Raw genomic sequence first — 72,089 nt, forward strand, 5'->3', positions numbered from 1 at the left:
GTACAGTTAAAATCGCCACCAATAATTAGACAAGTCTGCAGATCCAGTGTTTGGAGGAACTTTCTCAGTTCAGCAAAGAAGGAGATCCGCTCACCATTTTTGCTTGGAGCATACACATTAAGGATTGTAAACTTGACCTGATTGAGATAGAAGGTCACAGAGGCAAGATGGCCATCAATGATATTCGCAAATTGAAGCGAGGATGGTTGGAAATGTTTCCCTAAGACAAACATGATTCCTGCCTTAGACGAGGAGCTGTTACTAAAGAAACACTCCTTATCCATAATGAGCCGCCACTGGGCCTGAACAGATCTGACAGCGTGGGTCTCCTGCAACAACGCTATGTCGAGACCGTTTGCGTTTATCAGCTGCTTGATCTGGATCTGGCGGAGTGAACTTCCACCACCATTGACATTTACTGTTCCAATCTTGAAACTCACCATGAATTAACTTAGAGTCTTTTTCGTCTTGGCGATCAATTTTCTTAAACGGTGACAATGTGTCTGAGGAAAGTTGAATAAGTCAGGCCTGCGTATAATAGCCTGAGCACACTCAAGGAAGGACGGTAAATCGGGAAAGTATTCTGTTAGGTTTATACTGCGTTTCCTGTACGTATTTTGCAAGAAAAGTCGTATTTGTTCAGGGGAAGTAGGACCTAGACTGGTAGGTTTCTCCATTGCTTCCACCTGGCTGTTTGCTTCCTCCAGGTCAGATTCGTCGGAGTCAGTTTTAATTTCCGAATCACACAAGCTTGTATAATCCTGCATGTCGCTGCTGTCATCAATATTGGCACACGGACCTGCACTAGTTGTAACATCTGTGTGCTCTCCCACCGTGGGAACATTGCTTTGAGGAATAACAGCAATAATCTGTGGATTTTGTGAAACAGAAACAGCATCAGCAGATGCAGCGATGTTGCTTCCCCCGACTGCAACAACCTCCGATGGTGTGGCGGTATCTAGCAGAATAGGAGTCTCTTGCAAGATATTGATTCCTGCGATTCCAGCTTCACCCGGTGATGAAGTGAGAGCAGTAACTGGGACAGTTTCGCTATTTTCTGCTGGCGGGAATTCAGCATCATCATGCTCAGGATTAACATTTTCCAAAGTGACAGCAAGTTCATCACCAGTGGCCTCGGCAGGTTCATCACCAATGGTCTCAGCAGGTTCATCACCAGTGGTCTCGGCAGGTTCATCACCAGTGGTCTCGGCAGGTTCATCACCAATGGTCTCAGCAGGTTCATCATCCATGGTCTCGACAGGTTCATCACCAGTGGTCTCAGCAGGTTCATCACCAGTGGTCTCAGCAAAATCATCAGAGGACTTTCCAATAGCCGAGTCCGTAACAGGTGAGACGATTCCATTTGATTTGTTAACAGGTAAACCAGTCCCTGCATGTGGAACGTCTATGTCCTCACATGAAAGGGGGCCGAACTTGTTGGCTGTAGGTACAGGGTTTGTCCCAGGTAAGCCTTGTAGAGTGGCATCGGTCACGACTGGGGGGGTGTTACCGACAGGTTGCTTATTGTTAAATGCTGCCTTTTTCTGAGTTAAATGACCGTCGGGAAGGGTCTTTCTCTTTCTTGACGGAACAATGGTGAAACCATCCCCGACGTTCGTTGTGCTGTTTGGATCATCGGGATGGGAAGGCTGAGCGTCATTGCCGGACATGGAAGATGTTCCCTTCACAGCCGAAGCAAAAGATGAAGAAGAAGAACCCTTGTTGTTTACGTGGTTTGTCCCATCGTTCGACGAAGCCGTTTTTGGGCAAGAGCGTTTCAGGTGTCCGAATTTACCACATTCAAAACATTTCAAGGTGTCAGTGGTTACGTATAATTGGTAATCATGATTATCAGTTTTGAATTTCAAAACAATGTTCAGCGTTCTTTCGACGTTAGAAGGAGGAAGTACAAGATAAGCTTGTCTCCTGAAAGACATCACATGTTTAGCCCGGTCGTCCTGGCAACGTAAAGGTAACATCGTGACATGCGAAACCACAGTACCATAACGAGATAGTTCGGAGACCAGTCTCTCGTTCTTCAGGAATGGAGGACAGTTCGAGATGATGACCTTAACGGCTGGAGTGTCGAGAGGGGACACGAGTACGAAATGTCCGTCATCTGTCGATAATCCTGTACGTACAATCTCGTGAACCAGTTCAGCCTCGGATACGAAAATAACGACACGTTTGTTCATTCGTGAGGCCGCGCGAACTTTATCAATACCGATTATGTTGCCCACAGCGATAACGAGGTCTTCGACACTGACCTCGTTCGGTGGGACACAAACAACGCCATGTCTACGAGTTAACGCTTCATATGCTGCGTAACGCGAAAACGAGGTCATAATTTACAGGGGACGAGGGGGGGGGGGGGGGGGGGTGGGACAGGGGACGAGGGGGGGGGGGGACGAGGGGGGGGGGGACGAGGGACGGGAGAGTGAATATCGCTCTCGAACAGTGATTAATTAATTACGAGCCGAGACAGATTTTTCAAAGGCGAAAAACAAACACAGCTGGTGGAGAAAAAGCGATCAGCCGGAGGACGGGATGGGCCGCCGATTAATGCAAAAGTTATCCACAAACAGCTGCGGGCTCTCTTTCTCTCTCTCAGAAACGGAAAAGGAAACAAAGGACACGGAGTGAATATAAATACAAACGAGGTAAGAAAAGGGAATCGAGGAGGGAAAAGGGAGGCAGAGGGGGATGGGGGAGGCCGAAGCCCCGAAGTGTTGGGTCTGATCAAAGGGGAGGGGTTGGGGCACAAATGCAGAGTAAGGATGTAAAGATAAACGAACAGGGGGAAGGAAAAGGTGAGATACGACGTGGAAAGGGACAAAAGAGTAGAACAGCAGAGCAGCTCGTACCTCACCACACATGCACAGCCACCATCTTGCCGCGCCCAAACACACCGACAGCCAGCAGAGGGCGCGCGAGAGAGAGAGAGAGAGAGAGAGAGAGAGAGAGAGAGAGAGAGAGAGAGAAAGAGAAAGAGAAAGAGAAAGAGAAAGAGAAAGAGAAAGAGAAAGAGAAAGAGAAAGAGAAAGAGAAGAGAGAGAAAGAGAAAGAGAAAGAGAGAGAGGGAGAGAGAGAGAGAGAGAGAGAGAGAGAGAGAGAGAGAGAGAGAGAGAGAGAGAGAGAGAGAGAGAGAGAGAGAGAGACGTTGACTACAAAATATAAAATAAAGATTCCTTACATTCAAAACCAAAGAAACAAACGAGTCACATACAATTTTACCATCGGGGAAATCAAAACCAACAAAACGTTAAGCTACCACATTTTACCAGGGGAGAACCCATAGACAACAAAACGTTAAGCTAGCCAAAAAAATCACAAAGGATATTTGAGAGAGAAAGCACCAAGCGGCCATCAGATATTTTACAAAAATCATCATTTATAAACCACATTCTTTCAAAGAGTTAAAGTTGGCTGGAAAGCGAGTAACAGTGAAAATCAAGTTTTATCCACAGCTTTCACAAAGTGCTCTGAACATTGCTACAGCATCTGTACTGTACAAATCAATCTTTATCTTTGATTTCCTAGTTTTGTAAATTGCCAATTTTGCTTGGGAAATGAAAAAGTTTGCAAGAATTGTTGCTTGGATGTTAAAGGGGCCACTTGGACCAAAAATGAAATTTGGAAAACTAAAACCAAGAGAAAGACATGCAAATAGCACTTCAAAGGAAAATAAAAAGTAGGATTTAAACGATTGCATCAAATATATGCATGGGGTAAGGTTTCACTCTGTCCACAAAAGGGACACTGATCATTTATCGCTTGTGAAAAGCGGTGAAAAAGAGAATTTGTAGGTATTGTCCTGTCCGTGCCGATAAAGACCGGTCTCGGACGAATTGCCGATCGAGCGTAGCACTCCGAGGCATTCAGCTAAAATATAGCGGGGTTAATACGCGTGTGGAGGGGGGGGGCGAAGCTCTTACCTTCACGGGTCCCACCGGACGTCTTCGAACACCTGTGATCATTAATGCCAACCGACATGGATTTAAAATGTAAAAAATACCGGCTTTATTGAACAAATGCCGGCGAACAAGGCATGCACGATAAAATAAGATTCCTAAATGGAGCGCTCCCACGGACCCGTATACACACAAAGGGCAAAACAAAGGTAAAAATAAAGCCTGTTCGTTTTTAAGTACTTATCTCTGAGCATCTCCTGAACCCCCTCAGGAATCGTCAAAGCCCCGCATCCTTGGCGGGAACAGCACAGGCGTCAGTGCACAGTTCGCTCGTGGGAAATGCAGGCCACGGTCCGCAATCCATGCATGGGAAACCGCAGGCCTCGGTCCACAGTTCGCTCCTCCTCATGATCGTCGAAACCTCCAACGTCCCTAGCACAAGAGCGCTATGAACTGTGACTGCACGGCGCCAATGTTCCAACGCAAGAGGGTGTCCCAACGCAAGAGCTCGTCCCAAAGCAAGAGGAGGGAAAATGTCGGAACACAACCGTTCGCCATCAAACCCCACAGCCAAGAGCTCGTAAACTTCGACCGTTCGCCGAGACTGTCCCACCACAAGAGAGAAAATGTCGGGGAGAGCGTTCTTTTTAACTCAAGGCTCTGACATCATCCGACGCCACCCATGCCTGCTCCAATCAGCCAGTCCCTCTCTTTGAATGTGCAGGGGGTGGGGAGGGGAACGTGCAGAGGGTTGGGGGGGGGGGAAACGTGCAGAGGGGTGGGGAGGGGAAAGTGCGGAGGGGTGGGGGAGGGCAACGTGCGGAGGGGTGGGGGAGGGCAACGTGCGGAGGGGTGGGAGGGGAACGTGTGGAGGGGTGGGGAGGGGAATGTGCGGAGGGGTGGGCCGGGGAATGTGCGGAGGGGTGGGGAGTGGAATGTGCGGAGGAGTGGGGAGGGGAACGTGCCGAGTATGGTGAGGGGAACGTGCGGTGGGTGGGCAGGGGAACGTGTGGAGGGGTACGTGCGGAGGGGTGGGAAACGTGCAGAGGGGGTGGTGAGGGAAAAGTGCGGAGGGGTGGGGAGGGCAACGTGCGGAGGGGTGGGAGGGGAACGTGCGGAGGGGTGGGGAGGGGAATGTGCAGAGGGGTGGGGAGGGGAACGTGCGGAGTATGGTGAGGGGAACGTGCGGTTGGTGGGCAGGGGAAGGTGGGGAGGGGAACGTGCGGAGGATGGGGAGGGGAACGTGCGGAGGTGTGGAGGGGAATGGGCGGGGGGTGGGGAGGGGAACAGGTGGGGGGTGGGTGGGGAACAGGCAGGGGTGGGGGCAGAACGGGTGGGGGTGGGGAGGGGAACGTGTGGGGGATTGAGGGGGAGGGGAATATGTGGGGTGGCGGGGGGGGGGAAACGTGCAGAGGAAGGGGAGAACGGGCGTGGAGCTGGGGGAGGAAAATGGGAGGGGAGGGTGAGGGTTGTGGTATCGGGTTTGATGAAAGGGAGTGGTGGGGGCAGATGGAGAGTAGACAATGTGAAGATAAACAAAAAAATTGGAAAGAAAAGGTGAAAACGACGAGAAAAAGGGAGAGAAAGATCGAAGGTCAGAGCAGCTCGTTCCTCACCACACATGCACAGCTGCCATCTTTCCACATTGACAGCCAGCAGGGGGTGCACAAGAGAGACAGACAGACAGAGAGAGGTAGGTAGGCCTTGAAACGGTGGTAGTGACCTTAATAAGGAGTTTGAAAAACACTGGCATTAAACTAGAAAGGGGGAGAGGATTCACAACAGTGATGGAAAGGAAAGACAGGAGCAGAGGTTTGGGAAAAGCAAATCTGGTGTAGACAATAGGGACGACTCTTGCCTCATCATCATGTGCCTAAATTGGTTAAATGGAGGGTTGGTTGTCCCGAGTTGGTGAACACCTCCCCGACCTCCCATTAAGGCACCTCCCACAGGCCCATATGAAAGCATCCTTAAATGCAATGGCATCCCTTAATCTTCTTACATGTAGCACGGTAACACTGGTACTGGGGTTGCATTGACAGCCAGATCACCCGTAAGCAGATACAGACTCTTAATTTAGGATGCGGGATACAGTACCAACAGCGCAGTGAGCATCGAGAGTAAGCTGTCACAACATAGCGTTTTTCGGCCTGCTCTATGAACCCTGGTTGGGGCGCAAAGGACAAAGCTGCCGGAAGGTATTCTATTTAAGTTGTTTTGAGGGGACAATAAGGGTATATTGCATCAAAACATCTACCACAACAAATGTAACTGACTGGCGAGGTACCTGTGTTACGCACGGGTGGGAGGCCACATTCAAGCAGATAATGTGGAAAAGTTGAATGCCAAACCATGAACCAATAATTTCCACATTCCTGTGACACCTTCAGTCAAACGTCAGGCATGGACAGCCGGTCCATTGTTTCTATATGCAATCAATGGCGAAACTGCAATTGGGGAATCTGCGAATGTCCTGGGTGAAAACCCTCATCATTTCCTCAATCTCCTTTAAACTCAATATCTCTATATTTTCATTCCAAACAGCATCATTTCAATCTCAAATTAATACTGTACCATTAATATAAGAAAATACAATGTTACAATCACTCGTGAGGTAAACAAAGTTAAAAGCCGTTCTAATGTGATAACCTATACAGACTAATCTGCCAGTGAGAGAGAGTGGAACTCAAACTCATAATTGTATTGAGAAATTTATGAATTTTTTTCATTTCATGCTATTTTTTACTATTTTCTTTTGTTCCAAAACTGGCGACTTAAAACATTTTTTCCTCTGGAGAAAAATAGCAAAACAAATTTTGTATGTATTTATTTTCCTAATTTTCTTCAATTTTTTGTTCCAAAACTCACTATTTAAAATATGTATTTTCATGTGCAGAAAAATAGGGGAAAAAACATTTATCTATGTATTATTTTCCCTATTTTCTTCTATTTTTCCCACATTATGTTTTGACATGGGGATCCCTAAAACTTCGTCAAGGGGAAATAATTTAACGGGTTAAATAGGGTGGTGTAAAAGACAACAAGCATGAATAAATAATTTAACGTGTTAAATAGGGTGGTGTAAAAGACAACAAGCATGAATAAATAATTTAACGTGTTAAATAGGGTGGTGTAAAAGACAACAAGCATGAATAAATAATTTAACGGGTTAAATAGGGTGGTGTAAAAGACAACAAGCATGAATAAATAATTTAACGGGTTAAATAGGGTGGTGTAAAAGACAACATCCATGAACAACTAATTTAACGGGTTAAATAGGGTGGTGTAAAAGACAACATCCATGAACAACTAATTTAACGGGTTAAATAGGGTGGTGTAAAAGACAACATCCATGAACAACTAATTTAACGGGTTAAATAGGGTGGTGTAAAAGACAACATCCATGAACAACTAATTTAACGGGTTAAATAGGGTGGTGTAAAAGACAAATCCATGTACAACGAATTGAACGTGTTAAATAGGGTGGTGTAAAAGACAACATCCATGAACAACTAATTGAACGTGTTAAATAGGGTGGTGTAAAAGACAACATCCATGAACAGCTAATTTAATGTGTTAAATAGGGTGGTACAACCTTTAAAACTCTACAACCTTAAAAAAAAAATTCTACACCCTTTAAAACTCGTATGGTATTACGCCTCCGCCCCGGAAGTTTGCCGGAGGCATTATGTTTTTGGGTTGTCCGTCCGTCCGTCCGTCCATACTAGCTAAACCTCATTTTTCTCAGCAACCACAAGTCCGATTGAGGCAAAACTTTCAGGGTAAGAGAAAACCCATTTAGAATGTTTCCTGATAATTGTGACGTTATAAGTCACGTGCATGGCAGCCATATTGGATCAAACGCAAATAATTATAAAAACAATTCTGGGAAACCGCTGAAAGGAAAAATTTGAAACTTGGCACATTGTCAAGTATTCCCAATGGGGAACAAAACCATGATAATGACATCATCGGTGAAGTGGTATACCAGCCATAAATGCTTTAATCGAATGCCTTGTCCTAAAAATCTGAAATTGCATGCACTTGATTGAAGACCCATTTGTATTGAAATATAAAATTTATGACATCATTGGTCACATGTTTTAGCAGCCATATTGGATTTAACATAAAACCTTTAAAAAAACATCTTCTCCAAAACCACCAAAGTGATCGGCTCGAACTTTACGTGTGACATTGACTAGGCATGGCGATTAAAAGTTGATCACGAAATGTTATCGGACACATGGTGTGGCAGCCATATTCGATTGAAGTAAAATATTAAATAACTAGCCGAAACCCGTGGAACATCCACGGAAGGGAGGATGTGGTGTATGGATAGAGTGTACCATTATGGATGGCATAGGGGATTTGCTTGTCCGAGTAAGAGTTAGGAAGAAAGATGAGAATGAAGAGTGCGGAAATGAACAACATATTTATTGCAATCTACTTAAATTACAACGCTACGATATACTTTTGAAAAATGAATGGATTCGTAATAGGAATCGGCATAGCACCACTCTGGGATTGTCCACTCAGCGGACGGCTTGCTGTCGCCTTCGACTCTCCAATCAGCGGACGGCTTGCTTCGCCTTCACCCAGCAGACGCCAATAAGATGGCGTCGTAATATGGCGTCGTATCGGCAGTTAATCGGATGCTTTTGGCCCCAACGTCGGCTAATTCACATTTTTCGAGTATGGCTGTACGTGATAAACAAAGAGCGCGGTTCGTAGATCGTAAATCCATTAGTGCCGTGGGCATCGGGTGACTAGTTGCGGCGTAAAAGGGATAACAAAGTCGAGTCCTTACGCTATTATTATCTTGATTATATCTCAGAAACCGCTTACCCTATTGATGCGAAACTTTACAAATGTCATCTAACACCGTTGCTGCATATACTTTGAAAATGATGATGTCGTAGGTCACGTGGTTTGGCAGCAATCTTGGGTAGAAAGACAAACCTTATCTGATCAACACGAAACTTCACAAACCTGCTTCCCTACCCATACTTATGCAGAGTGTACATTTTTTATGTTATACGTCACATGGTTTGGCAGCCATATTAGCTTGAAAGCCGATATTAAAAAAAACCCGATCGATGTGAAACCTGTCATGTCTGCTAAAAATGTAATACTTGAGAACAGCTGAAGGGATTTAAATCAAACTTGTTTATTCTTAGGACAGAGAATGAGGGCATCTACCCATTGTTTCGGGCAGGGACTATGCAGAGGCATATTTGTGACATCGTCGCATTACTTTACTTTTACTTGAACTATATATTTCAACATTGGAAAACACAAATCGCCTTGTTTAACTTCCAAAAACCATCAGTTTAGCAGTACTTGGGCAAAATTGTACATCGTCTCGACATACCAATCAAATTTTCCAATTGCGCTCTCAGAGAGGGGAAACTTCGAGATTCTTCTTCTTCTTTTTTGGCTCTGCTTGCAAATAAACTGTTTCTAATAAAGTCCCATGTACTTTTTCTCAAAAGTTGTTCCACAAACTCCAGTTTTTTATTTTGTTGGAATCATTCTCACCCTGTTTTTGCTTATTAAGAATGTGTCTGTGCATAGGTTAAGTAAGGTACAGTCGGCTAGGCTAAATCCAACACATTTGTTTTGGTAATTACATGCCAGGTCTGTTCTATTATCTCAAGGGCCCTCCCCTTTGGGGTATGGAGGTCGGACGACTACAGTCGAGGGGAGGAGGCACTGCAATAAAAATTGGGAAAGCATTATAGTACATGAATATTGCATTTGCATGACGCAAGATATCTGCGAGGTTACATACCTGCTGGATCGGGGCCGGCACTTGGCAGATGGCCTAGAGGTACACACACCTGACCCCAATCTGTCTGGCCTGGGTTGGAAACCCGACGCAGCTATAAGCTGCCATCCCGGTGCTTCACGGTGCAATAGAATTGAGAAACAAAATTATTTAACAATCTTCGTACTGCTTGTGCTCCGATCGAGTAGCACATCTCGTGATGGCTGTAACAAAGGAACACTGTACAGAATGATCCCAGCAATGATTCTAGAGGTCTAGCTATAGCTACGATGCACCAATAGATTACCCAGCTTCCCTTCCCACCAATGACTCATGCACTGCGCTAGGATAGGTAGGATAGGTGCGACCCTATCACCGATATATAAAAATTAAAATGTTTCATCATGGATTCAACTGGGATGCATTACAGATTCCCACTTCGTTTCCCACTACATGACCATCTGACAAATTCCTTTTTATCATTTCTTTTTTGTTCTAAAATTATCCCTTGATGGAGCTGCAGCCTTTTTCCTCCCTTCGGCCTCACCATGAGCCATGACCTATGTCTGGCTGACCAGAGACGAGCTTACCTTGTTGATGAGACTCAAGTGAAGATATTACATGACAGGGTCGGGGGTTGGAATAATAATGATGAATAGGATTAGATTATATAATTCATCCTGGTGTGCTGATTCCCCTTAGCATGCTGGTTCAACAGCAAAACCAACAGTGGAATTATCACTTGGTTAAGCGACAAATGCATCAGGAATCGATGCAGGGATGTGTCGCTTTAATAATGGGATTAGAAGTGCAGCAACGAGGTATTAGAAGAAGAAGGGACGATGATGGATTCTGTGTTGGCACTTGGGAGTTTGTTGATAGCAGATAATGCTGGTAAGAAAAGGAAATGAACTTTACCACGAAATATTGTGTGTATAGTAGACTTTAAATTGGATGAATTAATAATCTATTTTCCTGAACTTAAATGTTTTATTTTCAAAAAAAAATTCTGAAAATAAATTAAATTTTCAAATTGCCCACCAAAGTAAACTAACAGATGTACTATATGTGAGGGTCCACCTCCATTCGCACTCTTCGACTTAATTTTGCATGCTTGACCCTCTGACTTCCTCGGGTTGAATAACAGCACAATATGCAACACACAAGGTACACCTGTCTCTGGTGTATGCTCCCCTTTCATCACTTCCCTCTGTTCAAATGGCATCACAGCCGACTCCGCTCGTGAGAAGGCTGAATGCCTCACTCCTGTGATTGCTTCCAAACCTTGTGTCCCCAACCCCTCACTCTCAGCACCTATCACTCCTTGTCGTACCCAACTGCTCCTGGACTCTGTGTCTTTTGCACCTGAGAAGGTGGAGGAGGTTATTTTAACCCTCCACTTTGACTGCTGCTCTTGCACTTACACTCTCTGCTCTTTTCACTCCATAATTTGCATTAGATCATCTTCCATATGCTTGGAAATCAACTAACATCACTGCATTACATAAAAAGGTGCACAAATTGATGCCCTTGACGGTCATGGAATCCATCATCACAGTTGAGATGAAATCCTTCCTTTTCTCCACCAACCTCCTCTCAGATGACCAATTTGGTTTCAGACCAGGTCACTCCACCTTGGACATGCTGCTTCTACTCGCCCAACATGGGATCTGTCAGACACTCACTGTCAATGGAGGCTGTCACCAATGGAGGCCCTCACTGTCAGACATGAGATCAGGGCCATTTTCTGGACATATCTCGTACTTTCGATACAGTCTGGCACCCCACCTTACTCTCCAAACTCCATGCCTATGGCATCCAAGGCCATCTCCATGCATGGCTTATTGACTTCCTCTACTCTCATAACCAATGTGTGGTTCTCAACGGTACTCTTTCTTCTCCTCTCCCTGTCAAGGCTGCAGTGCCCTAAGGCAGTGTTCTGGGCCCAGTCCTTCCTGATCTTCATAAATGATCTGACTGTGGAAAATCATATTTATCTATTTCCTGATTACTCCACATTGTGCCTTGACACCCCTCATCCTTCAGGCAGGCAGGCTGCAGCAACTTCTCTCTCTTGAGACCTTGAAAAAAAAATCACAAGATGGTCAAAAACTTCAAATATGTCTTTAAATCCTGATAAATCTCACACTCTCACCATCTCTCTCCGGAAGAACTGCCTGGCAACCCCCCCCCCCCCCCCCACCCCACATCATATACTCTCTTAACAAACCTCTCGAGGAAGCTCAGTCATTCAAACCTTGGGGTCTCACTCTCAGCTGTAATCTCTTTTGGGCAAGCCACAGATGCCAACTGGTTATCCTCAGTCATGCAAAATCCTTCCTTACCTTGACAAACCTGAGCTCCCATCCAACAACAAGGCTTTCATTTGCAGCTTGATGAAATACTGCTCTTCCCTGTGGGCTGGAACCCCTGTCACGCACCTTGATCGGCTTGCCCCCGTGGAAACCAAGGCCTTCAATATCATTGGAATCTCTCGCGATTAAGCTGTCTATGGGCCTATCACTTTGCTATTGCCGACAAGTCGGTGGTCTCTACGGCTTCTTCCGCCTCCTTTCTGGTCTTGCACCCTCTACCCTCTCCATACTTTGCCCCCCCCCCCCCCCCACCCCCTTTTGTTATGTTGTGTCCTGATCCATTCTATGCTCCAGCTGTTCCATGAATCTTGACTATGTATACAAAAAAGGACAGTGGAGTCACTGACTATGGTTTCGCTATTGTTGTAAGCTCATTAGGATGACATACCATATACCCGTTTACCTGTGACCATTCAAACCTAGTCAGTTTTATATGATAAACTTCCTAGCTTGATAGAGCAGTAAGGCACCGTTCACATGTCATATGTAGCAGCTGAAGCTGCACGGTCTGTGATCAGTAATGTCCGTCTGCCACATGAGTGAATTACCTCTACTTTACATCCTCACCAACCAGGAGGGGGTTGCGGTCGGGCATAACAATAAACTAAGGTCGCCCCACCCCACTCCGGATTCCGAGTCGCTACACGACGAGTCGCTAAGCGACCACGATAATCAGTTGCCCCTGGAATGTCTTGCCGGATCCCATGTCGAGAGCCATGTTACCGTGCAGCTGAAGTTCCCAGTACAAGCGAGTATCGTGGCAGGAGGCAGTCACATGACAGGTCTTATTACTTGGCCAAGCGGAACCAAGTCATGTGACCGTGATCTTACGACACACCAATCTCTAAATCAATTAGATCACCTTAGCCACCAGCACGATGTGAGCGATGATAACATTGCAACAAAACATACGTTAATTAACACGAATAATATTAACAACAATAATAATATTAGTATCATTTGGCAATAATAATAACGAAAGAATAATCCCGCAACCCCTCCCCCTCCCGTCCTGGCCGAAGCACATCTTGGTTTGCTAAAAGGTAAGATAATGCACTGCAGCAGGCAGGTATGCTACAAGGCTGTGAAGTCCAATGAAAATTTGGTCCAATGGATCTACAGGCCCACTAGTTCCTCAATGGACTGTATTAGAACACTTCCCAAATTCTCACCACTGCCCGGTTCTCATCAAGTAAGCTCCCCGAGTTTCTCCCACTCCCACCAAACCTGATAAGCGCTGGAACTTCAGAAAAGCTGATTGGGAGAAGTTCTACGATTTAATAACAAAAGTATTAAACTCGCTCCCAGTTCCTGATTCTGAGAATGTTGATGCCAGCTATGCTGCCCTTTGCCAATCTATCATGGGAATTTCCAATAGGTGCATCCCTCGAGACCATCAGAAAGTATACATTCCTGGATGGGATCCCAAATGTGAGCGCTTGCACAACACAATCAATACTGCTACTAACAATGAAGAGGAAAGTTCTACTGCTGCCAAACTTAAGTCTAGACTAGATGAAGCCTGCAGATCCAGGTAGAAGGAAGCAGCATCAACTATTTACTTCACTCACTCAAGCCAGAGAGCATGGGAAATGGTAAACTACCTTCCTGGCAGATCAGCAAATACAGTGCATTCAGAAAGTATTCAGACCCCTTCACTTTTTTCATATTTTGTTATGTTGCAGCCTTATGCTGAAATCGTTTAAATTCATTCTTTCCCTCATCAATCTACACGCAGTACCCCATAATGACAAAGAGAAAACGGGATTTTAGAAAGTTTTGCAAATTTATTAAAAAGAAAAAACTGAAATATCACATTGATGTAGGTATTCAGACCCATTGCTGTGACACTTGAAATTTAGCTCCGGTGCCTCTCATTTCTCTTGATCATCTTTGAGATGTTTCCACACCTTGATTGGAGTCCACATGTGGTAAATTCAATTGATTGGACATGATTTGGAAAGGCACACACCTGTCTATATAAGGTCTCACAGCTGACAATTCATATCAGAGCAAAAACCAAGCCATGAGGTCGAAGGAACTGCCTGCAGCGCTCAGAGACAGGATTGTGTCGAGGCACAGATCTGGGGAAGACTACAAAAAAAATCTCTGCTGCATTGAAGGTTCCCAAGAGCACAGTGGCCTCCATAATTCTTAAATGGAAGAAGTTTGGAACAACCAGGACTCTTCCTAGAGCTGGCCGCCCAGCCAAACTGAGCAATCGGGGGAGAAGGGCCTTGGTAAGAGAGGTGACCAACAATTGTGTAAGAAAGGTGACTGTTGTTGATCATATATATGTCAGTGTTGCGGATCCCTGGTCTGTCGACGTACTAAGGGTGGGGTTAAGACACCGTTTCCCCACAGACCCCGGGTCCACGGGCCATTGACCGTGACAAAACTCACGGTCGGCGGGTTGCGTAGCAACTCCAATCGCCATTCCACCAATCACGGGTCGATATAATATATATATAATATTGGGGTTTTTTAACTGCTGTGAGCATCTCGTTTTGTAATACTTTGTTGCATCCCTCTTGGAATGCCAAATGGCTGGCAATATTGGGTTAAGGAAAATATGTTTGATTCTGACTGGAAGTGCTTGCCCTTCATCCATTGAGAATTTAAAGAGAATGCCAGGTGGGGTTATGGCGGTGGCCTGGGGGTTAGGGCCAGCATTATGGAGCGAAAAAAAAGTAAGTGGTAAGCGGCAGCTTAGTTATTGCTGCACGATGGTTGATTTAATTGTACTCTAATTTGGTTTAAATTTAAAACTTCAAACTGATGTGGAATTCTGCACTTTGTCCTGTCCTCTTTTCAACAACCTTCTTGCTCATATATAATTTGTGTATAGAAGGGGTTTGAGTTGTGTGTGCATGAAAAAGTCATTTGAATTTGTTGTGAATGTGGATGTACATCAGATATATGGTTTGAAAAAGCATTTGAGTTTGAATGTGTTTTCGACCAAAACAGGGATTTCCTGTTTCAGTTTAACAGCAGGCTCATGAATGCATTGATTGGTCGGGTGAGTCACCGAGACTAAACCACTGGACAAGAATATACAAAAAAAAAATCCACGAAGATAAACAGGCCCATGCGAAAAGCTCATGAAAGCATGTTCCAAAACATGATGTATGGATCCTTTCTGGAGCACTTATCTGTGTTATTTTACAATAAGGTAAATGTAACAGCTGTTGCCATAATTACGGATGCATTATCGCACTGTCATAAAAAGGAAATCAAATTCATGCACTGAAAATTCAAAATGGCCATATAAAGGTTTATCCTTCGTGTAAGCCAGCGCGTGTTATGTACTTCCACCCATTCGATGTCCTATCTGGATTTGCCAGAAGGCATGCCCCACTCCTGATGTCTGTTTGGCCGCCATTTAATTATCCATCTATCACTTCGTGATTCGTCATACTCGTACTTCAAATGTCCTGTGTTTGTTCCCCCCTCTCCCCGACCCCCCCAGCCCAAAGTTAAAATGCCCCCATACAGCCCACCTTCTCCGCAGTATTCCGCAAGCCTAGATTTTGTTGGAAAAAAACGTCTTTCACATAAACATGAAGGCTTACTTTGAAAGGGATGAGTGGAGGCAATGAGTTGATACATGTTTCGACATGCTTTAAGGGACATTACCTTCATGCTGATCGCCATTTATATCCATGTTGTGGGGTCAGCCCATGTGGGATTTCCCTCCCTACGCCCCACTATCTCAAGTATCCCCTCTCTGCACCACAACCTCTGTAATTCCCCTCTCAACCACCCCTGTCCATCTCAATTTTCATCTGCTCCTATTCCTCCTGCCAATTGCATCCATATCAAACGGCTGCCTGACTACATTCCCCTCCTCCCTCCTGAGCACAAGTCACAGCCAATGCAGAAGTGCTTCTCATGCCCTTTTGGTAATGTGCCTCACTCCTGCCCAACTCCAGCTGATATCCTTATTATTTTCTCTAAGAGCATCCACATCTCCATCTCCTGCAGCCAGGTCTATTTTCAAGGCACCCTGATACGAAAGCAATATGAATTTGATTCTCATGAAAAATATCCAGTGAACCAAATGATCTACCATGACACTTTGAAATACTAATTCAATCTGCACTGCCTGGGCAAATGTTTATTGAAGCAATGGTTCCTGAAACATGACAATGTCCTCGAACCGACCATGATGCTTCTGCACCAGTTCCCGACTAATCACACCAATTCCTGACATCGAAGACCCATTTTCTCCATCATATATCTTGCCTCATTTTAGTTATTATTAAATTCTTAGCAGGAAATTATTTTTAAAATAAACGTATTTTAATGACATATTGAAGGTTAATCAAAACACAAAAGTAAAGGGTCAGCAAGAAATCTAGGAAGCATATTTCCAGACGCCACATGAGCAATCGACATCCATTGTATTTCCATCATACCTTGCATCAAACTCAAGTCCAACTAAAACTGCAAGCAATGATGAAAGGCTTCCAGGCAATATAGATGCCAAACCACGTGACTGATGACATCATAGCTATCCACATTTACTCCACATGGGTATGTGATCAGATATTTCAAGTTTTGCATTGATTGGGTAAGCAATTTCAGAGAAATATATTTTTATATTTTCCTTCAATCCAAAATGGCTGCCACACCACGTGATTGATGACGTCATAATTTCCAATAAATTTTCCTCATGGGTAGTCGATCATATCTTTAGCATTTGGTTTGGTTAAGCGGTTTCAAAGCAGAGGATTTTTAAAGTTATTTTTAAAATCCAGGAATGCCGCCATAAAAGGTGTCTGATGACATCATAGTTCGCAAATATTGTTCCTCATGGGTCGTCGATCATATATGTGAAGTTTCCGATTGATTCATTAAATAGTTTTGGAGATACACATTTTCAAATGTTTTTCTTAAGTTCAAGATGGCCACTATACCACGTGACTGATGTCATAGTTCAGAAAAAAACCTCATGGGGAGTTGATCATCTTACTATAATTAACCAAATGTGTGTGTGTCTGTCTGTCTGTCCATCCGTTCCCAGGTACTGCAAAAACGGCTGAACCGATCACAACGAAATTTTGGGTGGGTAATCCTGGGACCCTCTGGAGTAAAATAGGCCATATTGTTTTCCCAATTTTTCCAAGTTTCCAGTTTTTCCAAACACGATGGAATAATATTTACCGATGTGAACAGTGATGTGGCTTTTATTGAAATTCTACAAATACTGTTTATATTTTGATGATTTGCGTGTGATATGATTTAACGGATGTTTATATGAATCGTTTAAAATAAAAAAGCCTTCAATTTCTGATATTTTGCCTTTTCATTGGGCCTCCCAATTGAAGCCCCGCCCGTAGGGCGGGTACCGTTGCTAGTATATATGAAATTTTGCATTGATCCATTCAGAAGTTCAGGAAAACGAGATGTTTAAAGGTTTTTCTTAAATCTGGATGGCCAATATGCTGTGTGACTGATGTCATAGTTCACCAAAAAAAATTCCCCATGGGTAGTCGATCATACCTGTTGAGAAACAGATTGATCAGTTGAGTGGTTCTGGAGAAAAGACAATTTTATTTTTTGGTTAAATTCAAGATGGTGGCCAAACCGTGTGACCGATGATGTCATAGTTTGCAAATATCTCCCCCCTTCCCTCCCAACTGATAGATATGATCTATCAGTAGTTGATCATATGTATGAGATTTCGCATTGACTGTTAAGCGGTTCTCTGGAAAAGATTTTTTTTTTTTGGCTTAAAATCAAGATGGTGGCCAAATCACATGACTGATGACATAATTTCCCATAATCTTTCCACATGGATATGCGATCATATATTTCAGGTTTGCATAGATTGGTTACGTGGTTTTGGAGAAGAATATTTTCAAATTTTTAATTTTGAAATCCAATATAGTCGCCAAATCACATGACCAATGATGCGTTTTTTTTTTTACAACCTTATATCCCCATGAGTAATTGAACATATGCTTAAAATTTTGCCTTCGGCGCCTGACAATAACGCCGTGCAGCACATAGAGACGGTATTGGGAGGGAGAGGTGTACAATAATTGATTGATTAATGACATAATTAAAATCAATAAAAAAAAATCGTAAAATAATTTCTTAATTGGCAAATAGCATACATCAACCACCAGTGTTTCATCTGAAGCTGTAACTTTTTGAAAATTTATTAAATAAGTCATTAATCGAAAAAAGTTAATAATTAATCAACTCATTGATCGATCGAATAATTAAATAATTAATAAATTAATTGATTAATCAGAAAATCAAAAATACCATTTACAGCCAAATCACTTGGTCATTGTCGTGTCCAAATATCAGCTTCCTAACTCAAAAGGTGCCTGAGATATCGCCCAATTGAGAAAGGAAATAAATAAGTACTTAATTCATCGATAATACTTCATTAATTATTTAATTAATCAATCAAAAAACCAAAAAAATTAATGTTTTTGCCAAAGTACTTGCTCACTATTGTGCCCAAATTTCAGCTTCCTAGCCCAAAGTATGGCTGAGATATCGCTCGGACAAACAAAGAAGAAAACAAGTACAGATACATTCAAAGTACACCGCCCCCATGCCAAATAATTAAATATCCTACAGTGCGGCATTGCCGGGGCGCCTCTGGCGCCCGGCAATACCGCAGTGCACCTCATAGAGGCTGCATTGGAAGGGAGAGGTGTACACTAATTGATTGATCAATTGTATAATTAAAATCAATAAAAGATTATCACAAAATATTTTCTTAATCAATATTGGCTAATAGCATAACTAAACCACAAGTGCTTCATCCGAAGATGTATCTTTCAGAAATTTAATTAAATAAGTCATTAATAAAAAATAAATAATTAATTAATCAATAATTAATCAATTAATCAATAAATAATTAATTGATTAAATGATTAATCAATAAATCAAAAATATCCTTGATAGCCACATCACTTGGTCACTGTCATGCCCAAATATTAGCTTCTGAGCTCAAAAGGTGCCTGAGATATTGGCCAAATGAGAAAGAAAATAAATAAATGATTAATAATGAAAATAAATAAATAATAATCATTAAAAAATTAAATTATTAATCAATTCGGTCAGAGAACACATAAACCACCACCATTTCATCAGAATCTGTAACTTTAAAAAAAAAAAAAAGTCATTAATCAAATAATTAAATAATTAATCGATTAATTGATTAATTGATTAATTAATAAATCAAAAATAGCCTTTGCAGCCAAATCCCCTGGTCATTGGCATGTCCAAATATCAGCTTCCGAACTCAAAAGGTGCCTGAGTTCATGGTCAGAAGAGAAAGGAAATTTGATTAATTAAATAAGTACTTAATTAATCGCTAATAATTAAATAACTCCTCAATTTATTGATTATTCAAAAATCAAAAAATAGCCGTTTTGACAAAGGACTTGCTCACTACTGTGCCGAAATTTCAGCTTCCTAGCTCAAAGGATGGCTGAGATATCGCCCGGACAAACAAACAAACAACCAAGAAAACAAACAAACAAACTACCAGAGTGAAAACTGAGTACTCTCTTTCAGCGTGCGTCACTGCCGAGCCCCCTTCGGTGCCCAGCAATGACGATTTGCAATGCCTGGAGATGGCATAGGAAAGGAGTGGTGTACAACAAACAAGCAAGAAAGAAAACAAGAAACGAGTGAAAACCGAGTACTCCCTTTCAGCACGCGTCATCGCCAGGCCCCCCTCAGTGCCCGGCGATGACGTCATGCAGCGCCTGGAGATGGAATATGAAAGGAGCGGTGTACAATAATTTTAGTCAACCAATTTTTTTCCCCATTATGTGTATTTGCTAATCATCATCTTTGTCGCTGTCGCTTCATTTCTCCCATCAATAAAGCACCTGGATGCTTTTTTAAAATCTAGTCCTGCCCTTCCTTTCAATATTTCAAGGTAGTTTAGATAAGAGTAAGCCTGTTAACCCAAGTACTGATGTGATTTCTTGTAATATATCCCGACTGTTTATCATTTTACACATTTATTTTCTATCAATCAAGTCTTTAGATTGCACCCTTAGGATGTCTCAATATCCTATGTCTCTAAATATTTTAAAGTCAGAGGCCATAATGTTGTTTTCCTCATGATTGTGACGTGAGATTGTGACAAATTGACAACGATGTGTATTACTGTAGAAATCAAGATTGCTTACCGTCATCCAATTTTCCTTCTACAACAACAAAGATGGCTATAGCTGTCCGTTAGTCTGGCCGAGAACTGTCGCATCGTTCGCAGTGTGATCGGGACAAAAATTACAATAAAGAGTGAATTGCCAATAAAATCTAGGTGCCCCTCACTTCCTCACACCTTGGCATACAGGATGGCATGCATCTTTTCGGAGGAAGGAATTCCTATTTTCCAATGAATGGGAATACAGTGAACGCCGTTTCGGCTACAGAATTGCTCCCCTGTGTGTGAGTCATTACACGTCAAATCAATCACTTCGGGACTTTTTGACCCTCTCTGATTCCACAGAAATTTGGTACACTTAGAGAGGTCCAACAACTCCATATTGTGCCACAATTTCAGTGTTTTGTCAAACTGTTCGACCTGACCTCACCTGAAAAATATCATCCAACATTATTTTTTCAAAACACTTCAATGTACAAACCTATGATGTTGTTGAAGTGCAGAGCGGACCCTGTAATCTTACAAATGGTACCGAAATAGTGACTGAGACACTTTCACTTGTGTATGACCCGTTGCTTCACTGCTGCTCTTTTGGTCAATCTGACAAACACCTGGAAGCCAGTCTTCATGATTTCTGGTTGAAAATAAAGACTTTCTTAACATATTTTGGTATTTGAAATCAAACATGTATCATTACATCAGTCTTTGTGCATTATTATCTCACCATTTGTATTTATTTTTATACGTGGGCTAAGGCGCGCACGCACACACACACACACACACACACACACACACACACACACACACACACACACACACACACACACACGACAGACACCTAACACAGCCACTGAGCTTGGGGGAAGTTCCGTCACATCCCGGGTTACTCTGGGTACCAGCGACGTCATAACAATGGCGCCACTTTTCTCACCCTACTCAGCGGGGCATTGCCTCAAGAGGAATTTCCTCCTCCCCATGGATGCCCACCAATGGGGATTTTCGTTCTCCATCCTTTTCAAGCAAGGAAGCAGCATGTACCATTTTTAAAGTCTTTGGTATGACCTGAACTGGTCCAAAACGGATGGGTGTTTTTTAGGAGACACCATCTCCTTACAGGACGGCCGTTGGTTCCCGATGAGAGTTCATCCGCCCTTTGCTCGGTGTTGTTTTTAGTCCTGGCAGGGTGTCACAGTCACCCTCCCCACTAGCACAGCCAGTGAGAGGTGTCGGTTTTGTTGCCGACAACCCGACAATGCGGCAGGTAGCACTGGCGTACATGTTACCAGTGGCAGTCCCAAAATAATTACCTGACCAGATTTCGTGATTTCGTCTTTCCTGGAGTGCTTTGGTCACCTTGGATGCTTCATCCCTTGACACCTCATATGTTTTACAACTATCGGGGATGCCTCTTTGTGGTGGTTGTACCGCTAAACAACACAAGTCTGGGGCCAAATCTTCCCCATTCTTCCCTGCTGCCTGGATTCATCAGGACAGCGTGGTCACGGTCAGAGTGCCGATCGGTCCCCATGGACCAGCCCTTTCCCTCTTGTCTCTCTCCCTCTCTCTCTAATTCTGTCGTGGCCCTGACTTTGTGAAGGCGGGGGTACACCATCCCAGATGTGGGAGATCTCTGGGTCGCTCCCGGGAGAGCAATCGGCTGTCTCTGTGCCACGGGCTTGTTGAAGAGAAGAGTTTGCGGCTATACAACAACTCATGTTTTAACAAGCATTCTGAGTATTGCACTGCAATACATGTCCCCTACCAAAGTTCAAAGTGCCATAACTTTGTCAAAAATGATCGAATATGCAAATTTATGCACGGTTGATGCTGGTTTTCAAACTTGATCTGCGTTATGCTGAGACACGTGTGTGTCCATAATTTTGTTGAAATCAGCCAATGTTTGGTGCAGTTATCGTACGTAAACCAAACTGTGACAGACGAACAGACGGATCTAATTAAATATGCAAATTTATGCACGGTTGATGCTCGTTTTCAAACTTGATCTGAGTTATGCTGAGACATGTGTGTACAAAATTTTGTTGAAATCAGCCAATGTTTGGTGGAGTTGTCGTACGGAAACCAAAGTTGACAGACGAACCTCATTAAATATGCAAAATTATGCACGGTTGAATGTGAGCGCGGATGATGTGAGACCGACCGGGTTATCCTGACCAGGTTATCCGCGGACCGTGGAAGCTAGGTTACTTCTGACGCGTACTGTGTATACTGCAAAGAGGGCAGAGTATCAGATACATATTTAAAGAAGTATTCACGCAGATTATACGCACAGAAGCATATGGTAGAGTGACACTCCAACCTCCCGAGATGTATTGTTGATTTATTGGTAAACTATGTGAATTCAATGTATTCTTGCCTGATATGAAGAATTGCGTCAATGGAAACAAAATTCAGTGAAAACGTTTTTGACTTGATGCTTATTCTAGGAAAGCATTTTAAAGAACAGTCCACGATTACAGCATATTGTACACAAGGAATATTAACAGCTTTGACTTACCGCACTCCAAATTATAGTCCGGAAAACTGTTGGGGAAATTACCAAGGGGTTATTTACCCACAGGTTCTGAATCGTTCCCAATCACTAATTACCTCAGGACGGGCTCACCTGTGATTCGCACTCGGGACTTCGATTTATACACCTCGCAGACAGGTCAGCAGAAGCACGAGAAAATACGTTGTTTTTCAAGATCAATGATCGATGTGTATATATATGTTGCTCGGCTTGGCTCCGCCCCTCCTGAAAGAGCCCGCTGTGTCGTGCTTTTGACGCTCGCGAGACGAGGCTGAGGGCGCGTGTTGCGGCTTGAGGAGAACTCTAGAATAAACAAAGTGCCATAACTTTGTCAAAAATGATCGAATATGCAAATTTATGCACGGTTGATGCTGGTTTTCAAACTTGATCTGAGGTATGCTGGGACAACACGTGTGTGTCACGCCTCGCCTCGTTGATAAGCCCGCAAGGTCGCTCCGTGCAGCGGCCTGCACGTATTGCACTGTGTGAATTATATAATTTATTTCCAACTCATGGTGTGAGGTACTGGCGATTCAAGAGATATCCATTTTTTTTTCTTCATATTTTCGTTTAATTAATGATATCTGCCAAACCACGTGCCCTATCGCAAATTCCAAAATGACATTTTAGTAGACTGACATGCTGAACAGATCTGTGAAGTTTCCCCTCGATTGGATCAAAAATGAGGGAGGAGGTCGGTTTTAAAGGTTCATGTTTAAAAACGTCATAACTCTGAAACCATGTGACGCATGACGTCATGCTCGTTGACTTTTTTGTTCGTCATGGGTATGCGATTCTGCCTGCAAAGTTTGGCCTCGATCTGTTCAGCCGTTGCAGAGAAAAAGGGCTTTTCGCGTTTTCACGAAAAACAATATGGCGGCCGAACCGCGTGACCTGTGACGTCATAATTACCATTAAAATATTCTACAGACCGAGTCCCTCCTGCGGTGAAAATTTGATCTCAATCAGTCCAATTATTGCAGAGAAATTGGTTTTTAAAGGAAATTAAAACTTAAAATGGCACTGAGTTCAGGATCATCAGAATTATCAGAATTCCCAAATTTCAAAGTGCCATAACTTTGTCAAAAATGATCGAAACGTCGTGAAGTTCGAACTTGATCTGTAACTTATCATGAGGAAACCATATGCCAAGTTTGAAATCATTCAGAATTAAGCGTTTAGAAAAAAAGTCCGGAAAACTGTTCTTTGCGTGACGGACTGACGGACTGACAGACTGACAGACTGACGGACGGAGGGACGGCGTGCAAACCTATAGTCCCCTCCGGTGTACACTGGTAGGGGACTAATAAACAGTTTCAGATGATGGCTCAATAGTTGTTTGTCTGCCTTTGCAAACAAGTCACCCACATGGACAAGAAGAATATCTATCTGATCATCGAGTATTGAAAAAGGCGAAGGAGCATGTGTGTGGAGAAAGTTCAGTTCCAGATCTCAATTTGAAGGTTTCACTTTGATGATGTATAGTAGCCACCAATGGCCATTGTATACAGTATATCTGTCACATACTGTATCTTTTGGTTTCCTGATGACTGAGATGCTCCTTTCAATCGTACCGCCATATATGTTGTCTCGTTATTGGAGACTATGAATTAGCAGAAATATTTTATCGGCTTGACTGTTTATTCCCTCTGCAACCGAAGGTGGACGGAATTTATGTTTTCACCACTGTCTGTTTGTCTGTCTGTGAGCACAGTATCTCAATAAGTTATGGTTGGATTCGGACGAAACTTGGTGGCCAAGTTGGGTTTGTGACAAGGACTAATTTATTCGTTACTAGTGATATACCCGTGCTACGCATGGGTGGGAGGCCAGAGGCAAACAGGCAATGCAGATACGGCGAATGCTAAAGCATGAAACCAATAAATTCCACATTCCTGTAGCACCTTCAGTCACACGTCAGACATGGACAGCAAGTTCGTGAAGGACTTCAATGAAAAACGTACCCGTTCGCAAACAAACGGGTACGTTCACATATAGAAACATCGATCGTGGGTCCATGGCGAATCTGCATATGGCGATCCGCGAAGTTCACGTTTAGAAAGTAGAAACCATCACGACATGTCGTCATTTACTTGAACTCAATATCTCTTTTTTTCATTCAAAACAACATAACTCCAATCACAAATTAATCACAAAATAAACTTTTAACAACATTGTTAATGTTTTCTTCATTGTAAAAACTACCAAGTCAACAGTTAAAAGGATTTTGAGCCGATAGGTGTTACGGCCTTGGCAAGATCGATGGAGACAGCGATCTGTTGGCTTATACACCGCCCAAATAGCTATGTGGAATTCTCTCATGTAGACATTAAACTCACGTCGTTTGAACTTTGGCCGAGGTCATTATTTACTTTTAATGATGTTTATATACGAATCAAAAATAATATGATTGGGTTTGGGTCGTCCTTTCCGCATATCTCGTGGGATTGTGAGTTGGAGAGACGGCCGTGATGGCGGGGAGGGGGTTGGCATTCTCTCAAGTAGCGATTCAACCCATGTCCTTATAAAAGGTCTTTGTCCAAGGTCACCGAGTCCGATCGGTGCGGCTGTGCAGCGCAGCTGCCGCGATCGGTGCAGCCGTTTGTGTGGCACCCGGGAAAATAACGTTACGCGGGAGTCCAAACCTGAAAATGCTGGAGGCCAAAGCTGAAATTGGAAAAACAATATAGCCTATTTTACTCCAGGAGATCCCAGGATTACCCACCCAAAATATCGTTGCGATCGGTTCAGCCGTTTTTGCGGTCCCAAATGGACGGACAGACGATAGGACATTTGGGGAATTATAGTAAGATTAGTGAAAAATCCGGATTCAATTATTTTTTTATATTTTGTTTGTGTGTTTGTTTATTTGTCTGCCCTTTAGCAGAATATCTCAAAAAGTTACGGACAACTTCAGGAGAAACGCGATGGAAAGGTTCGATGTGTGATAAGAATGAATCCATTAAATTTTGGCTACGATCTGCATCTAGATCCGGATCCGAGAATTGTTAAAGTGGTTCTTCACCATTGAGAGATGGAGCCAAAAACGACATATAGCATGATATTTCACAAAGTTTTATACGGATTATGACAAAACTTGGTGGATGAGTTGGATAGTTGACAAGAACAAGCTGTTTATATTTTGATTCAGGTCCGGATCCAGATCCGGCCTATCAATGGGATACAAAACGTAAACTGTTCAGCCTGGCGGAGGTCTCAAGTGTTTCGCTGCCTTGGGGTTTAAGTCTGACAGAATTCCCTTCTCTTCAAACGAACTGATTTGCTGTCTTTGCCGTGCAATAGGTTGTGCAAAACACTTCATACATTTTTCAGATACTCCAACTATCGGAACCAACTGTGAGCCTTCAATGTCTTCATTCCTTTTGTCTGTTTTTGAACTTGCCCTTCAGCTGTCATCATCTCATGAGAAAGTTTTTCTCATCAGCAGATACACTCTTGTTTTCCAGCTACTTATCTGGTTCAATATTACCTGTTGAAATGCAGCTTCTTTAGTGTAACACCTATTTGTTCTCCCACACTTTGGTGGCAGGATATACATTTCTTGGCAGGGGTTCTACTTTGTGAGTGCAGATTCCCCAATGATTGAAAGTAACCCCTTCAGTGTAGAATATCCCTGCCAGAAGGTTCATGATCTTCAACAAATAAACAGCATTGTCCATATTGGCAGTCCTGGGCTCTGCCTTTGGGGGAACTGGAGGTTGATGTGATTTCCACAGCAGGAGCAGGAAGCTATTGAAGAGCCTCTCTGTCTGTGTGCACCGCTTATTTTATGGTTCAACTCCATCGTTGATTATTTTGGGCAAGTTCTTGATTCATTTTTCGTACGTTCTTTGGCTTCTTTTGGCTGGAGTGGCTTGCCAAAACTCAAAGGGTCTGTGCACTTTCTACCCAGGTTCAAGTCAAGAAAGCTTCGAGACATGGTGGCAACTTTGAAAGTGATCTGCACTAAAAAATAATAATAATAAAGAGGAAAGATTAAACGCCATTACATCCATCCTTTAATAGGCTCTCACCTTTTCTAGCCTACAATCATTTGGCCTGGTGTGACTGCAGCCAAGCAGGAGTGCTTAATAGTCGGTTAAGCTTCCAACAGCAAGCACAAAGACAAGCACGCTATTGTTACTAAAACAATAACATTGAACAAAAGCAACCTAACGACAATGAGCAGCACAACAATAGTAGACAATTCACAAGAGAGTATATCCAAACACTCAATGCTATTCGCTGCATGGTTTAGTCAGTGTTTGTTTAGTGCGTCACATCAATAGATGTTGTTCATCGTCATGAATATGAAGGTGCGAAAGCTTTTGTTCTCTGGGTCCCAGGTACTTGGAACTTCTTGGAGGCAGTTAGCATGTAATTCAGGTGTGCAGGCAGGTTTAATCCCAGGCGTCAGGTCAAGTCAAACTTCACTGACCCACGTCGAGACGTTTGACGCAGCGGTCTGAAATTTTGGCTTTTTGCTCGAGTAACTTGACGTGCAATGACCCTGGATGCCACTTTCAAAGTCACGGTCGCACGCACAGACAGACTTACGAAATTACAAACGGTGAACTTATTGCCTTTCAAATTGGTGCATTGCGCAAGATAATGGCAACATTATTTAGATGTTTCATTGCCAAAGCAATATGCTATAAGCAATGCCATATTAGCATCTGTTAATAAGACAAAAGCCATCTGATCATGTGCATCAAATGAAAAAAACAAAGATGGCGTCAAATGATGCCGATTTGTTGAAACGCTTAACGTCATTTTGACAAAGTAGTTCATTTTGCTCAACCCTCCCAGTGGTAACAATAAAATTAAAGAAGTAAAGCTCTTCCACAAGGTAAGCATGAACCATTTTCACTGACAGATGCTCTTGTGTATTTAACTCCCATAACAAATTCCTCGCAAGTTGTTATTCATTCTTGTCTCGTCTTTTTTCCTCGAGCTTCTCGTAACCGATACCAACAAGCTCCTCAACAATTCCCACTGTCTATTTTCCTTTGCTATGTTCTCTGTTCTTGTTGAGTGTGTATATATTTATTGAAATTATGTGGAGTTGATTTCATTTATTTTGAATTTAATGAAGCAATTTTTTCTTTTCACACTTCCCAAAATCCCATCCTTTCTGCCTCTTGCATTACAGCTCCATATCTCTTTTTCTCAGCTTCTTTCATTCTTATCGATTAAAACAGCACCTTGCTAGTGTTGCTATAGCGAATAGAATGCTTACAAAGCGGAATAGCTTCTGTGGCATGAAAGAGGTTTTGGCACATGCTCATAAGCCTCATGCTGCTAGCCTCCTGCTTCAGGAAGGTTTTCCTCAAACAAGCAGCATGCCCGCATTGCAACTGCGGAGACAAGCAATCCTTTCCATTACCAGGCATGCTGGGGGGCTTATCTGTGGCCCAGCACAAGTAGACAGCAAGGTCCTCTCTTTCCGGGTTGTTGCCATCCATCAAGGAAACTGGCACAGCAGGCCTCGAACATTCTCTCTGTTATTGTATATTGGGCATCCTATTGAAATTCAGGTCACATGGGCAAACATCCTATTCCCCAAGTCTCTGGGAAGCAAATGAAAGAATCGGGAATTAATTGCAGAGTCCTTCATCCCTCCCTGATTCCAATTTATATCTCGTGCTCCGACAAGGGGGCATCCAACCCTGTCTGGCTCCACTCTCCATGTTTGCCTGTTGGTTAATCAACCTATTTTCCATCACATTCCCCTGGAGACACGACTGTGATGCTGGCAAAGAAAAGGATGCAATGGATAGGTATGTCATAATGCTTTGGTGCTACAATTATATTTTTGAAGCAAGATTAGCAGGTTGATGTGCAAACATATGTTGTAGGATCAAAAAATAATAATAATAATAAGGAATGCAACATCTGACAGATAAGACTGAACTTCTGCCAAAGGGAACAAAGATGAGATCGTGAGGCTGAATGTTTGCCTTCATTCAACAGCTTTTAGTGTTTGTATAGTCAGCTGGATTTAGAGTTCGCAGCTACTTCTCAGTTTATTGTCCACAACCAATAGCGATTATTGCATTCATTTGAAAAAGAAAACACAAAAATGACAATCCTACCTGCCTGACGATGCAGGTAACCTGCCAGAGCAACTTATTGAATGAAGGAAAGAAAAACACTCCATGGAAATTCCATATTGGTTCACGAGTTATCAAACAGAGTGACCACTATATTCGTCATGGGTGTGTGTCTGTCTGTCTGTCCGCAGCATAACTACCCGATGATATCATCCGATCTTGATGAAACTTGGGTGGGAGGTTGATATCATGAGCTAGTTGTGTCCTGCCTAGAGTGGGCGTATTGCGCCCATTGTGGGCGGAGCGACGCCCGAAAAAGATGTCTTTTTAGGGGGTAATCAATTTCAAGCTACATCTTCTCCGAGGGGTTTGATGGAATCTGACAGGGGTTTCGATATTTGGTTAGGCCAATGTCATGTGTCTAGCCCCACGGAGCTCGATTTTTCATTTTCGCCCCAAGGTCAAGGTCACAAGGTCACGAAATTTAGAAAAGTCGATTAATGATGGTTTTATTACATTGTTCGCTTCCTGATAGGGTGAAATGTCGTACATGATCTTATATTATCACATACATCATGAAATACAAGTTTTCCAACAAATTTCAGAATCCTCGACCTTTGACCTTTGAAGGTCACACAGGTCAAAGTTTCAAAGTTGTCGGAATCGAACCAAATTTTCGGTATTGTGTAGCTAACTAAACTCATAACTGATTATACATTATTTTCTATCTCATTTCAAGGTCAGTAACCTTCGTTTTGTCATTTCAAGGTCACAAACGTCAAATTTTCAAAGTTGTTGGAATCGAATCAAATTTTCGGTATTGTGTAGCTAACTAGTCTCATAACAGATAATACATTCCTATTTATATATTTTCAATGTCGGTTTTGACCTTTGTCATTGAATACCGCTCGCTCGTGAGCCATCGTCGTCTCCTGACATTTTCATGTTAAGGGTGTAGTACTGGTGAACAGGTGATTTTTTTTTTTTTAGCTGAACAGTTTCCTTATAGTCTTATAAACAAGAATCATGCTATTAGAGGTCATAGAAGTACCCCTAATTATTGAAAAATTCAAATTTCAATTCAATTCAATATAATATTTTGCATGAAATTTGTTATAACTTGGGAAATGCATCATTCTTTTGGGCTGAAATTTGGACAGGATATTCAGAATATCACTTCCTTTAAAATGATGAAGGCTTTTGTTTATAGGAGTAGCCATTGTGGATTTATTGAAGGACGACCAAGTTTTATCTGGTAATTGGCATAATTAGCTAATTAGTGAACATTTGACATAATTTCACAAAATCCTCTCATCAGGTAGTAGAGTAACACATGTATAATACATGTACCAAGTTTTGTGTGAAAAGAATGATAGGTGACATAGAAGATAGAAGTAGAAATGTGTTCTTTGTTTTTCCTTGTTTTTTATTGACGGTCTAATTTATGCAAATTATATGCATGTAATATGACAAAGAAGCGTTGAAACTGGTCTGAGTTAAAGCCAAGATTATATCTTTCAAGAAAAACTGAAAATTAGATATTAACTTGACTTTGTTTTTGTGTAAAGGCCTCTCAAAGGTACCTATGTAGTTTTCTCAATTTTTCACCAGTACTACACCCTTAATATGTCTGCCACTCGCAACTTTATGTGTCTGATGGTCTCCTTGTGAGGCTCGCACACCAGCCCTTTTACACGATTACCGCACTGCGGATTAATGCACATCAGGATGAAGATTGCTGCACTGCGGATTAATGCACATCAGGATGAAGATTGCTGCACTGCGGATTAGCGCACATCAGGATGAAGATTACCACACTGTGGGTTAGCGCACATCAGCATTAAGATTACTGCACTGTGGATGAGCGCACATCAGGATGAAGATTACCGCACTGTGGATTAGCACACGTCAGGATGAAGATTACCACACTGCGGATTAGCGAACATCAGGATGAAGATTACTACACTGCGGATTAGTGCACATCAGGATGAAGATTACCACACTGCGGATTAGCACCATCAGGATGAAGATTACCGCACTGTGGATAAGTGCACATCAGGATGAAGATTACCGCACTGTGGATTAGCGCACATCAGGATGAGGATTACGGTATTGTGGATTAGCACACATCAGGATGAGGATACTGTACTGTGGATTAGTGCACATCAGGATGAGGATTACTGCACTGCAGATTAGCGCACATCAGGATGAGGATTACTGCACTGCAGATTAGCGCACATCAGGGTGAAGATTACTGCACTGTGGATTAGCGCACATCAGGGTGAAGATTACCACACTGCGGATTAGCACACATCAGGATGTAGATTACCGCACTGCGGATTAGCACACATCAGGATGTAGATTACCATACTGCAGATTAGCGCACATCAGGATGTAGATTACCATAATGCAGATTAGCGCACATCAGGATTAAGATTACTGCACTGCGGATTAGCACACATCAGGATGTAGATTACCATACTGCAGATTAGCGCACATCAGGATGTAGATTACCATAATGCAGATTAGCGCACATCAGGATTAAGATTACTGCACTGCGGATTAGCCCACATCAGGATGAGGATTACTGCATTGCGCATTGGCCCATATGAGGATGAACATTACTGCACTGCGGATTAGTGCACATCAGGATGAAGATTACTGCACTGCGGATTAGAGCACATCAGGATGAAGATTACTGCACTGCGGATTAGCACACATCAGGATGAAGATTACCACACTGCAGATTAGCGCACATCAGGATGAAGATTACTGCACTGCGGATTAGCACACATCAGGATGAAGATTACCGCACATCAGGATGAAGATTACCGCACTGTGGATTAGCGTACATCAGGATGAGGATTACTGCACTGCAGATTACCGCACATCAGGATGAAGATTACTGCACTGCATATTAGCACACATCAGGATGAAGATTACCGCACTGCGGATTAGTGCACATCAGGAGGAAGATTACTGCACTGCAGATTACTGTACATCAGGATGAAGAATAATGCACTGCAGATTACCGCACATCACAATGAAGATTACTGCACTGCAGATTACTGTACATCAGGATGAAGATTACTGCACTGCAGATTATCGCACATCAGGATGAAGATTATCGCCCATCAGGATGAAGATTACTGCACTGCGGATTACCATACATCAGGATGAAGATTATCGCACATCAGGATGAAGATTACCGCACTGCAGATTACCACACATTAGTATGAAGTTTACTGCATTGCGGATTAGCGCACATCAGGATGAAGATTACTGCACTGCGAATTACCATACAGTACATCACGATGAAGATTACCGCACTGCAGATTACTGCACATCAGGATTAAGATTACCACACATCAGGATTAAGATTATCGCACATCAGGATTACCGCACATTAGCATGAAGATTACCGCACTGCAGATAACTGCACTTCAGGATTAAGATGACCGCACATCAGGATGAAGATTATCGCACATCAGGATGAAGTTTACGAACCTTAAACATCGCAGAGAAAGCATTGTGGTTCACAAGAGAAACATAACATAAGCTGCAAACTTTCCTGTCGACATAAGTTTGTCATGGCTTAAAGCTGGATGACAAGTTTTTATCCCAGGCAGCTAGAAACAGAACGTCCATAAATATTCATCTCGATAACACCTTTGAAGAAAGATGCATTGCATATTCCCATGTGGCACATAAGGATAACCTGAGATCCAAAGTCAAGTCTAAATAAAATTTAACTTCTCAGCTCTTGGACAATTCTAAAATTGGAAAAGATGCTGTGAAATCACCTTCAATCCAAAGCAAATTCCACTGGTAAATAATAACGAATTCATATCCAAAAAGGCCAAACAAAATCATTTTTCTCCTTCTTTGCTTGAGTGATTATGAAATCAATTTTTGTTTCACTTCATTACTCTGTGGTTAATGAGCTGGTGGTAAGTTCCTTGACATGTACACCTTTGTTTTAGCAGTAAACGTCGAATTTTTCCTCCATTGAGACGTGCACACTTTGTTCATTGACATTCTCACTATCTCTGCTTACGGTGGCAATTGATAAAAGTCACTGAACGAATGCCACATCAACAGCAGAGCCTTTCTAATTTATTCATCTTGCCATTTCGGTGAGATGAGATGTAACTGCAAGCACATATGAGGACCGTTACAATAGTTCCATGAAAAAAATACTCACAACAGTGTAAGAGGGTCTAGAGGGTCTAGCCAAAAATAGTCTAATGAGGCGGGTATATAAATAATTAATACGTCTGTATATTTTTCCTGCATTTAACGTACAATGATAAATTCAAAAAATTCATAATAAATATAAATTATTTTTTAATAAAACAAACAAACGAAATTAACTAATTAGTATCAAACATCATTGAAGGGAAATATGGCCAAGTCAGACTGATAGGGCTATATTTTAGAATATTGACATGTCAGAATATTGCTGTAACTTAACTGTCTGAATCTATGGAAAGTCAACAGGAGACTCCACATCCACAGCAAAAAAACGGTGTGCTTTGAGATGCATCATCCCGGCACTTACAACATCGGAGTAGTAGGTTTCATGTGATGTTTAAACATAGGGGAAACATCCCTGGAGAGGGCGGAATGTATTATTATACTAGTATAATCATGGGACTTTAAACAAACAAAAAAATACCTATTTTGGGGGGTAACCAACCACCACCCCCTCTCTTGTCGGCCCCCTTAGACCTCGATTTTCTAATGCCGTCAACAAACTTTGGTACATCATGTGTGATGAAGGTTGTGACCAAGTTTCATCGGAATAGTGTGTGTAGCTTCGGAGAAGAGCGCAAATACCAATTTTTGGGGGTCAACCATTCCATCGACCTCCTTAGAACTCGATTATTTTTAATGGCAAGAAAAACCTTTGGTACATCATGGGTAATGAAGGTTGTGGTCAAGATTAATTGAAAAATTGTGTGTAGTTTCAGAGAAAAAAGCAAATTCCTATTTTGAGGGGTCAAACCTGGACACACTTGGACCCCCAGTAGACCCCTCTAGACCCCGATTTTTTTTTAATTCCATGAACAAACTTTGGTACATCATGGGTGTCGAAGGTTGTGGTCAAGATTAATTGAAAAAATGTGTGTAGTTTCAGAGAAAAAAGCAAATTCCTATTTTGAGGGGTCAAACCTGGACACACTTGGACCCCCAGTAGACCCCTCTAGACCCCGATTTTTTTTTAATGCCGTGAACAAACTTTGGTACATCATGGGTGTTGAAGGTTGTGGTCAAGATTAATTGAAAAAGTGTGTGTAGTTTCAGAGAAAAAAGCAATTTCCTATTTTGAGGGGTCAAACCTGGACACATTTGGACCCCCAGTAGACCCCTCTAGACCCCGATTTTTTTTTAATGCCGTGAACAAACTTTGGTACATCATGGGTGATGAAGGTTGTGGTCAAGATTAATTGAAAAAGTGTGTAGTTTCAGAGAAAAAAGCAAATTCCTATTTTGAGGGGTCAAACCTGGACACACTTGGACCCCCAGTAGACCTCTCTAGACCTGGATTTTTAAATGCGGTGAACAAACTTTAGTACATCATGGGTGTCGAAGGTTGTGGTCAAGATTAATTGAAAAAGTGTGTGTAGTTTCAGAGAAAAAAGCAAATTCCTATTTTGAGGGGTCAAACCTGGACACTTTGACCCCCAGTAGACCTCTCTAGACCTGGATTTTTTTTAATGCGGTGAACAAACTTTAGTACATCAAGGGTGATGAAGGTTTTGGTCAAGTTTAATTGAAAAAGTGTGTGTAGTTTCAGAGAAAAAAGCAAATTCCTATTTTGAGGGGTCAAACCTGGACACACTTTGACCCCCAGTAGACCTCTCTAGACCTGGATTTTTTAAAATGCGGTGAACAAACTTTAGTACATCAAGGGTGATGAAGGTTTTGGTCAAGTTTAATTGAAAAAGTGTGTGTAGTTTCAGAGAAAAAAGCAAATTCCTATTTTGAGGGGTCAAACCTGGACACACTTTGACCCCCAGTAGACCTCTCTAGACCTGGATTTTTTTTTAATGCGGTGAACAAACTTTGGTACATCATGGGTGACGAAGGTTGTGGTCAAGTTTAATTGAAAAAGTGTGTGTAGTTTCAGAGGAAAAAGCAAATTCCTATTTGAGGGGTCAAACCTTATTTTGATTAATGTTCGCTCTTTCACGAGCCTCGATCTTGTATACAACAAAAAAAAAAAAAAAAAAAAAAAACCTGGACACACTTTGACCCCCCCCCCCCCTGTAGACCCCGATTTTCTTTAATGCCATAAACAAACTTGAGTTGCAACATACCAAATATAATTTGTGCCAAGTTTGGTCACAATCACATCAGCAGTTTCAGAGAAGAAGTAACAAGTGTTTACGGACTGACAGACAGACAGACAACGCACCATACCATAAGCTCACCGCAACTGCGTTCCAGGTGAGCTAAAAATCAAAGCTCGACAGGTATAAACCCGTGGAGTGAAAGTATAAATGTATTCCACTCGCTGATTATTCGGATGGCCGGCTTTTTGGTTATATGTTATGTCAAATGTTATGAATAGGATAAAAATTGAATCAAATAGTACAACAGTACACATTCACATAAATAATGACACCTAGTCCTAATAAGTAGATAATTATTTGAATTTAAAGTTGCAACACTTCATGGCGACATACAAGCTCAACTTATAGATATGTTTCCATTAAACCTGTAGAATAACAACTTAAAACAACATGATTCTTTCAAACATGATCCGTTAGGATCTCGGTAGTGATAACATTTGGAGTGCTGACTTTATTATTTTAATATTGAATTGTTAAAATGTAAGACATCGATATAAGCAGTGAATTATATTTTTTCGAAACTCGATCCCTGCTGTGTTGCAGCAACAAATTTGCATTCCTAAATCCAATTCCCATTTTTAGGCAGCAACAGCTCGAGCAGTTATTGCCATGAGATTCCCATGCAAACATAAACACCCAAATCTTCAATCACAATGTTCGCAGAGATGGAGAAATAATCTCACCAAATGCCCATGGGTCATCGGCGTAAGTGTATAGGTACAGAATGTAAGCCTCACAATTTTGTCTGGGACTCAGCATAATGAATCAGATTCTGAGACCCAAATCTTCATTCACCAAGGTCAAGTTCCTGTTTCTGAAAGAATTTGGAAAAATATGGACAAGTTTCTGCTTTGCTCGTGCCCAGAACTCCAACAAGGAACCCATCAGAGAAATTTTTGGAAGTGTTAATATATATGTAGTAGTAGATCAAGTATAGCATGGAGTTAAAGTCCAGGGGATATGGAACAATTAAAGATCAGGAGACAAAGTAGGTTGCGGTGAAGATATTGTTACGGTGGACGGCGGGGTAGATACGGGCTAGAATCTTCAATCAGAATAATAACCAATTTAGCGACAGACTGTCTATACTCTATAGTGTCTATAGGCCGCCACCTGTAGAGCCAAACAGACATTTGCTTCGGTTTTTGGTGGACAGAAAACTCAAATAAGAAACCGTAATGTAACGAGAGTTTTATGACCACCAAACGATGATCTGTGCCAATTCCCAACGGCCATGAGTTTTACTCACTCTGTGGTTATCTATCTATAATTCCAGTAATCTCTGTGTGTCTGTGTGTCTGTGTGTGTGTCTGTGTGTTTGTCTGTGACCGCTGTTTCGCGACAACTACCGGTCCGATATACTTGCAACTTGCCAGGTATATTGCTGGGGACCCGAGGATGTGCCTTTTCAACGTTTCATATTAATCGGACAAGTAGTTACCGAGCTATGTCCAAAAAACGATTCAACCAATCAGAGAGCAGCGAGCTATCACGTGTGCCGAACGTGGCGAACAGACTCTGCCTCGGACGGCACATTTGAGAGCGTATTCATTTATTTCACGTTGGCAAACTATGTTGCCGCTATGTTGGCGTTAAACGATGTTTTAAAACTAATTAAAACTAATTTGCGATTCTTTCGCTTTCCTGCGCGTTTGTGCATGCTATGGCGATTTCTTTACCAAACTCCGCAAGCCGTTCGCTTTGGACCAAACCATTTCATGTAAATAGAGGGGGGGGATTGTCACCGTACTCGCAAGCCGTTCGCTTTGGACCAAACAATTTCATGTAAATAGAGGGTCTCTGTTTATTTATAATTTAATTGAAATTGAAATCATTAATCCACCTCCCCATGATGGAGGATAACCACTGACCACCACTGACCACCACTGACGACCAACTAACGACCAACTCTGACCAAAACCACACAACTCAGCTCTTCGCAACTTCTTGCGCGCGCGCCTTTATAGCGCCTCCGGCGATTAAGCCGCCGGCTTTTCGGACACGCCCATCGGTGGGCTCACCTCGGCCCTGGTTGGTCGCGCGACCCTCTGGCAGAGGGGGGGGGGATTGTCACCGTACTCGCAAGCCGTTCGCTTTGGACCAAACCATTTCATGTAAATAGAGGGGGGGGATTGTCACCGTACTCGCAAGCCGTTCGCTTTGGACCAAACCATTTCATGTAAATAGAGGGGGGGGATATAATTTTAGATATAGATATAGTACGGGCATGCCCTAGTAATGACAAATTAACCAAGAAAGGACATCAGGCGGTAGACTGACAGGTATGACAAAAATCGAGAGAATCAATAATTGATTTATTGATTAATTGATCCATTGTGTAATAAAAATAAATAAATAATCATAAAATAATTGATTTCTTAATCAATTGGCTAATGGCATACCTAAACCTCCACCGTTTCATCCGAATCTGTAACTTTTTGGGAATTAATTAATTAAGTAGTTAATCGAAAAATTAATTAATTAATCAATAAATTGATTACTCAATAAATCAAAAATACACTTTACAGCAAAATCACTTGGTCATTGTCATGTCCAAATATCAGCTTCCTAGCTCAAAATGTGTCTGACATATTGCCCAGATGAGAAAGAAAATAAATAAGTACTTAATAATGAAAATAAATAAATAATAATGGGAAAATAATGAAATCATTAATCAATTGGCGAATAGCACACCTAAACCACCACCGTTTCATCCGAATCTGTAACGTTTTGAAAATGAGTAAGTCAATTAATCGAATAATTAAATAATTAATCGATTAATTGATTAATCAATAAATCAATAAATAAAAAATAACACTTACAGCCAAATCACTTGGTCATTGCCGTGTCTGAATATCAGCTTCCTAGAACAAAAGGTACCTGAGATATTGGCCATAGGAGAAAGAAAATAAATAAGTGATTTATAATAAAATTAAATTAATAATAATCGTAAAATAATTTGAAATCATTAATCAATTGCCCAATAACATAACAGCTGTTCCTCATCAACTGTCTCATTAGAGTGCTTTCTTGAGTACTTAAGCTACTTGGCGAGCATTCTACAATCTTATTAGTACCTATCAAGGTTATCTGGCTTTGCTTGGGGGAGGGGGGGTCGGGGGGGGGGGGGAGTTGGGGTGGGGTGTGAAACTGAGGGGGAGGAGGGAAAGAAAATCCATGAGTATGACATTTGGACATCTTGGGTTAGATGCTGGATGAAGTGTTTTACAAGATGGGTAAAAACCTCTCTTCTCTCTACCCCTCACTCCTCTCCTTCACGTTACCGTACCCTCCTCCCTGTCATCCTCCTCTTCCCCCTTCTCTCCACACCCTACCCCCTCCTTCTCCTCACCTCCCCCCTTTCCTTCCCTCTCTTCGACTCCCCCCTTCAATCCCCACCTCCTTCCTTCTCTTTCCTTCCCCCCCCCTTCTTCCTCACCTTCCTCCTCACTTCCTCCCTCTCCTCCCCTCCCCTCCCCTTCTCCTCCCTCTCCCCCACCGCATTACCATCCCCTCTCACCCTTATTTCCCACAGGAAGGACTTTGCATGATGGAGGATGTCCAGTCGGAAAGTGGTTTTGGAGAGCAACGTTGAAATGTGGTTTGCCCAAGAAATATCAAGGCTGATGGTGATACTGAATTTCCTCAAGAAGATTTCAAAAGAAAGTAGAGAGAGGGGGGTAATAACCTCTCTTCTCTCTAACACTCACTCCTCTCCTTCACGTTACCGTACCCCCTAGGGGGGGGGGGGGCATTGCCAGACTCATTTGGGAGAGAGAGAGAGAGTGAGAGTGCACACAGTTTCACACACACACCCATGCACTACCAAAGGTATGTGGACACCCCTTCTAATTAGTAGATTCGGATGCTTCAGCGACACCCATTGCTGACAGGTATATATAATGAAGCACACAGCCATGCAATCTCAATAGATAAACATTGGCAGTAGAACGGGCTCCACTGAAGAGCTCAGTGACTTTCAACGTGGCACCGTCATAGGATGTTCGTTCCAACAAGTCAGTTTGTCAAATAGCTACCCCAGTCAACTGTAAGTGCTGTTATTGTGAAATGGAAACGTCTAGGAGCAACAACAGCTCAGCCGCAAAGTGGTAGGCCACACAAGCTCACATAACGGGACCGCTGAGCGCTGAAGTGCGTAGCATGTAAAAATCATCTGTCCTCGGTTGCAACACTCACTACCAAGTTCCAATCTGCCTCTGGAAGCTACATCAGTACAACAACTGTTCGTTGGGTGCTTCATGAAATTGGTTTCAATGGCCGAGCAGCTGCACAGAAGCGCAAGATCACCATGAGCAATGCCAAGCGTCGGCTGGAGTGGTGTAAAGCTCGCCGCCATTGGACTCTGGAGCAGTGGAAACACATTCTCTGGAGTGATGAATCATGCTTCACCATCTGGCAGTCCGACGGATGAACCTGGGTTTGGCGGGTGCCAGGAGAATGCTACCTGCCCGAATGCTGAGTGCCAACTGTCATGTTTGGTGGAGGAGGAATAATGGTCTGGGGCTGTTTCTCATGGTTCGGGCTTGGCCCCTTAGTTCCAGTGAAGGGAAATCTTAACGCTACAGCATACAATGACATTCTAAATGATTGTGTGCTTCCAACTTTGTGGCAACAGTTTGGGGAAGGCCCTTTCCTGTTTCAGCATGACAATGCCCCTGTGCACGAAGCGAAGTCCATACAGAAATGGTTTGTCGAGATCGGTGTGGAAGAACTTGACTGGCCTGTACAGAGCCCTAACCTCAACCTCATCGAACACCTTTGGGATGAATTGGAACGCCATCTGCGAGCCAGGCCTAATCGCACAACATCAGTACCCGACCTCACTAATGCTCTTGTGGCTGAATGGAAGCAAATCCCCACAGCAATGTTCCAACATCTAATGGAAAGCCTTCCCAGAAGAGTGGAGGCTGTTATAGCAGCAAAGGGGGGATCAACTCCATATTAATGCCGATGATTTTGGAATGAGATGTTCGATGTTCGGGTGTCCACATCCTTTTGGTCATGTAGTGTATATGTGCACACCGTTCATATTACTAGTTTGTGATTTTATCAAGTTCTGAAGAGAGGGAAGAGGCTGCAGCCTTCGTATGTGAAGAATGAGGTATGTCACGGCATAGGATGGAGTCACCAGCAAAGAGATAAATAGAATTTTCCAGAAAGTCAGAGGGATTATTTATGAAGATCCGGACTAGGACTGGGCACAGAACACTTCCTCGGGCACTCCAGCCATCACAAGTTGGCTCAGAGTTGTGAAAATACGGATCTGCATCCGAGAATTTTTAAAAGTGATTCTTCACCATTGAGAGATGGGGCCAAAAACGATATATAGCACGATATTTCAAAAAGTTGACGGATTATGACAAAATTTGGTGGATGAGTTGGGTCGGTGAAAATAACAAGCCAATTAGATTTTGGTTCAGGTCCAAATCCAGATCCAGTCAATCAGTGGGATAAAAAACGTAAAACGTAAACTGTTCATCCTGGTGGAGGTATGTATGCTCTCTATCGAGTGCTCTGTTCTCATTTATTTTATCTCATCTCGAATAATATACTTCCTACTGGACTCGTACTTTTACACTGTGTGTGTGTGTGTGTGTGTGTGTGTGTGTGTGTGTGTGTGTGTGTGTGTGTGTGTGTGTGTGTGTGTGTGTGTGTGTGTGTGTGTGTGTGTGTGTGTTATATATGCAGTACCTGGTGTTGGCTTCATGTTGAAGGTGGCTGGCTTGAGATCTCGCGGTCCTGAGTTCAAGCCCCTGACATGGCATTGAAATAAGAGGAGGTGGATTGACTCTGTCATCCTTCCGAGGTCGGCCTAATGATTACCAGCTTACTGCGGTGAATGAACCATTTGAGTATCCTGTGTCGGAATGGAGACCCGTCCAGGATTTGCCCAAGAGCCAAGAAACTGCTTCGGCAGCCCTAAGCATCTGAAGATGCAAAAAGGAATGGTCATGTCAGATATACAGTGCCCTCCATAAGTACTGGAACAGTGAAGTCAAATTTGTTATTATTGCTTTATACTCAAGAAATTTCGATTTGAGATCAAAAGATGAATATGAGGTAAGAGCACAGGTCAGCTTTAATTTCTTTCAGAAAGTATTCAGACCCCTTCACTTTTTTCACATTTTGTTATGTTGCATCCTTATGCTGAAATCGTTTAAATTTATTTTTTCCCTCATCAATCTACACTCAGTACCCCATAATGACAAAGAGAAAACAGGATTTTAGAAAGTTTTGCAAATTTATTAAAAAGAAAAAACTGAAATATCACATTCACATAAGTATTCAGACCCTTTGCTATGACACTTGAAATTTAGCTCAGGTGCCTCCCATTTCTCTTGATCATCTTTGAGATGTTTCTACATCTTGATTGGAGTCCACCTGTGGTAAATTCAATTGATTGGACATGATTTGGAAAGGCACACACCTGTCTATATAAGGTATCACAGCTGACAATTCATATCAGAGCAAAAACCAAGTCATGAGGTCGAAGGAACTGCCTGCAGAGCTCAGAGACAAGATTGTGTCGAGGCACAGACCTGGGGAAGCCGACAAAAAAAATTTCTTCTGCATTGAAGGTTCCCAAGAGCACAGTGGCCTCCATAATTCTTAAATGGAAGAAGTTTGGAACAACCAGGCCTCTTCCTAGAGCTGGCCACCCAGCCAAACTGAGCAATTTGGGGAGAAGGGCCTTGGTAAGAGAGGTGACCAAGAACCCGATGGTCACTCTGGCTGAGCTCGAGAGATCCTGTGTGGAGATAGGAGAAACTTCCAGAAGGACAACCATCACTGCAACACTCCACCAATCTGGGATTTATGGCAGAGTGGCCCAACGGAAGCCTCTCCTCAGTGAAAGACACATGAAAGCTCGCTTGGAGTTTGAAAAAAAGCACCTAAAGGACTCAGCAGGCCGTGAAGACACGCCCCGAGGAGCCGTGATTGGCCAGGGCGGAGCAAGAGGCTTCCCGCTGATTGTTGGAGGGAAGGCCGAGGAAGAAGCAGAGCGCCGATTGGCAAGGACCACCGATGACGTCAGAGGTGGACTGCGCGCTGATAGGTGGAGAGCTGGACAAGGTAGTTGTGACCTGCGGGCATTGGTGGAGAGGTCCGATGACGTCACAAGACGGCCAATAAAAGAACTCTCTGGCCGGCATTTTGTACTCTCTCTTCTCTCTTTGTATCCTTTTTGTCTGCCTTCCCCATCACAGGCAGGTTTACCAGCAAACGCGGTTGTGTGCCGGCATAGTCACACCATTCTCCTGTTCGTCTGGCGTCCTGCGTCTGGGCATTGAGAGCTGCAGTTGACAGACAGAGACGATGCGTGGACGAGCGCTACAGCGTAACGATGCCGGGGTTTGCGAGACGCCCAGTGAGGCCTGGCAGCGCGCGAGCGAGCGGACTGCAGCCTTCTTCCTGCCAAGAACACCACCAGGTCCGGACTCCGCACACAGGGCCTGGACGATTCTTGACGAGACCTCACGAGCTGATCAGAGATAAGTGCACTAAATAATCACATTATTATTTTATCCAGTTTACCTTTCCCTTCATCTGTGTTTTTCAAGTCTGGTCTGGGGGACATCCCAGTTAAGAGTTTAGTTTTACCGTCGTGTTTTTCTTGTTACTGGCATTCTGCTTAATAAACCTGTTTATTTTTCCCTACCTCCTACCTACCTTTTTTTTTTGCTCCCCCTGCCTCCCCCTCTCACCTTTCATCTTACCCTATCCCTCCTCTCCCCTCCCCTGCACCTGATGCTCCCCCTCCCTCTTCCTTAACGGTATGGACCTCAAACATCCGGTGCCTTTGCTCAAACCTGATTGATCTCTCCATACAGGTTGTTTCTGACAAACCAGACATAAACTGCATTACAAAAACTTTCCTCCTTCAAGATATCTCTTCCTGGTTACTCACTCCTCCGGTATGATAGACCTGAGCTTCGTCCTGGTGGTGGGGTTGCTATCTTTATCAAAAACTCTCGTCCTCACTCTCCTTGCACTTCCCTCTCTCCACCCCACCCCCAGGAGTACCTCTGGCTATGGCTTACTCTCCGCTCCCACCTTTTGTTCATATGTGTTTTGTACCGTCCTCCAAACAGTGATGACTCAATTTACATTTCGCTGTCTGACAACATGGACCAACTTCTATCCACTCATCCCAACTCTCTCTTCCTCATATGTGGCGACTTCAACTGTCATCATACCAGCTGGCTGGGTGTGGGTACCTCTCTCACCCGCCATGGCATCTCAGCAAAGGACTTCTGCGACTCATTTGGACTGACACAGTTTGTCAATTTCCTGACCCAGATCTCAGTCAATGGAGTATCTTCTCTTCTAGACTTGATTATGACAAACTTCCCTGCAAATGTCTGCTGCTCTTCTTCTGCTCCAATCGCGCTTGTTAACTCCAAATTGGTAACTCCAAATGTGCTTGTTAAAGTGGATAACTCTCTGGCCATTCTCAGAAAGCCTCCTCAGAGTCGACGAGTCTGGCATTTCACTCAAGCTGACTGGCATTGTCTTCAAGCAGCCATTAATCATCTGGACTGGTCTCCCATCTCTACTGCGTCTGACATCAACTCTTCCTGGGAATTCTTCCAAAGTAAACTGCTCTCTCTCTCATGCACAGATTTATCCCATCTCGTCTTCATTTGGCATACCCTTCCTCCCGTCCATGTTACACGAAATCTTGTGGTGAGGCAGTTACCCTGAAACAACTTGCCTTTGCCTCTTGGAAGGCTAATCCAACTAAAGGCAATCTCAGTTCCTTCCACCAAGCTCGGAACAAGTGTGTGTCTCCCCTCAGGAGAGTCAGGAAGCACCATCTCTCTACTCTCAAGACAGAGCTCTCAAACCTGTCTACTTCCTCCAAATCCTGGTGGTGTCTGGTCAACCCTGTTTCTGGTGTTTGTTCCCCCTCCATCCCCTCCCTTACCTCAAATGGCGACACGGCTGACAACCGCACATGACAAAGCCGAATGCCTCAACTCCGTGTTTGCCTCAAAATTTGGTTTCAGACCTGGTCACTCTACTCTGGACATGCTGCTTTCTCAACAATGGATGGAGGTCCTCAATGCCAAACAGGAAATTAGAGCTGTCTCCCTTGACATATCATGTGCCTTCGATACGGTCTGGCACCCCGCTCTGCTCACCAAACTCTCCTCCTTTTGTATCCATGGAAATCTCCACGCATAGCTGGCGGACTTCCTCTCTAGTCGTAGTCAACGTGTGGCCCTGAATGGGTTTCTCTCATCTCCTCTTCCTATTCAGGCTGGAGTTCCCCAAGGCAGTGTTCTGGGCCCTGTGCTTTTTCTGGTCTTCATCAATGATCTCTCTCTTCCGCTTCCGCTGTCGTTGAGGCAAGTTCCGCTTCCGGTCCCTCGAGCGCCGAGGCTTGCTTCGATCTCTCCACGGCATCAAAGTTTGAGTGTTTTCCCGTTCGTTTCTTTGTCAAATTTCCGCTGCGTATTTTGTTGTGTATGTGTTATTGTGTGTTTCTATTTGGTTTTGGTTTTGTAGTTGTTGCAATTTGTGTGTAATTAGTCGTTTCTTTGTTCGCGCCTCGTGTCTCGTGCGGCCTCCTCGTCTCGACTTGTGCCCCGCCCCCTGTATCTCGTTTGTTCTTTCACCTCTGCTCCTGCTTTTTCAAATCCACGTTCTCACTTAGAGACTTTTCCCAGATTGTTTTTCATGGTTTTGTTTAAATATTTATTTAAATATGTTTAAACCGCAGCCATGATGCTGACGCCGCACCCCGCCCCTCCCTCCCCCCAGAATTTCCATGTTTTAAACGTTTCCCAGTGTATACCCTGGATAAGAATAGGTACGCCGTATCCCTGCATGTCGTAAGAGGAGACTAAGAGGGTTGGCGTCAGGAAGGGCATCCGGCCATAAAAACATTGCCTCAAAAAGAGAACCATGACAATTACAACTACATGTGGGCAGGGTACAGCCCGAAGTGGAGATCGGTTTCTGAGGTTTGGGACATGGAATGTAGGGACAATGACAGGGAGATCAGGAGAAGTGGTGGAAGTATTGGTCAGAAGAAGAGTGGACATATGTTGTGTGCAAGAGACGAGATGGAAGGGAAGTGGTATGAGAATGGTGAAGGGTAGGCAGGGACAGAAATACAAGTTTGTGTGGCAAGGGTGCCCGGAGGGCGTGAATGGTGTTGGTGTCCTGTTTTCTGAGGAGTTTGTAGACAGTGTGGTGAGTGTGACTAGAGTGAGTGATAGGTTGATGGTGGTGAAAATGATGATTGGAAAGCTCTTGGTGAACGTCATCTCGGGATATGCTCCGCAGGTTGGTCGAAGCGATGAAGAGAAGGACAAGTTCTGGTGTGCGATAGAGAAGCTGATGGAAAACGTGAAAGATGAGGATGTTGTTGTGGTAGGAGGAGACTTAAATGGACATGTGGGAAGGAGCATGGACAGTTTTGAGGGAGTTCATGGGGGTTACAGGTATGGTGTGAGAAATGGAGAAGGTGAAAGGATTTTGGAGTTTACTGATGGACTTGATTTGTTGATTTGTAATACTCAGTTCCAGAAAGAGGATAATAAGCTTGTTACATACATGTCAGGTGGGTCGACGACAACCGTTGACTACCTGATGGTGCGTAGGCAAGATAGGGGGCACCTCCGGGACACAAAGGTGATCCCGGGGGAGGAGGCTGTTTCACAGCACCACTTGGTTGTCTGCGACGTAAGGATGAAAGGTACGAGGAGAGCTCGGCGGGTGAAGTACCAACCGAGAATGAAGGTGTGGAGGTTGAAAGAGGTGACAGTAAGGGAGGCATTAAAAGAGAGGCCGAGTAGGGTCGAGGATGATGTGGTTGAGCTTGAAAGTGGTTGGATGTCAATGAAAGCTAGTCTGTTGGGAGCCGTTGGTGAGGTATGTGGATGGACAAAAGGACCACCGAGGCACTCGGAAACATGGTGGTGGGATGATGAAGTTGGAAAGAGGATTGACGAGAAGAGGAAGAAGTTCAAGGAGTGGCAGAAGGCGAAGGGTATGGGAGCAGAAACAGCAGAGCATGAAAGTTATAAGGCAGCCAGGAAGGCTGCAAAGAAAGAGGTAGCAAAGGCGCAGGAGGCATGTAGGAAAATGTTCGGAGAACGCTTGGATTCGGAAGAGGGTCAGAAAGCAGTATTCAGGATTGCAAAGCAGATAGCGAAAGAGAGGTGTGATGTGATGGGGGTGAGTTGCTTGAAGGATGAAGTGGGACAAATTGTTGTCGACCCAGATGGAATTAAAGGAAGATGGAAAAGATATATGGAAATGCTGTTGAATACAGAGAATGAATGGGATGGCAACATAGAGAGTATCCCAGTTTTAGGACCGGCAGAGAAGATAACTGAGAAGGAAGTTGAGGAAGCGATAAAAGCAATGAAGAGTAGAAAGGCGGGAGGGCCTACGGGAGTTGTGGGAGATATGTTGAAGGCAGCAGGAAGTTGGGGTGTGAAGAGAATGACAGAGATCTGTAATCTGGTGGTGAAAGAAGGCCCCATTCCAGTGGATTGGGAACTGAGTATCCTCATCCCTCTATACAAGGGGAAAGGTGACCCTCTGGAGCGTGGCTCGTACCAAGCGAAAAAGTTATTGGAGCATGGAATGAAGGTATTGGAAAGGGTGTTGGAAAGGAGGATAAGGAAGAAAGTGAAGATCGACGAAATGCAGTTTGGATTCATGCCAGGAAGAGGAACGACAGATGCGCTTTTCATTGTGAGGCAGTTGCAGGAGAAGTACATGGAGAAGAGGAAGAGGTTGTTTCTTGGGTTTGTTGATCTGGAGAAAGCATTCGATCGGGTTCCACGCAAAGTATTGACATGGGCATTGAGGAAGTTAGGAGTGGAGGAATGGTTGATCAGAGTAGTGATGGCAATGTACAAAAGAGCGCGCACAGCTGTAAGGACGAAGGACAGGAACAGTGGTGAGTTTGAGGTTAAGGTGGGAGTGCATCAGGGGTCGGTACTAAGTCCACTACTATTTGTAGCTGTGATGGAGGTGCTGGCTCAGAACGTAAAGGAGGGTTTACCGTGGGAGTTGTTGTATGCAGATGATCTGGTGTTGATTGCGGAAAGTATGGATGGACTGAAGGAAAAGATGAACACGTGGAAGGAATGTATGGAGACAAAAGGTCTGAAGGTGAATATCGGAAAGACGAAGGTGATGGCAAGTGGTAAAGCATGTGGTGAGGTGGAAAGAACTGGGAAGTGGCCCTGTGCTGTGTGTAGGAAGGGTGTCGGAGTGAATTCCATTCAGTGTACAATGTGCGCTGAGTGGGTTCATCAAAAATGTAGTGGTCTGAGAGGGTCATTAACCAGTGTGGCAGCAACATTCAAATGTAATGTGTGCACAGAGGGAGCTGCAGATGGAGGAAATGTTGAGTTGGATCTTGGAGACGGCGTGAAGCTGGAAGGTGTGAAAACATTTTGCTACCTCGGAGACATGCTGAATGGAGAAGGTGGATCAGACTCGGCAACGGTTGCTCGAGTGAGATGTGCATGGAAGAAGTTTCGGGAATTGAGTGGTGTGCTGATGATGAGGGGAGTGTCGTTGAAGCTGAAGGGAAAGGTGTATGCTGCATGTGTGAGAAGTGTTATGATTTATGGGAGCGAGACATGGGTAATGAACGTAGAGCAGCAACGAAAGTTGGAAAGGGTGGAAATGCGAATGGTTCGACGGATGTGCAGAGTATCGTTGAGAGAGAGGAACACAAATGATGAATTGTGAAAGATGATGGGAATAGAGCCTGTGATTGATGCTGTGAAGAGGAACAGATTGAGATGGTTTGGTCATGTGTTGAGGAAGGATGAGAGTGACTGGTTGAGAAGAGTGATGGAAATGAATGTAGAAGGAAGTAGAAGATGGGGAAGACCGAGAAAGACTTGAATAAAGATGGTGGAAGAAGAAATGCGGGCAAGGGGGTTAACAAGGAGAGATGCAGAAAATAGGGCAAAATGGAGAAGATTGTCATGAGGACCGCAAGGCTAACCCCCGCTCTAGCAGGGAAAATGGCCTTTAATATGCATGTTGTTGTTGTTGTATCAATGATCTCTCTGACTCTCTTGAAAATCCTCTCTATCTCTTTGCTGATGACTCCACTCAGTCACTTCATAGCTCATCCCTCAGATCGGCAGTCTGCAGCCTCCTCACTCTCTGCAGACCTGGACAAAATCAGAGACTGGGCAAACAAGTGGAACATGTCTTTCAATCCTGACAAATCTCACACTCTTACGATGTCTCTCCGAAAAGACCGACTGGACAACCCTCCCATCCACTTTCTGAATAATCCTCTCCAAGAAGTTCTGTCACTCAAACTTTTGGGTCTCACTATATGCCATGATCTTTCCTGGGAAAACCACATTTCAAATCTGGCCTCCAAAGCCAGTCGCCGACTAGGCATCCTCCGTCGTGCGAAGTCCTTCCTTGGCACACCTGAGCTCCTCACCACATACAAGGCATTCATCCACAGCTCAATGGAATACTGCTCTCCCCTCTGGGCTGGTGCTCCTGCCTCACACCTAGCTCGTCTTCACGCTGTTGAAACCAAAGCGTTCAGAATCATTGGAATCTCCCGCGATGAAGCTAACTCCAAGGGCCTTTCACTCACTCACCACAGGCAGGTTGGTGGTCTTTCCGTCTTCTACCGACTCCTCTCCGGCCTTGCCCCCCCCCCACCCCCCGCCAGCTCTCTCTGGGCTCTGTCCCCCAAATATTCCTACAGGTCGCACAAGATCTGCCTGCAACCCTCTTATGGTTAAACTGCCAAAATCAAGACTCTCTGCTCACCTTCACTCCTTCATTCATCTTTTCTCCCGCATCTGGAACAAACTCCCTCACTCTCTTCAATGCCACTCTTCCCTCCAGGTCTTTAAAACAGCTGTTCACCACCATCTCTTATCTTCCCCCATTCAAAAGCTTGATCTTTTCTACCCCCGCTAATTTCACCCCAAATTCACTTTTTTGAAATACCAACTTCTGTCCTGGACGTCCTTGGTGTCCTTGTGTTTTATATTTCTCCCATCCCCCCCCCCCACCCCCCCTTCCCACGCCTCCTCCCCCCAAGCCCTCTCCCTCCCACACATCTCCGGATGTCCCTGCTCTCAAATGTTGTGTTTGTGTGTCTCCCCTTCTCTCCCCATCTTGTCTACCGCTCTATCTTTTTATATATTTTGTTTGTCTGTTTGATTTGTTTGTGAAATAAATGTTAGCTCTTTCTCAAGCCTCGATTCTGTACACACACACAAAAAAAAAAATCTTGTGTCCCAAATGCATCTCTCTGTACCCACCTTACCCAAACCCAGCTGCTCCTGGACTCTGTGTCCATGTCACCTGACAAGGTGGAGAAGTTTCTGTCAAACCTCGACTCTGATTCTGCAACTGGACCAGACGCCCACGGGTCCGAAAATCCTGCTCTGCCACTCTTTCACATCCTCTCTCTGTTCTCTTCACCCTCTCTTTTGCTCAAAGTCATCTGCCATCAACTGGGAAATCAGCCAACATTACCGCTTTACACAAAAAAGGTACAAAAACAGATCCTTGCAACTACAGACCAATCCGCCTGCTCCCAATTATCAGCAAAGTCATGGAATCCATCATTGCTTCGGATATCAAATCCTTCCTCTTCTCCAATGGCTTGATTTCTGATCATCAATTTGGTTTCAGACCAGGTTACTCTACTCTGGACATGCTGCTTCTACTGTCTCAACAATGGATGGAAGTCCTCAATGCCAAACAGGAAATCAGAGCTGTCTCCCTTTACATATCATGTGCCTTCTATACGGTCTGGCAACCCACTCTGCTCACCAAAATCTCCTCCTATGGTATCCATGGAAATCTCCACGCATGGCATGCGGACTTCCTCTCTGGTCGTCAACGTGTGGCCCTGAATGGATTTCTCTCATCTCCCCTTCCTGTTCAGCCTGGAGTTCCCCATGGCAGTGTTCTGGGCCCTGTGCTTTTTCTGGTCTTCATCAATGATCTCTCCGACTCTCTGGAAAATCCTCTCTATCTTTTTCCTGATGACTCCACTCTCTGCCGCTCCATTCCTCATTCCTCAGATCGGCAGTCTGCAGCCTCCTCGCCTCTGCAGACCTGGACAAAATCACAGACTGGTCAAACAAGTGGAACAAGACTTTCAATCCTGACAAATCTCATACTCTTACGATGTCTTTCCGAAAAGACCGACTGGACAACCCTCCCATCCACTTTCTGAATAATCCTCTCCAAGAAGTTCTGCCACTCAAGCTTTTGGGTCTCACTATCTGCCATGATCTTTCCTGGAAAAACAACATATCCAAGCTGGCTTCCAAAGCCAGTCGCCGACTGGGCATCCTCCGTCATGCGAAGTCCTTCCTTGGCACAACTGAGCTCCTCGCCACATACAAGGCTTTCATCCGCAGCTCAATGGAATACTGTTCTCCCCTCTGGGCTGGTGCTCCTGCCTCACACCTAGCTCGTCTTCACGCTGTTGAAACCAAAACTTTCAGAATCATTGGAATCTCACACGATGAAGCTAACTCCAAGGGCCTTTCACTCACTCACCGTAGGCAGGTAGGTGGTCTTTCTGTCTTCTACCGACTCCTATCCGGCATAGCTCACTCAGCTCTATCTGTGATCTGTCCCCCGGATATTCCTACAGGTCGCACAAGAACTGCTAGAAACCCTCCTCTGGTGAAATTGCCAAAATCAAGACTCTGCTCACCTTCACTCTTTCATTCCTCTTTACTCCCGCCTCTGGAACAAACTCCCCCACTCCCTTCAATCCCACTCCACCCTCCAGGTCTTTAAAACAGCTGTTCACCACCATCTCTTGTCTTCCCCCATCAAAAACCTTGATCTTTTCTACCCCCGTTAATTCACCCCAGATCCAATTTTTTGAAATACTGACTTCTTTCCTGGAAGTCCTAGTAGTGTCCATGTGTTTTATACTTCTCCTACCCCCCCTCCTCCGCCTTTCCATGCCTCCTCCCGCCAAGCCCTCTTTCACCCATAGATCTCCCAATGTCCCTGTTCACTACTGTTGTACTTGTGTGCTTCCCTCTTCCTCCTCATCTTGTCTCCCGTTCCCTTTATTATACGTTTTATGTGTCCGTTTTTTTGTTATTTTTTTCTTTGTTTTTTTTTTGTAATTAATGTTAGCTCTTACACAAGCCTCGATCTTGTATGCAAAAAAAAAAAAGCCTTTGCTTTTGTCTTGGGAGTCTGCTTTTGAAGTCAGGAGGCATAAAACAACATGAATACAGTATTAGAGAACTGTCTGTGAAAGAAAAACAAGCAATTTGGAAGTTGAAAGAACAGACTAATTCAATTCGAACCATGGCACCAAATTTGGACATGTCAAATACAACAACTTGGAATACTGCATCTTGAAAAAGAAAGAAATTTACTTCATCGCGATCTTTTTCTTCTTCACGATCTTCTTCGCGATTCCATCCAGATTAAAAAAAAAAAAAAAATTCATCCATTCAGACAATGGCCAGGTTGCCAAAGAAATCAACTGCAGTTGATGAGAGAAAAACCATCACAGCTGTGAAGGAAAACCCTGAAACAACTGTCAGTGACATGATCAACAACCTCCAGAATGCAGGGGGTGAAAGTATCACAATCTATGATTTGCAGAAGACTTCGACTGCAGAATAACAAAGGCTACACCGCAAGATGAAAACCTCTCGTCAGCATCAAAAATAGAAAGGCCAGATTAGAATTTGTACAGAGGCCTTTTGTACAGAGGAATTTGTGCAGAACAAGTACAGAGGGAAGCCAGTAGAGTCCTGAAACAAAGTTTTATGGACAGATGGACCAAGATTAACCTTTACCAAAGCGATGGAAAGGCGAAAGTGTGGAGAAAGGAAGGAACTGCATACCGTAAAATGGGGTGAATAGGGACAGCAAGGTGAATAGGGACACAAACTGAAAAAAAGTTCGGAAACTTTTTTATCTGAAAATTGATAACCATACTGATTTGTTGATATTTGGGTTGAAAGTGTTCTCTTGTTTTTTTTAAAAGCAACTTATAGTCCCTATTAACCCCATATATGGGTTAAATAGGAGTAAATAGGATTTTTATGGCTGTCCCTATTCACCCCGTTTTACGCGTGAATAGGGACAGTCACTAATACAAAAAAATAATAATCAAGAAATAGGGACAGTTTGGAGAAACTTTTTATCCCATATGTTTTTTCATTGGCACCGTGGTTTATATTATGGGTGCATATTATGTGCATCCATCTGAGCTATCAATTTAGCAATAAGTTGGAAACTCAGGATTGTTTCTTGATTATTATTTTTTTGTATTAGTGACTGTCCCGATACACCCGTAAAACGGGGTGAATAGGGACAGCCATAAAAATCCTATTTATTCCTATTTAACCCATATATGGGGTTAATAGGGACTATAAGTTGCTTTAAAAAAAAACAATAGAACCCTTTCAACCCAAATATCAACAAATCAGTATGGTTATCAATTTTCAGATAAAAAAGTTTCCAAACTTTTTTTCAGTTTGTGTCCCTATTCACCTTGCTGTCCCTATTCACCCCATTTTACTGTACTAGGGCATGCCCGTACTATATCTATATCTAAAATTATATCCCCCCCCCTCTATTTACATGAAATGGTTTGGTCCAAAGCGAACGGCTTGCGAGTGGTGACAATCCCCCCCCCTCTATTTACATGCAATGGTTTGGTCCAAAGCGAACGGCTTCCGGAGTTTGGTAAAGAAATCGCCATCGCGTGCACAAACGCGCAGGAAAGCGAATGAATCGCAAATTCGTTTTTATTAGTTGTAAAACATAGTTTAACGGCAACATAGTTTTCCAACGTGAAATAAATGAATACGCTCTCAAATGTGCCATCCGAGGCAGAGTGTGCCCGCCACGTTCGGCACACGCGATCGTTCGCTGCTCTCTGATTGGTTGAATCGTTTTTTGGACATAGCTCGGTAAGTAATTGTCCGATTAATATGAAACCTTGAAAAGGCACATCCTCGGGTCCCCAGCAATATACCTGGCAAGTTAAAAGTATATCGGACCCGTGGTTGTCGAGAAACAGCGGTCACAGACAAACGTACAGACAGAGATTACTGGAATTATAGATAGACTAGGGCATGCCCGTACTATATATATGCCCGTACTATATATCTATCTAAAATTATATCCCCCCCCCCTCTATTTACATGAAATGGTTTGGTTCATTCGCAACGCCAAAGCGAACGGCGAACGGCTTGCGAGTACAGTGACAATCCCCCCCCTCTATTTACATGCAATGGTTTGGTCCAAAGCGAACGGCTTCCGGAGTTTGGTAAAGCAATCGCCATCGCGTGCACAAACGCGCAGGAAAGCGAATGAATCGCAAATTCGTTTTTATTAGTTTTAAAACTTTATTAAAACATAGTTTAACGCCAACATAGTTTGCAAACGTGAAATAAATGAATACGCTCTCAAATGTGCCATCCGAGGCAGAGTGTGCCCGCCACGTTCGGCACACGCGATCGTTCGCTGCTCTCTGATTGGTTGAATCGTTTTTTGGACATAGCTCGGTAAGTAATTGTCCGATTAATATGACAGACAGACAGAGATTACTGGAATTATAGATAGATGATCCAAAGCACACAACCTCATTTGTGAAACATGGTGGAGGTAGTGTCATGAGTTGGACTTGCACGGCTGCCTCAGGAACTTGCTCAGTCATCTTTATTGATGACTTGGAAAGGTTCCCAGCATGCAGAGTTGCATCATGAGGGGAATATGAAGAGGAGTGGGGAGAGTATGGGGAGGTAAGGTTGGGGGATGGGCGGATGGGGGTGGGGAGGGTAGAGGGAGAGGGGGAAGGAGGAAACGGGGGCAGGGGGAGAAGGGTGAGGAGAAGGGTGGGGAAGAGGGAGGAAGGGGGAGAGGGAACGGGTAGAGGGCGGAGGGGAAGAGGGGGGGAAGAGGAAGGTGGTTGAGGGGAAGGTGAGGGGATGGAGTGTGCTCGCTCGCACGCACACACACACACACACACACACACACACACACACACACACACACACACACACACACACACACACACACACACACACACACATACTTTGAGGCCTGGGAGGGCTCCATTCCACCTTCTGAAACCCACATATGAAGATAACGACCAACGACACACACAGACACACACACACACACACAAACACACACACACACACACAAACATTCTCCCGTCTGAACACTTTTGAGTGGACCAAGGCACTGCGGTCTGTTCGAAAATCCGTTGTGGTAAAGCATAAACACATAGAATTAGAAGGTACATCAAAATGCCAACCCCAAAGGACCAGGGTTTACCTAGAAACAGGCCTTTGTTCATCAGTAATAATTGTACTTTCTACTTTTTAAAGGAAGGAAATAAATAGACTTTTGGCATAGCAGGAGCAGGGATTATACATTTAATTTGATTTATCTTGCCTTTCTTACTCGGAGATTTGCCCATGTTTACATAGGCACGCCTGAGGACGCCTTGCCATCAATCCTGCTGGATAATTATTTTCATTGTACTTATTTCTTTCCGCTATTTTATTATTTTAGTTTAACTCAATAAAGTTACACTTTGGGCACATACCTTAATATTTTCTTCACTTAATATAATATTGTTGGAACAGTAGAAAAAGTTAAGTTTTATTATTTGGCAATGTGGAGAAGGAGGAAGGACAGCCTTGCTGAAAGCTGAGTTAAAGATATACCCTTCATTATAAGAATCGCTGATGTGGTAATTTTTTCAGATTTTTTTTTTTTTTTGTATACTGAATCGAGGCTCGTGAAAGAGCTAACATTTACTTCACAAACAAATCAACCAGACAAACAAAACACACAAAAAGCGGGAGCGGAAAACAAGATGGGGAAAACAAGATGGGGAGAGAAGCACGGATATTATATACCTCCGTGGAGAGAAGGTGAAGCACACAAACACAACATTTGAGAGCAGGGAGATATGTGGAAGGGAGAGGGCTTGGGGGGAGGAGGCATGGGAAGGGGGAGGGGGGGGTGGAGGGAGAAGTATACATTTCACTCCAGGTTGTGATACTTAAGTGTATGGAATCGGATCCTCAAATCCGAATCCAGATTTAGATTATTTGCTTTAATTAGTCTGGAGAGTAGATCGTGTTTCTAAGCTAATAGTAAGGGAAACATGAAAATCTGTTAACTAAATTGTTACCAAAAAATTTCTTCACCAATATGTTTGTAAAGGTGTGTAATAACATGTGTTAAAATGTTGAAGTTCAACTCCCGTGGGAAACCCAGAAAAAAAGCTGTTGAATTCGGGTACCGAAAAATTATTTTCGAGAATTTTTATTTTTTTAAATCGGCCCTTAAGTAACTTATGAGGGGTCAAATAAGGGTTTTTCATGATTCTGAGTTGATTGTTAACATTTATATTTCACCACAGACACTCCTTTGTGGAAAAATAATTTCTAAATATATCTCATTTTCTACTTTGCAGGACATGGAGTCTAGCAATATGGATGAAGACGTTACTCCACCTGTGCTCAATTGCTTCACCTGTGCACGCTCGGATACACCAGCTGAAAGGCTCATACAGGCAACTCCAAAGGGATACTCAACTTCTTTTGAAACAAGCAGAAACTGTCAAAAATGTTACTGTTGTGGAACGTATGAAGGAGGCTCAAAAGGAAGGAAAACTGAGGTACCACCAGAAGTGTAAAAATGATCTGTACAACAACTTTGTTGCAACCACCAAGAAGTCAGCTCAAGCATCAAAGGCAGAGAAAGAGTCATCAAAGTTGAAGAGAAGACGCACTACTTGTGAGTTCAGTTCATCAACTGGCTGCAATTCTAGAAGATCACAGTCAGTTGACCTCCTGTATAAGGATGTATGCATTCTTTGCAACCAACCAGCCCAGCTCTACAAAAATAATCCAGCACAAGCTAGAAAGAAATACAGAGTGCCAGATAATTTGACTGCAGATACACTGAAGGCAAGCTTGCTGAAGACAGCACGGAGTCGCGGGGATGACTGGGGCACTGAAGTCACTGGACGCCTGGAAGGGATCAACGACTTGGTAGCAGAAGAAACACTGTACCATTTGCGATGCAAACTTATGTTTGCGAGAGGTGACAGTTTGTCCAAGACTGATGAGGAAGGAAAAAGGAAGAGAGGACAGAGGAGTATTGATGAGGAGCGAGAGGCAGTTTTTATTGAATTCTGCGAATGGTTAGACTCAGAATTAGAGCATGGGGTAATGAACATGGACCAAGTCCATGAAAAGCTGCAGGAGTTTGATCAGTCACCAGAGAAGAGCCTTTCTTATTCAAAGCATTGGCTAAAGATAAAACTTCTAGAGAAATACGAAGACACCTTGTATTTCACAACACAGGAAAGAAGGGCAGATGTACTCTGTCTCAAAGATGGCACCGACAATATTCTGCGAGGGCATCATGCTAATCTTGACCATGGAGATGAGAAGACTCAGATCATAAAGACGGCACTCAAGTTCATATCCAATGATATTGCCTTGATTGATTTAGGTCCAAAGTCATACCCCACCACACACAGTATGACTGACATCGATAGTCAGCTGACACTTGTTCCTGCAAGCCTTCAGATGTTCTTGAGACCGATTGTCAAGACAGACGAAAGAGTTGCCGTTTGGGGGCAGAATTTTATTAAGGCCTGTCGACCTCGGTCTGGAGTATTGCCACACCAAATGGGGCTTGCCATACAACTTGATCATAGATTTGGGTCAAAATGGATGCTCAACAAGTTCCACCGGCTGGGATACACTGAGTCTTACACGGAGACACAAAACTACAAATACTGCTTCCTTAATAGTAGGAGTGGAGATGATGTTCCAGATACTTCTGGCACTCTTGACACCATTGTGGAGGAAACCGATGAACAGATCAATGATGAGGTTGCGGTTGATGCTGTGCTTGAGGATCAATCAGTGATGACAGCCAAAGTGCCAGCCAGTGAAAGTGAATTGTCAAGTAATGATCAGGTGGTCTTTATGGAGGTTGGGGAAACAAACAATGCAGTCACTCAGTTTGTTGGAGACAATATAGATTTAAACATTGTCTCTATTCACGGAAACACTCCCTTTCACTCAATGGGTTGGATCGAAGTCACCTCTCCGGCACCACCTTTGCCAGATCCACAGACAACAGCAGCTTTCCCCCGGGTGAAGTTGAAGGCACTCGACAAAGCTAAGATCCTGAGACGAACTGAAGTAAAGATTATTCCATTTACGAACAGGAAACAGATAGGAACGAACGCGATCATGTTTCTCCCCCTCGCTGAGCTTTCCTCCTCCCTGGCTCATGATCAACCACTCCTCACTCCAGGTGACACACTCTGGGCAGCGGGGTGGGTGATCAAAGCCAACGATCCTGAGTTCCCACACTCCAACTGGAATGGCTGGATGAAGTGAATCCATGCTAATGATGCAAAGCAGAGCACACAGATCGAGTTCCTCCCAGTTATTGAAGGAGACCCTAATGACCTCAACACCATCTTCACCACTCTGAAAGAGTGCATACGGCGCGCTGGGGTCGCTATAGTGACCTTTGATCTTCCGATTTGGCTGAAGGCTGTGAATATAATAAAGCAGGCAAATCTACCCGTCATTCCAAGGTTGGGTGGATTTCACCTGCTGAAGTCTTATCTTGGATCAATGGGTAACATCATGGAAGATTCTGGACTACTAGATGTGATCCAGTTGATCTATCCTGGAAGTACGACAGCCAACCACATCATGGATGGAGGATGTTTTGACAAGGCAATCCGTGTTCACCTCCTCATCGATGCAGCCATCTATCAACACATCATGAAACTTGCCTTCACTGAGGAGGAGCGTGGTGACATGAAGACCTTCATGGAGAAGATGGCTGATGGGAAGATGGGAGCCAGACACTCAGACCCAGTAGTGCCAGTGTTTGAGCAAAGGTTTGAAGAAACCTTCAAATGACTCGCAAAAGGAGGAAGAACACCTGCACTCTGGGTGGAGTACCACCACATGGTAGATGTGATCAAGGTCTTTATCAGAACCGAGCGACTTGCAGACCACAATGGGCATGGGTATGTGCATGGGTATGAGCCAGTTCCAACACTGGACCCCACGGCTCCTGAGGAGCTATTGCAGTTCACGAGCTGTAATTGTCATGGAGATTGCAGCAACCGGCGATGCAGCTGCAAGAAGAATGGGGTCACGTGCATCTCGGCCTGTGGAGTCTGTAATGGCATTACATGCAGAAACTGCAGTCATGATGTTGTTGAGTCTGAAGAAGACATAGACAATGACTGTTGAAACTTCTGACATTGTGAATGAGAAATAACTCTTGAGTATTATATATGTATGTGAAATAAAAGCTACTTTGTGTGTAAATGTAAAAGTGAAAATATAAATGTTAACAATCAACTCAGAATCATGAAAAATCCTTATTTGACCCCTCATAAGTTACTTAAGGGCCGATTTTAAAAAATATAAATTCTCGAAAATAATTTTTCGGTACCCGAATTCAACAGCTTTTTTTCTGGGTTTCCCACGGGAGTTGAACTTCAACATTTTAACACATGTTATTACACACCTTTACAAACATATTGGTGAAGAAATTTTTTGGTAACAATTTAGTTAACAGATTTGTGAAATATCTCATAAAATGCCCTTACTACAAGGCATGTTTCAATGGGCGAAAACAATATGGCGGCTTAACATGAGAAAGGTCAAACCGGTCATTTTGACTGTTTTTATTTTTAAAACTCCTTTTGCTTCCTATGTTTGAAAAGTATGAAGTTGTTGTTTCATGACTTTTCATCAAAAAAAGGTCTGAATTACCTGTATGGATTTTGGAAATCTGAATTGCATAAATAAACAAGAAAAAAAAGAAGTTATAAACACTTTCTACCAGAACTGCCAAGAGCGGTGAATTTTACCGGACGAAAGTATAAAAAAAAAGTAATAAAAATAGCGAAATTAACAACAACAACAAGAACAACAGCTGCTGACGTCCATCATATAACTGTTTAAAAATAACTTTAAATATTAATTATTATACGGGGAGGGAGGGGGGGGGGGCAAAAGTCACTGAAGGTTTTCTTTTTCACATCTTTTTTTATTTAAAACTATAAATAACTAAACAAGAAGACGTCATGCGAAGCACGATACTTGCAAAATACACCCCCCCTCCCCAAGAAAAAAAATTCCATTGATGCAGCAAATTGTCCATTTCATCAAGATTAAATTGACAATCTTGATCAAAGCTCGGGTCAAAAGGAAGAAAATTGACGATTTTTCAGATGAAAATGATGATTTTGGAAGGTTGACCTTGAGTTGACCTTTGACCTTTTGACCTCAAAAATAGTTAGTTTCCCTATTTAGTGACTCAATGTGCAAATCCTGTTCAATTTTGAAGTCAATCGGATGAAAATTGATGGTTTTTTTTCAGATAAAAAGTGATGATTTTGGAAGTTTGACCTTGAGTTGACCTTTGACCTAAAAATAGTATGTTTTCCAATTTATTGACTCGATATGCAAATGCTGTTCAATTTTCAAGTCAATCGGTTGAGAATTGACGGCTTTTTAGATGAAAATTGATGATTTAAAAAACTTGACCTTAAGTTGACCTTTGACCTTTTGACCTCAAATAGTTCATTTCCCAATTTAATGACTTGATATACAAATGCTATTCAATTTTCAAGTCAATCGGATTTAAAATGGCGATTTTAGAAATTTGACCTCCAGATGACCTATGACCTTTGACCTCAAAATCAATAGGCTTCTCAATTGGGACGACTTATACAACTTGGTGAAGTTTCGTGACGATCGGTTTAGAATTGTGACCTGTAGGCCGGTGACAAACACACAGAACCATAAACGGAACCGACCAATATACTTGAAAAATCTTCGATTTTGCAAGTAATAAATTGCAAATTGTAGTTTAATTAATGGGATTTGTTTTTCTTGATTAATTGTGAAAAATAATGTCCTGCAAATGGCCCCCCATTGGCTTATTTGCAAAGTCTTGCTCTTTCCAAAACGTGATCCATTACAGAGGACAAAACTCCTTGATCAATCGTTGCAATTTCCTCAGAAAAATCAGGATCGTCCCTTACGAGTTGCTGTAATTTGTCTGCAAATGTTAGTCGATTTGCTGGATCTTGAGGTGACATTTCGTGCACCATTTGAATCTTGTAAGGAAACGGCAACGAATTTTTCTTTATTATCCTTACAAAATGATGATCTTGCCATTCCGAGCTGAGTTGCACGTTTACGAGTTGATGTTTCTGGATTTTCGCTCGAACACAGTCAATGTTTTCTGGAGTACGACCTGTTAGCTCACCTGGAACGAAGTTCAGGTGAGCTTATGCAATGGCGCGTTGTCCGTCCGTCGGTCCGTAAACACTTGAAACTTCTTCTCCGAAACCGCTGATGGGATTGTGACTAAATTTGGCACAAATGATATTTGTTGTGTTGTGACTAAAGTTTGTTCACGGCATTAAAACAAATTGGGGTCTCAGGGGGTTTACCAGGGTCAAAGTGGATCCAGGTTTGACCCCCAAAAGAGGAATTTGCTTTTTTCTCTGAAACTACACACACTATTTCGATGAAACTTGACCACAACCTTCATCACCTGTGATGTACCAAAGTTTATTCACGGCATTAAAAAAAATCTGCCCCTTTAGGGTTATACGGGGGGTCCAAGTGGGCCCAGGTTTGACCCCCCCAAAATAGGTATTTGCTTTCTTCTCTGAAACTACACACACGCGATTTCGATTAAACTTGACCACAACCTTCACCACCTGTGATGTACCAAAGTTTGTTGACGGCATTAAAAAAAATCTGCCCCTTTAGGGGAATACGGGGGGTCAAAGTGCGTCCAGGTTTGACCCCCCGAAAACAGGTATTTGCTTTCTTCTCTGAAACCACACACGCCATTTCGATTAAACTTGACCACAACCTTCACCACCTGTGATGTACCAAAGTTTGTTCACAGAATTAAAAAAAATAATCCCCTTTTGGGTCTATGGAGGGGGCGAGGGGTTGCTCCCCAAAAAGGGTATTTGCTTTCTTCTCAGAACCTACACATGCAATTCTGATGAAACTTGACCACAACCTTTATCACCCGTGTTGTACCAATGTTTGTTCAAGACATTGGAAAAATTGGGGTCTGAGAATGTACATGGGGTGGGAGGAGGGGGGTTGCCCCCCAAAATAGGTATTTTTGTTTGTTTATTTAAAGTCATGATTATGTTAGTATGATTCTACATGCTGCCCTTTCTTCTAGCAACCAATGAAATTGATTTAAAATACCTTTAGTCAGAGCAGTATACTGTTTATTCTACTAGATGAGCACCAGGGGTTATTGCCCCTATGTTTGATTTCCCAATGGAGTAATATAATTCAACAATTTTCACGCGCTGGTCATTGGTAAATTTTTTCATAATGTATTGGTCTTCTTTATATGTAAAATAATAATAATAATAATTAATAAAAAATATATGTTATTTTAAAAAGAAAACCTTCAGTGATTTTTTGCCCCCACCCTGTATATTGTAGTGTGTCTACCCTGTAGTGAACACTGCAAGGTGATGGATGGCCGACCGAGCTTTACCTCCGAGGCATATACCCAAACTATGGCGGTAGTGAAACACGCGTGGTGATAGTGGAGGGTGACAAGGCTTACCTAAACGGGCGGACGCGACGAGGGTTTTCCAAACCACAAACAAATAAATGTATAGGTCAAGAAATTGGGAATGCAACAAGTAATAGGTTTAATAAAAATAATGTAGGCAACAAAGAAATGAACGCACAGTAATCTAAAATTCCTAACCGAGGGAACCTCCATCCGGACTCGTATACAGACACAGGGAGAAATAAACGAAAGTTTAAAATGTGGTGTGTAGCGTTAGCTGATACTCAGCTCTGGTCTCCTTGAATGGCCCTCAAACTCTGGCGGTCGTTGAATGGGTCCCCGAATCACTGCACAGGAAATGCACAATGGCGCGAAGTCGCACCACAGACAACTGCCCACGCGAGGCAGCCAAAAATCTCTCCTCCACCGATGGACACGATCCACCAGGCTCCTCACAACTCTGATACGAGGCCAAGCGTGACCACCCAAACTGCAGCCCGGGGGGGGGGGGGCAGAAGAGCAAACAAGTGTGACTGCTCGCGCCCAGCACCCGAACGAGAGCACGCGAACGTGACCGCCTGTGACCAGCCAGGGGCAGAGAGAAAGCTAGATGGCAGTCGCTTCGCCTTTTTGCTCCCGTGCTCGAATGTTCTTTGTGATGTCATCCGCGCTCCAATCACCGAGCGCCATCACATCAGTCTATGGCCATGACCAATCGTTCCTCTCGGGGCGGGGCCTCACAGCCATTATTGACGCCCCTTGAGATGACTCAACTGGGTGGTGTCAGTGGTAGTGTTCTGATCCGGTCGGCGATCGCTTTATTTAATTTAGGCACTGATCGCATCGCTGGTGGTGTAAGTGTCATAAGGAACGAAGGGAAAACCACAGAGGTGGCTACATACAGGGAAAGTTACCTTAATACCCCAACTAATTAGCATAGTTTCACCCCTCGCATGGAGACAAATATACTCTTACGTGACGTCCGGCCGTACTTAGTTACAGGAAGGTTTCTTCTTCTTCACGACATATGGAGAACGCTAATCTATACATTCTACCTGGACTAAGGTATTGCATACCCCCATAAACGTAACAATATTGTCCTGTCCGTAGCTAGTTAAGACCAGCCTTCGACGAATAGATGAGACAGTTTTAACTCCGAGGCGACCAGCCATATAGCGGTTATTTTTGGCGCGTGCGGGAGGAAAGAGATGCTAGGTCTCACGAAATACACGGGTTTATCTCACGAATTATTTATCTTATCATTTAAGTTTATCTCATCATTTATCTCACGAAATACACGGGTTTATTCCAAAACCACAAACAAGTAAACACGACAAGGAAATTCAACAAATAAGATTTAATGAAAATATATCAAGAAATAAAATGAAGGCTGAGGAAAAAACTAAATCCTATTTTGAGGGACCCTCCATACAGTCTCAAAAACACACAAGGGAAAGATAAAATGAAAATAAAACCTCTTCAGCCGGCACTTAGCTTGGCGTCCCAACGAGTACTTTTCGGAGCTTGGCGGCTGTTGAAACTGGGGTAGGGACTTGCATGGGAAGCGCTCCAAAATGGCAGCATCGAAGGCACTACATGCGTGAGGCGAACAGATTAGATGGCCTCCTTTCAATTCTCGATCATCAAGAGCAAAGCGGCCTTCAGCTTCGAAGAGCCCAGCAGTCATTCAAAACCTCCTGCAAAACACTGCCGATGTGGCAAAGAGCTCCTCGCTTCCCAAAAAGTGCTCAACACAGTCAGCACATGATCGTCCACGATCGGAACAAAATGGCCCCTTCTTCTCCTAGCAAGAACCAGCCGAGAGAGAGGGATGCACTCTACTTCCTCCTCGTCAGAGCCAATCACCGAACGTCCCTCCCAGTTCGCCCCGCCCACAATCTCTGGGCTAATCATGTCCCTCAGGGGCGTATCTTGTTTCCTTTGGTCCTTCAGAGGTGGGGCTTAGTCCGATCGACAGTTTGGGTTCTGTCGGTGGTTGTTGACATTAAACAGAGGTTTTGCATGGCCGACATTGCCAACAAAACGTTAAGGGAAGATCACAGAGGGAATATCACGTACTGGGGAAATCTATCATTAATCCCTAACTTGTTATCACTGCTTCACCCCTCGTGTGAAGACATATATACAATCTTAAGCTCCAGTTTCCCTACTTAGGTACATCGAGACGTCTCCTACGTGTCCACGGTCCATGCTACAATTATACAATCCTACTTTTACTATGAGATTCCATCATCTAACCCCACAAACATAACAATATTTTCAGGCGCATGCAACTTGATGTCTGGGAAAGAAGAAATAACTGGAAATGTTTTTCAGATGGTCACTTTTCATATCCTTCTTTATTTGAACACATAGTGGGTAATTTCCATTGCAAGAAAATATCTCAATTTTCGAAGCTAGTTTTGAAATCACATATTGCTACATGGGAATTTACCGAACAGAGAGAAGGCTTTTTTGAAATCCCATTCCACCTCGGGACATTAATTTTCATTTTTCTTTTGTGGTTGAAGCATCCGTGTAATGCCTGCCTCGCTGCACCACTGGTGGCCTCAAATGTGTGCCTTTGATTCACATCAGATGCATCTTGTTCCAATTCTCTCATAATTGCATTTTGCAGCCAAAGAGCCCATTCCTTGCCAGGAGCGGGAGAAGTGCAGGCACGACTTTTTATATTTTGAAATAGCTCATGGGCAAAGTGGTTCGATCAAGATCATTGCATGACAAGAACGATGAGATGGGATCAAAGCACACATGGTGGTGGCAAGCGTCAATGGTGCATGGTGGTGCGTGCGTGTGGGCACATGGTGCATGTGGTGGTGCGTGCGTGCGTAAGCGAAGGACCGCATTTGAATTTGGTGTGTGGGTGCAACCCACGTCAAAATCCAAGATGGCCGCCGCCATGTATGTCTGATGCCATGTATGTCTGAACCTTGTGAGCTGAATATCTTGAAAAATAAGCGAAGTACCAACTTCTAATCTGGTGTGTGGGTGTATCTCGGCATAAGGAAGAACGCTATTGAAAATTGGGTCGCCAAGTCAAAATCCAAGATGGCCGCCTCCATGTATGTCTGAACCTTGTGAGCGAAATATCATATCATAGCATGTTTTCTGCATCTTCCACTTTGTCAACTCACATCACTTCACCGACGGGGGACCGAGGCGTAACGCTTGTTGCATTTTGCAGCCAAAGAGCCCATTCCTTGCCAGGAGCGGGAGAAGTGCAGGCACGACTTTTTATATTTTAAAATAGCTCATGGGCAAAGTGGTTCGATCAAGATCATTGCATGACAAGAATGATGAGATGGGATCAAAGCACACATGGTGGTGGCAAGCGTCAAAACCTTCATAGAAACTCCGACACATTTCGACATGAGGTGTGCTTAAAAAGTTTGTCGAACCAAGAAGCCAACCAAGAAGTTTGCACAGTTACATTTAAAACCTTAAAGCTAATGATGTGAGACAGTTTGCACTGTTTAAACGACCAAAAATAGGCCTCTTTGTTTCAACCTAATCTATATAATCAATGGTTAAATAGATTCAGGTCAAAATTGACTTTCTTAATGGGAGTTCAGTTAGGGTATTTTACAATTTGTACAAACAATGTAAGTGAGATTAAGTAGGAAGATACTTGGGCCCTGATGCTTGTACCATGTGCACACGTCATTAATTAGTTAATCTAACAGTTGACTTATCTTCGGTGTCCTAACCCTCATTTTCAAAATAAACGTAATTAACATCCACAATGCTTTACCCACCTCAATTTATCTCCAGACAGGGAGTTGAGGAAGAATACTGGCACAGATGGTCTGATCATTTCATAATATACAGTGGGATCTTCAACATCTCAGGTGAAGACAAAACTCCAAGAGTCCAGAATGCAGCAGCCCCTTGCGGGCCCTGGACCAAAATGTCAGTGCGGGATAGCTTTCAGTCCACAGGCAAAACAAACCGAGGACCAGACTGCTCAGGTGCTGTACCAAATGAGCTAACCTGCTGACCATGATCAGCTTTCAACACCCTGCCCTTCCATGCATGGAGATCTCCCATCGAAGTACAGCCCTGGCTCGACTTTCCTTAACTTCCAAGATCGAACAAAGTCGTGCAGAGTTAAGTCAATAACCCTTATTCACAACCCCACGTCGTTTATCCGCCAAGCACTGTAACTTTCAAACGATGGCAGTACAACCTGTCTTATGAGCTTGGGGGTGTTATGTCCAACCAATCCTAGCCCGTGTTATGACCCAACAGCTAGAACAGAATGATAAAAATTATCAGAAACGATAGAAGAGAACTCGGTGGAGTGCATATTCTCGCCTCACGCATAACAAAAATACCTTATTTAACTGAACACGGTGCTCTTACTCTTATGGCCCACTTATATTATGGCCCATACATCCGTATCATCCATGCACCTTATTATGTCACATACTGTACACTGCCATTATCCCGAGCTTTATTAACAACCACTTTTGTGCACATTAAGGTTCAATTGCGTCAATGAAGGTGAATATGAAAAAAAAATTCAAACTAGATTCCCCAAGGTTAATCGATCATATATGTATGAAGTTTCACATCGATCTGTTAAGCGGTTCTGGAGAAGAAGATTTTTTTTAACGTTCTTATTTTCAATCCAATATGGCCACCAGACCACGTGACTGATGACATAAATTTAATAATTCACTCACATTGGGTCGTAGATAAGACATATGATGTTTCAAATTGTTTGGATAAGGATTTCGATTCAACCAATTGTGGCTGGCATACCACTTTGCTGATGATGTCATCGTTCTTTTTTTTATATATACACAGTCGATGCATGTGAAGGAGCTAGTACCAGTACACTATGGATCAGGACACAGCAGGATAAAAGGAACAGCTGAGAGAGTGGGAAAACACCAAAAGCTGAACTGAAGGTCAAGATAAAGGCAGACATGGATAAACAATGGGTGTATGGAGGAATGGGGGGCAAGAGAGGATGCCAAATGGGGAGAAAGGGGGCAGGTGAGGGAGGGGGTTAACAAAAATATAAAAGATCATTGGATATGATCTGAGCTGGTGATGAACAGCTGTCTTGAAGACCTGGAGGGAAGAATAGGATTGAAGAGGATGTGGAAGTTGTTTCAACAGGTGGGGGGGGGGGGGGGGGGGAAGATGAACACATAAGTGGAGGTGAGCAGCTAGGCCCAGAATCAATCTATTAGCCCTGAGCTAAACCCCTCTATGGCCTATGGCTGAACCCTCTCTATGACAATAGCAAGACTACTCTTCATGAATGACACCAAGGGACATCCATTCATCCACCAAGGAATAACCATCCTGTTTGGTTATTTAATTATGTATTTTTGTCTTTTTTGTCTTTGTTTTACGTACTATGTCAAAGCGTCTTTGGGTTTCTTGAAAAGCGCTGTACAAAATAAATGTATTATTATTATTATTATCCACCAACAAATTCTGGCGGACCGGATGCTCATTTAACATCCATCCAAGGGAGAGCACACACATTGATAAATCAGCCGGTGTGAAACACCGGGATAACAGTTTCTAGCAGGATTGGGATTGAACCCAGGCTAGACAACTTGGAGGCGAGTTTCCGTACCTCTAGGGCCTAGGCTCCGACCTTTGGTGGAGGTGGACTGTTGTACTCCGCCCCTTCCTATTCCATCTCCAGGCATTGCGCGACATCATTGCTGGGTCCCGAAGGGGGCCCGGAGTGCCAAAAGGGCGTACTCAGTTTTCACTCCGTTTGTTTGTTTTGTACACCTCTCCTTCCCTATTCCATTTCCAGGTGCTGCATAACGTCATCGTTGGGTGCCAAAGGGGGGCCAGGCGATGACGCACGCCAAAAGGGAGTACTCAGTGTTCACCCCGCTTGTTTGTTTGTTTGTGTGGGCGATACCTCAGCCATCCTTTGAGCTAGTAAGCTGGAATTTGGGCACAATAATAAACAAGTGCTTTGGCAAAATCAATATTTTTTATTTTTTATTGATCAATTTATCGATAAATTACTCCATTATTATCGATTTATTTAGTACTTATTTATTTTCTTTCTCATCTTACTATAATTCACCAAATGTCTGTCCGTCTGTCTGTCCGTTCGAAGGTACCGCAAAAACGGCTGAACCGATCGCAACGATATTTTGGGTGGGTATTCCTGGGACCCCCTGGAGTAAAATAGGCTCTATTGTTTTTCCAATTTTTCCTAGTTTTCCAATTTTCCAGTTTTTCCAAACACGATGGAATAATATTTACCGATATTGTTACGGATTCGTCACTTCCACTGTTGTGGCTTTCCTCCACTTGAAAGATTTCTGATTCTACGTACTATTATTGTCTTCCAAAGGTTTATTGTTTATGAACAGTTATTAAAAGTTAAAAAGGTTACCTTAAAATGATACAGGAACCCGATCCGGAAGACGAGGAGGTGAAGAGGAGGAGGCGGTGAAAAAAGTGGGAGAGGAAGCTGGTTGCATTGCGTTCTGGATCGACCGTTGTCGAGCAAGAGACATGAGCGAACTTTGGGGTTTCCTGGCAAGGGATTCCGCGATAGAGTTGTTATCGATGTGACTGATCAAACCTGCGTGTCAGGTTGGCGTTGGATTCGGAGGAACCATCGTCGTGTGATTACGTCTCAAGTACGAGCCGTCCGCCATTTTGACTCGTGCGCTTCACGTGTCGAGCAAACTTTCCTTGCTTCGTCAACCGTTTCCAGCGCGTTCAGACGTATCTGTGGTGTGTGTGTGTGTGCACCGAGGCTTCTGACCATTACTTTGCGGCTCGCCGACCGTGAACAGTGAAAGTTCGTACCTGGAGGGGGCCTTTGGATTTCCCAGTCGCCGTGAGTGCGCCTTTGTGCCACTTTAACCATGTGACCCTCTTCTCCGCTTTGGGACGCGTGCGCCTTGGCGCCGTTTTGGGCAGCATGTCTGTGCCTGCCCTCGGAACGAGATTCTGGTTTAGAGCCGACATCGTTCCGTTGATCACTGGAGGGGACCAACTCTGAGCTCGAAGACGGGAATATCGAGACATTGGGGAAGGTTCTTTCCACTCACTTGGAACACTGTGAGTTACTTTATGCATGCTAGCTGATGGAATAGAGAGTGCACTCTTAATTGTCATTGGTGGTAATGTTATTCCTGTGTGATTTATAATATATTATTGGTTTGTTCATAACCATTGGTGTGGTTTCCTTATTGATTTCGACACGGAAATATATATTTTTCTGCCGTGATTCCTCCCGGGGTTCGGAAGTATACCGGGACCAGGAGGTCAGGGAGGAACACGTAACAATATGAACAGTGATGTGGCTTTTGTTGAAATTCTACGTACCAGGAGAGAGTAGATCGACTCCTGACGAACTCTTCCTATATAAACGTGCGGCTCCGAAGTAACACGGCAGCGTGTGCAAAGCGACTGAGAAACAGGTGTAGCAGCCGCTTCCTTGTTACAGATTCGGCGCGCACTCTTCACACATAAACGTGTGACGAAGAAAGACGTGTAACCTTGTTTCTGTGTAACGTTACACGTGTAACGTGTAACCCACAGAATCTTGTTTCTCACAGTCTGAGAGTCCTTTAGTTGCTTTTTTTTGCAAACTCCAAGCAGGCTTTCATGTGTCTTTCACTGAGGAGAGGCTTTCGTTTGACCACTCTGCCATAAAGCCCAGATCGGTGGAGTGTTGCAGTGATGGATGTCCTTCTGGAAGTTTCTCCCATCTCCCCACAGGATCTCTGGATCTCAGCCAGAGTGACCATCGGGTTCTTGGTCACCTCTCTTACCAAGGCCCTTCTCCCCCGATTGCTCAGTTTGGCCGGGCGGCCAGCTCTACGAAGAGTCCTGGTTGTTCCAAACTTCTTCCATTTAAGAATTATGGAGACCACTGTGGTCTTGGGAACCTTCAATGCAGCAGAAATTTTTTTGTAGGCTTTCCAGATCTGTGCCTCGACACAATCCTGTCTGAGCTCTGCAGACAGTTCCTTCGACCTCATGGCTTGGTTTTTGCTCTGATATGCATTGTCAGCTGTGAGACCTTATATGGACAGGTGTGTGCCTTTCCAAATCATGTCCAATCAATTGAATTTACCACAGGTGGACTCCAATCAAGGTGTAGAAACATCTCAAAGATGATCAAGAGAAATGGGAGGCACCTGAGCTAAATTTCAAGTGTCATAGCAAAGGGTCTGAATACTTATGTAAATGTGATATTTCAGTTTTTTCTTTTTAATAAATTGGCAAAACTTTCTAAAATCCTGTTTTCTCTTTGTCATTATGGGGTAACGAGTGTAGATTGATGAGGGAAAAAATGAATTTCAACGATTTCAGCATAAGGATGCAACATAACAAAATGTGAAAAAAGTGAAGGGGTCTGAATACTTTCTGAATGCACTGTATATATATATGTATATATATATATATATATATATATATATATATATATATATATATATATATATATATATATATATATATATTCATGTTTATATTTGGTGTCGCAGGTTGTGTCCACAGTGCAGTCATTCTTGTTGTCACATGTCATGTCATTACCCACAAAAATTCTGGTTGTTCAATTGTCATTAAGAAGTGATCAAATATATCCAAATTGAATTTAGAAAATTAGTGGCCTAATTCTTATTATGATATATCTAAGATAAATTCTACAAAAATCACAATGTAACCACTTTCTCTCTCCTCAAATGGTCCCAACTTAGTATATCTTTTTCATCACTTTCCCATTCATCATTTGACATTTGCTCGAGAAAAATGCAATTATTTGATTTACCGATGCTCTTATGGCCAACAGTTATCAACAATAACTTGTAAGAATCCGCGATATACTAATGCATCCCAAATTTGAGGTCCATAACTGTGATTCCATGACGTGGAAGATTTTGGTCAGTGAAAAAATAAATTGCAATATAATTTATTCAGCCACATCTCAAGAATTTCATTGGTCTGTGGTTGTCAAGAAATCATTCCCGTAATCAACAAGGAGTTACAGACGTTTAACGTGAGCTGTTGGGGTCGTCTTTTAATTGAATCAAAATGTAATTAATTCTAATAAGTCTCTTGGTGAGGTGAAAGGTTACCTGAGCAGTATATATCATACCTTTGCGATGCACGATGTAGGACTCGACTCCTGGTAGACCATGGGCCATGGCCGAAATTGTTGCAATTCTGCGATATCCACGTTGGAAATACCTCATATCCAAGCTTACATATGCTTAAGGAACACACATCAATTTAAGGAATGTTCCCACCTTCAAAAATTGAGCGTTTTGGAACTATTTTTTATCAACTAGTGAGGGTTTTGCGACTAGGTTATTGGTAAAAACACAAACAGAAAGTCCAAATGATGATGTCTTTGTGAGACTTAACCAGCCAATCATAACTTCTGTATGTGGCTGCCACTCATTAATGGGCGTGGCACGCCACCAAAACAATGGAGTGCTGTATGCATGTTTGTCACAGGAGCCAAAGAGAAAATAACTTGTTTTTTGGAGGATAGTTGGAGAAAAGTTAGAAGGTGTTGTTAGGTAGTTGGAAGGTGTTGTTGAAAAGTTAGAAAGGTGTTGTTGGTGTTGGTGTTGAATAGTTGAAAAGGTAGTGTTGTTGTTGTTGTTGATTGTTGTTGAATAGTTGAAAGGTGTTGTTGTTGAATAGTTGGTGTTGGTTGTTGATACAAGGTGTTGTTGTTGATACAATGTGTTGTTGTGATACAAGTTGTGTTGTTGTGTGTATGTGTATATATGTGTGTCGTTGTGTGTTGTTGTTGTTGTATATATGTGTGTTGTTGTTGTTGTATATATGTGCGTTGTGTGTTGTTGTATATATATATATGTGTGTTGTTGATACAAGGTGTTGTTGTGATACAAGTTGTGTTGTTGTGATACAAGTTGTGTTGTGATACAAGTTGTGTTGTTGATACAAGTTGTTGATACAAGGTGTTGTTGTTGAATAGTTGAAAAGTTAGAAGGTGTTGTTGAATAGTTGGTGTTGGTTGTTGATACAAGGTGCTGTTGTGATACAAGTTATGTTGTGTGTATGTGTATATATGTGTGTTGTTGTTGTTGTATATATGTGTGTTGTTGTTGTACATGTGTGTTGTGTGTTGTTGTTGTATATATATGTGTGTTGTTGTTGATACAAGGTGTTGTTGTGATACAAGTTGTGTTGTTGTGATACAAGTTGTGTTGTTGTGATACAAGTTGTGTTGTTGATACAAGTTGTTGATACAAGGTGTTGTTGTTGAATAGTTGAAAAGTTAGAAGGTGTTATTCGATAGTTGGAGAAAAGTGT

The 72,089-nt window shown here is 43.2% G+C and overlaps 1 long non-coding RNA gene across 2 annotated transcripts; it reads right to left on the minus strand.

The window, feature by feature from the left end:
* Positions 1 to 25,786: 25,786 nt before the first annotated feature.
* On the minus strand, positions 25,787 to 54,695 carry LOC137434507 (uncharacterized). Of its 2 annotated transcripts, none has more exons than XR_010985869.2 (3): positions 54,594 to 54,695; positions 40,857 to 41,092; positions 25,787 to 26,693 (listed from the first exon to the last, which is right to left on the minus strand). It is a non-coding gene; the product is annotated as an uncharacterized LOC137434507 (long non-coding RNA). The 2 variants fall into 2 exon arrangements; XR_010985868.2 differs by lacking the exon at positions 25,787 to 26,693 and adding an exon at positions 29,774 to 32,937 and having other exon boundaries at positions 54,594 to 54,685.
* Positions 54,696 to 72,089: the final 17,394 nt, after the last annotated feature.

Source organism: Myxine glutinosa, chromosome 10 (genome assembly GCF_964187855.1).
Source record: "Myxine glutinosa chromosome 10, kmMyxGlut1.1, whole genome shotgun sequence".
Lineage (NCBI taxonomy): Eukaryota > Metazoa > Chordata > Myxini > Myxiniformes > Myxinidae > Myxine > Myxine glutinosa.